The sequence below is a fragment of the Aythya fuligula genome, chromosome 8 (genome assembly GCF_009819795.1).
Source record: "Aythya fuligula isolate bAytFul2 chromosome 8, bAytFul2.pri, whole genome shotgun sequence".
Classification (NCBI taxonomy): domain Eukaryota; kingdom Metazoa; phylum Chordata; class Aves; order Anseriformes; family Anatidae; genus Aythya; species Aythya fuligula.
Window position 1 is genome coordinate 15543619 of NC_045566.1, and position 71934 is coordinate 15615552.

General features: G+C 42.8%; 1 protein-coding gene and 1 long non-coding RNA gene across 4 annotated transcripts in view; both read left to right on the plus strand.

The window, feature by feature from the left end:
• Positions 1–15006: 15006 nt before the first annotated feature.
• On the plus strand, positions 15007–59185 carry LOC116491668. Of its 3 annotated transcripts, XR_004253511.1 has the most exons (8): positions 15007–15309; positions 16729–16870; positions 19166–19374; positions 37219–37290; positions 47754–47834; positions 50444–50578; positions 58126–58328; positions 58758–59185. It is a non-coding gene; the product is annotated as an uncharacterized LOC116491668 (long non-coding RNA). The 3 variants fall into 3 exon arrangements; XR_004253512.1 differs by lacking the exons at positions 15007–15309; positions 16729–16870 and adding an exon at positions 18840–19086; XR_004253513.1 differs by lacking the exons at positions 15007–15309; positions 16729–16870; positions 19166–19374; positions 37219–37290 and adding an exon at positions 45399–45472.
• Positions 59186–63418: 4233 nt separating this feature from the next.
• The window catches only part of LMO4 (LIM domain only 4), a 16385-nt gene continuing 7869 nt past the window's right edge, over positions 63419–71934 (plus strand). Inside the window, exons 1-2 of the mRNA XM_032191840.1 lie at positions 63419–63786; positions 65740–65978. Of these exons, the coding sequence (XP_032047731.1) occupies positions 65743–65978 (236 nt within the window). The 5' untranslated portion in view covers positions 63419–63786; positions 65740–65742. The remainder of the gene's footprint in view (positions 63787–65739; positions 65979–71934) is intronic.

The window sequence follows — 71934 nt, forward strand, 5'->3', positions numbered from 1 at the left end:
TTAGTTAGTTTGTTTGTTTACAAAGCTGATCAAGAGAAACCATGGTTTAATGGTGAAGACACATAGGTGGGAGCTTGAGGACCTAGCTTCTAATCCCAAACTCTGTCACAGGAACTTTTCGCAGAAGGAATGATGTGATCCAGAAATAGAGAGATTCATCAAATTGTTTTATTTGAGGAAAACCATAATTTATCCTCTGGGAATCCACAATCAGTGCTTTTACCCCTGTGACAGGAAAGTCTAGGTGGTCCATAGTGATTCACATTGGTGATGTGGTATCAAAGATGAATCACAGAAAAAAACTGTGCTAGCAGTGCCTAAAACAGATGTTCTCTAGTTGGCCAAGAAGCATGAGCAAGGACATGTGGATGAAATGGAAAGCATTAGGCATTTTCCTGCAGAATGTTTTTCTGTACTTTAACTTCATCAATAGTATTCCTTCTCTGCACAGTTATTAAGCTAAATATCACTGAGGCATGTGCAAATTTGATGAAAGAAATATTTGTTTGTGCTCTCTATATTTCAGAAATTAAAGGTTTTTCAGCAGGCACAATTCTGCCTTGTGAATCAGAGTTTTCACTCTCATTTTTTCTGCAGTCACAGAGCATAACAAATGTTTGAAATAACTTTCACCAGCTTGATCACTGTTGTCAAATAGAGTATATATGCAAATGAAACTAATACATTTTTGTGAAGTTCTCCGGATTCCACCAGAATGTATGGAATTGTCTTTCAATAGTTAACAGTGCTTAACACTTATGTAGCAATTTCCATCCTCAGTGACAAGCTTATTAATCAATGCAACACCTCTGAAAGGAGCATTGCTATGTATTCCTATTAGAGTGTGAAATTTAAAATGTATGGATGTGTTCTAAAGTGCTGGTCAAACAGCCAAAGAAACCCAGGTTTTGAATTCAGGAGTTTGTGGTTTCTGTTCTATGATTAAGCTAGACTCCTGTGGCACACAGACCCCTTTATGTGTTTAATAGATCAGGCTCTGCTGGGTTCAGAGCCACACATCAGCCTGGCCATACTCTGATTTTGAAATGTGGTGATAACACAACTGGTTTTTATAATTGCTGCCTAGAGGACCTGAGATGGGAATACAGCATGCTGCTGCAATTTGCTCTTTCTGACTTTAAGACTTGCAGGAACTGGAAGGTGTGTTTCCAGTGCACAGTAAATAGGGTAGTGCTAAATGACCCCTGCTTTTTTTCATGCTAAGAGGTGTGACAATGTTGGGTTAACAAAGAATTCAATCCCGATGTAGCAATGATAAATTTTGTCTTGAGTGAAATTTATTGAGTTAGCTCATCACTTTTCTGTGCTTGCTCTTGTAGGACACTTACGGTATTGCTGATCTGCTCTCCTTGTAGCCAAGAGTATCAGATGAGAATGTTTTCTGCCTGATACAGCCCATGAAAAAATGTATATTCTGTCAAATAAGCTTGGTTGAAATGAGTTTTGTTAACTCTCACCAAGTCTGCAGAAGCCACCAGACAAGTGCAGTGAGAGAGGCCTCCTATAAAGCAGGTTATAATGAAAGACAAACCATTTCAGTTGATGACTAGAGGCGTATCAGTAAAGATCACCTCTTGCATATAGCAAATGACAGATAGCAAGTTTTTAAGCATTTTCAGTTCCCTGCTAGTGCCATCCAACTGCAATAAGATGCATGGATTTCTCTGATATCCTTCCAGATACTCCCCCCACCCCCCATGCTGCAAGTAAAAAAGAGCAAAGGTACAGGGGGTTATTAGTTTTAAGTAGTTTATCTCATTGCTTTAAAGGGTGACTATCTAAACTATAGCAGGAGAGGAGCTGTTAAACATATTGCTGCTTTGCTCTGTTGGTAGGCAAGCCTCTGAAACCTTGTCAGCAGCTCGATTTAAATCAGGTGCTCGGGATAACAGCCCAGCACATGCCCTGTGAGTCTGGAAATGAGATTTTGGGATGCCTGGAGGGAAGGTGTCAGATGAGAACTGCTCCCTAAATACCCACACCTTTCTGGCAAGCTTGGCAGGCTCAGTACCTTGATGGGACAGACCAGGGCCAAATGGTGATTTCTCTGGAATACCTGCTTGTGAGGCACAGGCTGAAGGCCCTTTCTTACTGCCTTTCTCCTCAATAGCCAAGTTGCTGGTTCTGCCTGTGAGCAGGGCAGAATGTCATGGCTCAGTGGGGAACCCATGTCCATCAGACTCCAAGACTGGGAAAACAGCTTGAAAATACTAAGGCTGATCTGCTTCATGCAGACATAGCCTGTTTGGAAATTGGTCTCAGCTACTAAGTTTGGACTGATCCTGAGTCCAAATATCCCTTAAGTTAAGGGGTATTTTCCCTGTTGATGTCAAGGTAATTTCTACCATTTGCATTAATGGATGAGGGTTCTAACACTGTTTTAATTCATGGAGTTTTAGTTTGAGGAGTATTAACTGGAAAGTCTAAATTTCTGGAAGTCTCTCTCTAGTAGTTCTTATTAAATTCACTACTCTAGCATAATGTAGCTTTCTGTTCTAATCATTGCATTGCTCTACTTGGGCATGGCACATCAAAGGGGCTACCTTGCTCTCATAGCAGAATCCTCCTTAGGTTTGGTCACTCTGGGGACACACACCAGATTTCCCCGGTTCTGTGCACAGGTCAGATTTTCAGCTGCCTTTTAATCTTTGGCAATTTGAATTTATGTGGAGAACTTACAGGTGACAGCCTGGCTACATTGAGACAAGCAGGATAGAAACCATGTCAGAACAGTCCCTGAAAGTCCTACAATGTGCTTAAAGCATTTCAAGAGAACCCTTGATCCAAAGTATCAAAGGGTTACAGTAAGATCAAGAAGAATTAAAACTGATGGTGTGCCAGAAATCACGTGCAGCACAAGGTCATTACTCACCCTCGTTAAAGCGGTCTCAGTACTGTGGCCTGATCTGAAGCTTAATTGAAAAGTTTCAAATGATGCATTATAACGAAGACAAGACAGCCACTGCCCATTCCACGACCTCTGCTAAAAAAGGCAGATCAGTAATAGGGCAGAAATCTAAGCAATTGCTTGAGGATAATCAAGGCCTAATGAGGTATCCACTTCAGTCTTTCAAAGGCAGAGGAACCTCTCCCTGATGCTAGAGAGAAAACAAGGGCTGATGTGTGCAAGTTCCTGCATCCAGGCAACTGGCCACCTGGCCAGGGCAGACACCGTCCTCAGCACTGCAGGGAATACTAAGGGGAACACTGGATCTGTAGTGAGGGCTTCCAGCTGTACAAAAGGCTGGTGGCCTGGCCTAGGACAGTCTCCTCTCAGTCTCCTCATTTTCTGTTAGCCCAGTCATTGACCCAACCTAACAATTCAGACCTAATGGGTTCCTTGTGATCAGGTTGTGTTAGGAACCAAGACAGTGGCAACAGGAGATAGCTGAGTGCTGATGTTATCAATTTTCCCTAAAAATTCACGAAAACCCCAAACCCGTTGATGCTTCACTTGAGCATGATAACAAATTGCAAGTCACAGTTACCCAAAGAAATCAAGTATCTCCTTGGCATCTTCCTCTTTTTTTTTTTTGTTGTTCTATTATCTGTTCCAACAGAGAGGTCAGTGCCCATATCCACACGATTATCTCCACATCCAGCTGCTAAATTGTGCAAGCTCTTCTTCCTGGGCTACTGCTTGGGCAGCCCTATTAGAGGGCTTGTGCTTGCCCCGACTGAGGAGCAGTTACAGTTTGGAATCACCTTTCAGTCTGCAGAAGCCAAATGGTTTTAATCTTTCAGAAAAAGTCAGGTTGCCCATTTTAACCTGTATCTGTAGGCTTTGCTTTTGTGAGGAAGTCTCTCCAGATTCCTATCTGTTTGCTGAGCAAGTTTGCTCTCTGCTCCTAATCTCCCCTGTCTTGATGAGATCTCCCGTGCATTTCACGATACACCAGTCATGGGAAGCTAGACCAGGCAAAAACATTGTATAGAGTTTCAGGCTCAGTGTCAGAGTACAGCTGTTGGTGATGGACTTGCTCAAAGGCGTTGTGCACAAAGACAGCCTACAAAAATTCATTAGCAGTGCAGGCCATTTTCTTTGTCCCTTGATTTCCTCCCTAACTCGAAGTACAGTGAAAATCTAAGTGCCTGCTTCTTTGCTATGAATCCCATTTTAATTCTCTTCTGCTTTCTCATGTTATTTCCTTCAACTTTAAAGACAGAAAAAGAAGGCTGACATAAATAAAAAGTTATAGGAAAATGACCCAAATTCTGCTTATTCAGGTAAAACTATTCAGGTGACTGTCTTTAAGACCATTAGAGGTGTGATTGGCTTCATTGGGACACCCTTGGGCTTAGCATTAAACCCGTGTGTTTTGCTGAAGTAAGATCTTTAATATATGACATATGGCATCAGCTCTACAAAATACTACTGTTTGGCTGACAGCCCTGCTTCTGTCCGTGGCTTGCAGATGAATGCTGTGGGTCTGTGCAGGTATATAAGCTGGCATCACCAGTGCCCACGGTCACTGCAGGCTGCACCCACCAGCTGGAGGCCTCCCCATCAGTACTTTCCTTTGTGTGTTGAGCTGCTGGTGCTGTGCTCGTGGAAGTCCTGTCTGGGGAAAAATCATTGAACTCTCGTGGCTCTGAGGTCTGTCAGGAGCTCAGGGCCACCACAGGAGGATGGGCATGACCAGTGCTACAGGGGAGTCATCCCAGCAGCAGTCCAGGCTCTGTGGGGCTGGAGCTGGCCCTACCCACCAGCCTGCACAGCACCAGTGGGGCAAGCAACGACGATCTGGGCCAGCCCAAAGGTATGGTGTCAAGAGGCAGTTCCTGGCATATTTTTCTCGTTAGGAGTTGCTTGGTTTAGCCATTTACAGGATTTGATTATTCATTTTGCTTGGATATGAATGAGGACAAAATGCAGGTGGAGGAACCTTAGCCTGCCTTGGGAATGGGTACCGGCCTGCTCCTCTCAGGTTTCTGCCACTCTCAGCTGGGTTTTGTTGACTTTAGGGCTGCATTTTCCCCATCTGTTGCAGGGAACATGACAGTCCTCACTTTCAATGGGTCACTGCAGCATTCAGGCAACTCTCTGGGTCTCTCTGCTCCCCTTACAATATCTTTGGCTAGGGAAAGGTAAGGCCAGCCTAAGCTGATCTGTTCTGCAGGTGTTGTACGCGTGTGTGCACGTGGTATGTGTGTAATGGGCCGTGGGCCACAGGCTGGTCATCGCTGGTTGGACCATGAAGGATGAGAAAAACTTCCAAAGAATGCAAATTTGCAATCAAAGGGAAAAAAGGGGGAGTGCGAGAGAGGAGCCAGTGAGATGTTCCACCTATATGCAACCCACTGGCTTTGCTGGGTTTTAAGTAAGGAGGGGGGAAAAAAACTGACATTTTTTAAAAATGTAGATCCTGGAATCCATGTGGCAAAAAATAGGGCAGTTGAGTTATCAGTATCTGATGAGAATTGGAGAAGAGTAATTATTGTATAGTTCTATTAATGAAAATGTACTGTGGTGCAAAAGAAAAAAGAAGAGTCACCAAAGAGAGGCCAGTGAGTCACTTCAGGGAAAAAATATCTTCTATTATGTGAATAGCAATATCAGCTTGTTAGATTAGCAGAGGGCTCTGGACACTTATGGAAATTCAAAACATTTCCATATATCCCAGTCCAGGGTGGAATTAAGCCGTTGTAAAGCTTCCCTGGAAGCCAACATTTATCTAATATGTAAGCATATTTAGATTTCATTTTGAAATGGTTGTTAAAGGCTATCCTTTGGCTGCACTCTATCCTTCACTCTAACTTTTTTTTTTTTTAAATTGTTGAACTCTGAGATTTTTGTGCTAAGAAAAATGTACTTTCAGAACCAGAAATGCCTGAATGACCAGTTACAGCGTGTACTAACCCTGAGAGATATCCATTGAGCCTGCTCTCCTCCTTCAATTTACTTGCTGTTTTTCCAATCATGCCTTGCATTAATGTTCTACACTTAGCTAAACTGTGTGTTATATTTTAGATCTATTTTTGTTTTGTCTAAAATATTTCCAAATTGGCATTAAGTATTCAAGATGTAATCTCTGTAGCAGGAAACTAGTTATCAGATTAATATAAAACAACTGGGCAATAGAAATAACACTGAGTAGAATGTATTTTTTTTCTTAGAATTAATTTAGAGGGAATGTAATGCCTGCAAAAGGTGCTGGATTGCAACATCAGAGAACTGAAGCTACTATTTAACCACAAAACGGTTACAGGATGGGAGATGGCTTTGCAAGATTCCCGGTGAGGTCTGACAAAATATTTGTCTCAGGTTTGGTGCCTTTCATCTAGCTGGAACAGCTGGGCTGTTGCTCTCGGGTTGTTGGCTTTCATGTGTGGCAGAGGAGCCCTTCTGTAAAAAGGGGAGTGTTTTGCTATGAGGCTTGCTGCCTAACATTTGCAATAGGGTTAAACCTAGGGGCAAATGCTGTGACCTGTACCCCAGTGCAGGCTCTGCCACCACCCTTGCGATGCCCCCAGGCACCATGGGCATGGCACTGTTTGCATCTATTGCTTTCTGGTGCCACTTGTGTGTTGGAGGAAGGAGAGGAGCGTGCCAGGTTCAGGGCCCAGTTCTCATATTTAACTATCTCTTTTCTGACAGATTCAGAACAATTATCTCTGAAAGCCATGTATGGCCCAAATAGTTTGAGTCTCAGGTCTCAGTTGTCAGGCTCCTATCAGGCAGTATTTATTAAAAAATGGACAATATCTTGTGGCTAACTGGTAGCCTTACCAGCAGCAGGAGCATTCTTCATGGTACACGTTAAGCTTCGGTTTATATTTGTCACTCGGTTAAGTTGATATGTCTGATGTTACCAGGTTTTACACATTTCAGGAAAAGGGGGAGAGCCCTCAGGGTAATTTGTGCTAATTTCTCTTGAAGGCAGAGACTTTCACGGTCCCACCTGCCTCCCCATGAGCTCACTAGGAAGAGAAAACCTTCCTTTGGGTGCTTGACATGTGCCTGGTCTCAGAAGGGAAGGGAGGCCTACCAGGCTGGACAACTGGCAGGCTGTTTGCCATGGAGAGGCCAGCAGAGGCACAATGGACAGGCCAGTTACCACAATGCGAAGTTGACTCGTAGACTAACCCACTAGGAACCAGTTAAAAGTTTTTCCTCCGAAGCCACATTCTTCTGTTTGTTGCGGTATGTTGGACAGGAGGCTGCATTCCCTTGCACTGGAATTTCCTGTATTAGCACTGCACAGGAGTAGATTTATTCTGTAGTCCTTGAGATTTGAGCTTCATGGATTTCACAGCCTTTATGCACTACGAAACAAAGATTTGGTTTCTACTGAGGCGTCGCAGAAAGGATTAGCATCTGCTGACTTGTTGGTCCACCAAAGACTGATGCTTTCCAAGACCACAGATGACCCTGCCTGGGATCACCTTGCTGAAGGCTGAGGTATTAGTGGCACTGCTCTCATATAGCTCTTGCTGTTTTTGGCATCAGATTATGCTTTATGCACTGAGTTTTTGGAGCTATAAGAACTGTTTCTGTGTTTGTTTTCTCTTTACAACCTAGTGTACTGCTGAGGGAGCTCATCTTGTTTCTGTTGTAGCAGGAATATGGTGATTACAATCTGTAAAACACTAAAGTAGGCCAGGGTAAGGGCAGCCTGCTTCAACATCTCCCAGCCTAAACAATCCTGTGGTCCTCTGGGTTTGAGGGTTCAATACCTTAAAGGCAATGTTATAGGTTCATCCTGTGTTTGCGGCCTTTTACAGACACTTGTGGACCATTTCCCTTTTCTTACGCTCACCTTACTCCAGCCCTGCTATGGTACTCCCACTTCTTAGCTTAATCACAATTGCATATCCAGCCCCCAGATTTACAGCTTCACTGTAATGGAGACAGGTTGTGTATGGCGTTCAGCGTTAAAATGTGTAACACATTATACTGTACTGAGTTTTGTGGAAGAGTGGAAATATATGCTTGATTTTGGAAATACTTTATAGAGTTATTTAGATGCCAAGTTTTTCATTGTTCTGGTAATGTCTTCCTGAAGCAAATCATTAGACTGTTGCAAATTTTATATATCTAAGAGATTTTTCACTCTGGTGTTGATTCAGGTCTTAGGCCTTTGCAAAAACCAAATGGCAGCTGTGGTTCTGTGGACCAGGTTTCCCAAATTGTCCAGGCTCCTCTCTTCCCTACCTCTTTTATTCTCTTTCCTTCTTGGTCTCCTCATATGGAGCCAGTTTTCTAGGGGTTCTGTGTGACTGCTGATGTCACCTGTTCCCTTTGAATGTTCAGTTTTCCTAATATTTGTACTTACTGACTAAGCTAAATTACTGGTTTAGGATTATTATTTTTTAATCTAAGTAAGGATACTTTCCACCTTAATTGCACGCTAGTTAACATTTTGCTTTGTGGAGGATTGATATTATACAGTCTATATCCCTATCCCAGTCAAAACTCTCGTATACCTGCAAGCCAGAAAACCTTTTTCTTTTGGCCAAAAATGACTGCTGTGCTTCCCTGTAGCCAACAGGAGTTTTGACAGACTTGTCTTAGAGCTCTGTGAATAACCAGTCAGCACTCTCCCACCTAAACCTTCCTCACAGTGTCTTTCTTTTATGGCCTTATGAGCTTTTGATTAAATTTGCCTTAGTAACTAACCAACATGTCCCCAAACTGCAGAGTGTCTTAGGTGGGAAATTTCATCAGCCCCCCACTTAAAGAAGCACTGCTGTCGTGTCCCTGCTGTGGCTCCCACTTGCCAGTGCAGGATGAAGTCAGAGCACTGGCTGATCTCGTCTCTTTAAAGCACTAATTTCATTTGCAAAATTCTGTGTTTTTTCTGAAGTGTGTGAACTTTCCTTACTATGCTTTCTTGAAACGTGAATTAATGCTCTGTTTTCATCTGCATGGCCTTGGTATGTATCCTGCCTTTGTACACAAGCCTTCAAAGCTACATGGCAGGGATGGCATGAAAACAAATCCCTGTTAGAGCAACAAACATACAACTGTGAATCCCACTGATGTGAAGATTCCAGTGGTCCTTGCTGGTGGCATCCTTATAGGTGCTCAGCCAAGCCACCACAGCTGTGTGGATGTGTCTCAGAGCACCTGCTCTGCTGCTGAAGGTAAAGTTGAGCGGTAGAAAAAAGCTTAACCATGCACATCCTTCCCTACAGACAGGGATTCAGACCACATGCTGTGTGCTTGGGCCTTGTGCTGGTGACGTCCTGCACTGTAAATACGAACAGAACTGTGGGTGAAGTGTGTAATTGTCATTGAGTTCGTAGCTGTTCCTCTCCAAACTGTATCCACACCATTCACGTTTGAAACCATATGGTTTTCACTTCCAGAGGTAGCATTGCCCCATGCAGCATCCAGGTCGGGCTCTGGTTTGAACTCCTAACTTTAAAATTCCCCTTGTTTTATAATTTCAGTGGAATAAAGATTTAGTCGCTTCTTGCTGGGAGATGATGTGCTGCGTGGGGACTGCACATCACTGAGAAGCTTCAGTCTGGAGGCAGGTGCTCGTCAGTGCCAAGGGAAATAATAACTGGATGGATGGAAAGCGCCTGGGATTGATGTGGTTTAAAGGTGCTGTTCGTGCAAGCTATTATCAAGGAAGGAGTTAGGGAAGAGATTCACTCTTAAAATGCAGGTGCTCTAGCACTTTCCCTGACAGATGTGTTCCAACAGTGTTTTGAATTCTGTTTAAAATTTGAAAGAGCTAAACCTTCAGGCTCTTCTCTTCCTTCCTTAAATTCATTTCCCTGTTTAGATGAAAAAGAAACATTTTGCAACTTACTTTAAACTTTCTTCAAAAGACCTGCTGGAAAAGGGACATTCGTGTGAAGTGCATAAGCTGTAAATGAATGTTAAGCACAGCAGACAGCAGGATTTTAGATGCGCTAATGGACAGACATTAGACGGCAGGAATTTACCTAAGAGAAAACCTCGGATGGGGAGGGACTGCCGGGCAGGGATTAGCCCCACCAAATGCGTCAAATGATAGAAAAGTGTCACTAGAATAAAGAGCTGCATGTGTGAAAATAAGTTCTGAACTAGGGAAATAGAGCCAACAAAGGTAAGGAGAGAGAACATTTCAGCAAAGTCCCCGAACCAGCAGCATGTGTGCACAGCCTCTGCTGCTCCCTACGGAAAATGCAAGATCTCAGGGTGTTTCTCTCCGTCTCTCTCTCCCTCCCCCTCATTTTGGCATTTTTGCTCCTGCTAATGATCAGAGCTTAACAGAGTTAGCAGCATTAATGGGCAAAGCTCCTTCCATCCAAACGCTAACAGACGCTTTTGTAGTGCTCCATCAGATGTTTTCAGGTGCGTACTTGCCTCTAAATTTCTGACAAACTGTTTTCCTCGGATAATTTTTTATTAATGCTGCTAGGACTCCTGGCTGGTGGTTACTTTCCCTGGCTGAGTGGAAGTAGCGAAGCAAATGGGTTCAGGTTTGTATGATTTGTGAATATGAAGGGGGGGAAGAAAAGAGCAGCGTTAAAAAAAAAATACCCCACAGGAAAGAAATAATGGGCAATATGTTTCCTTTTGAACTTTTTCAAATCAACCTCTGGAAAAGGTGTCATAAAGCCCCCAGAAATCAGTAACAGCACAGGGACAAAGAAAACTCTGTTACAGATGTCCCTGAAAATCTATAAGCAAATTGTTTTTTTTCTAAATAACTCCAGAACATTACACGGCCTTAACAAGTTTCCCAGGACAGGAACTCCTAGTTTATTACTTGCTCACATTGTCATCAGAAATTAATTTTGTCCCTGAAAGACAAATTGGCTGGTAGCTTATGAAGTTAAATGGAAAGAACAAGTGAGCATCTGTTTCTTCTGCATTTTGTCTCCTTGGTGTCTTACATATAAATGAATCAGAGTGTTCAAACTTAAATTAAGATCTTTGGCTAGATAAACAGTTAAAACTGGTTCCCATAGCTACCTCTCACACATAGCTGTGATTGCATTATAATCCCCTAGTAATCAGGTCTAAATGAAAGAAAGATGATAAGGGTGCTATTTTCAGTTTTCAGTACTGATTTTTATTAGCTCTCAATCAGATCAGGACTGCTTTGCCTTTCATCACATTGTGGCAGTGTTTGTAGAATCATTAGAGTAATAAAGTGTAAATCTTACCGAGGTGCATTTTTCTTGAGGTGTTTTATATAACGAAAACTCGGAAGATTACATTGGCGGGTACAGGAAAGATTTGTTTCTGCAACTAAAGTGAGGATGTAATGTATGCTATATTCATTTATTCTTTACCCAAGCAAATACCTAATGAATTACCTCGCTGAGGTAAAACAAAAAATAAAAATATCCAAAGAATCAGCCTGCCTGAACATGGTCCTAATATACTGTATGCTGCAAGTACTGAGTTTAGTCATTTTTTTAATTTGCCTTATTATCTTGTATCATATCTCTCTCTGTGCATTACCATGCAGAAATGAATTACAGGCAAAACCACAAGCACTGCTATTACCAGCCTGCTGTTTTTAGTAAACTAGTGCAGCCCAATAAAACATCATGTTGCAGCAATATATAAGTATTTATTGTAGAGTAAATTTCAGCTAAACAAAAGCACACAAGGAGGCCTCATCCTGCTCACAGGAAAGCCAGTGGTAGACTTTGCGTCATGCACCATTTGTGCCTCACCTGCACCCTTGATTTGCAGTGTCCGTTAAGGTAAATTTTACTTAATGGCTTTACTTCTGAAAGATTCCTGACTGCCAAATTTAGATGAGCTTTCACCCAACCCTCAGTGGTGTTCCTGGGTGTTTCTGCAGGCAGACCTATCCTTTAGCACAGAAATCGCCTTGTGTGGTGTTGCAGGATTGTTCACAGAGTTTGCAGGTGTGCCCCACATTTGCAATTAACTCCCAGTTTAATACTGGATTGATTTGACTTTCCCATAGACTTTTTTTTTTTTCTTTTAATATCTGGTGAATATTTCAACATATCATTCTATAGCATAGCTATTAAAATGCCTCCCCACTTTAAATATTCAAATGTTATGCCTGGTATATTTAAATGAGGAGTAAACTGTCCCCATAATTCAGTGTTAGATATTTACAGTTGTTCACACAACTGTGTGAATATTAGGTAGCAGCAGAAATTAGTCAAAAAGATAAAATGTTCTTTAAAAAAGCAGCAAGCAAGTAACTTTTTTGTTTTTCTGTTTTTCAGCCTACCTGATGTAGGAATGATGCCCGATGCCTACACGAACAAGTTATGCTTACATCCTGTTCTATAAAAGATGAATTTGTTGAGCCGTCAAACAGTGCTGTTTGTAAAGTTAGCGAAGTGTAAGATATAGTCTGATGTTAAGATATGGAATATTTCAGGATGGGGATCATTTCATGTATACAAACTGATACCTAAGATAATTAGATATTGGTATTCGCATCAGGCAAGAAAGAATAAATCAGTCCATATGATGTTATAGATAAGGAAACAAAATTTATGTTTCAAATTTTAATCTATTAAGACTTCTAAGATGCAGAGAGGCTCTCAATCTTGCATGATTAATTTACTACTAATATTTTAAACTACAAAAAGCTTTAATTCAAACACTGTTGTGTTAAAATCTAGGCAAACAGTATTTTGGTTACAAAGGTTTTGTGTGTGTTTGTATGTTGACACGCAAATGTACTGTCTGGAAGATGTTGCTATGTCTAATGACACAAAAGAGAGTAAATTGTAGAGCCTGATTATCAACAGATAACAAGACATACTGTATATAAATAAATGCTCAGCATCAAAACCCATTATTGGATTAGCTATATAATCATGTTTCAGGCTGTAAGTCTGTGCTGACAAATGAACACTTTTCATTTGGCTCAAGGTCCTCATCAGCAACGGAACTAATTTTACATTCTCACCCATTAAGTGAATAAGATGTGGAAAAAGCTGTCTGCTTTTTGAAGTGTAAATTTGCTGCTACAGGCTGTGCAGACCAAAGCTCTTTTGAAGCAGTGAAATGAGATCATCTCTAGGGACATGTGAACCTGACAAAGTTTAGGTCATTTCTGTGGAAGGTATGTCGGGGGGAACCATTTGGATATGGTTTCAGTAGTGACTTATATGGGGCAATTTGGAAGATGCTGAACTTTACAAGCTTTTTGTTCAGATTTGTGAGAGAACTTGAACTGGAAGCACAGATGCAAGCTTTCAGCCCTCAGAAAGAAACCTCCATAAACATCTGAACTGGGTACGTGGCCAGCACAGTTTGGGAGTACACAGCAGGCTGCGTGGTGATTCTCTCCTGCTCGGCAGGACTTCACCAAGCAGTTTTCAGGGGCTGCTTTCCCCACTGTACATGCACAGATGGAGATCCAGGAACTAACTTGGACATTTTTCTGGAAATGGCACCGGAGCCGGAGGAACTCAACCATCACATCTCACTTTCTCCCCTGGGAAGTCCCCCAGGAGACAGGAAGATCACAGCTCTGATCCTCATCCAGCCACACCAGCCCCATAGATCACAGCCCGGCACCAGCGTTCGCTCATCCCCTGGAAGCTCATGGCTGCATGGGAGTGTGTCCTGCATGGCCAGAAGGGGACGGGGAGAGGAGGACTCAGAGGGCTCAGCAGGGCCCCCATCCATCAGCTAGTGCATGGGGCAGGATGACAGTAGGCTTTAGGCCTCCTGCGGTAGGGCACAGTATGGACCTGCTCCACAGCTCAAGCAAGGATGATGAAGATGTTGCTGACACTAGCTTAGAAGAAAAGAATCTCATGAATAACACTTAACTTTTAAGATTTCCAGACACGCAAAGCAGTGTTTAACCACTGCTTAGGATCATGAAAAAAATATCCCCAGGCAGTATTGCACATCTAACCACAGTGCTTTTCATTTGCAAACCAACTAAAAATTAAGATAGGCTTTGATTGTTCATTTGTTAATTTGATTTCACCCCTTTCTCTTTCTTTGCCCACTGTAACTTTTGGTCTTGCTTGAAAAATGTTCAGTTGTTTCATCCACCACTTTCCGATGTCCTGTGGCCCACCAATGGTCCATGGACTGCAAGCTGAGAAACACGAGGAGAATACTGTATACTGCTGCGTGTATTATGAAGCTAAAGAAAATTACAGGAAACCCAGGCTGGCATATCTACGTGAGAATATACATCCATATTATATGCTAGCCCCTGTGTAAACAGGGCTAGTTAAATCTTAGTTCAAGCACCTTGAGCATATGGTTTTGAAATTGTTTTTCTAAGAGTAATGGCTATCAAAGAGTAAAGATGTTTGTCAGACACTTCTATAACGAACAACAGGTTTTTAAAAAGATCCTCTGGGCAAACAATTGCACTGCCTTCTCCCATGGCATTTTTGACCAGCTGTATGAATACACAGTGTAGGAACACCTGACCAGCAGAACTGAGCAGAAACCTCAGTGGGAAGCATCACTGGAGTCTTCACCTAAAAAATAAATGGAAATAAAGCGAACTGAAATAAAATGAGACAAAAGAGAGGCTTTGCACTCTCTTCCTGAGCTCACTTTTCTGAAGCTGCTGCTGCTGTCCTGATGGAGCCAGTGCCTCATGCCCACAAGCAGGGGGTGGTCGTCTGCTTGCCCAAGCACTTTGGCTGTTGAAATAGCCTCTCTGCCATTGTAATTGGCTATTCAGGACCTCCCATTCAGTTTCCTCATCAAAATAAAGCTGTCAATATTATTGCCCTACCTCAATGACATGTTATGAAAGTTAATTAGTTAATGTCTGCAAAAGACTTTGAAAGCATAAAACGGTGTGGAAGTTCGAAGCATGATGCTGTCTCCCTTTGCCCAGCTGAAGGCAGAACGTGCTAAAGGTAGCCAAAGGGGGTAAGAGAAACAAGAGAGGCTGTATGAGTGTATCAGGGGAAAAGGAAATACTGGAGAGAAAATAGTCCCATTAGCAAATGAAGAAGGAGATGAAGTTAATTATGATTTTAAAATGGATGAGCAATAGAACCGCTTTTTTTTCTTTCCTTTTTTTTTTTTTATTTAAGAAAAAATCAGTCTTTAACAAAAATAATAAGAACTGACAATTAGGAAGAAGTGAAGGCCTTGTGAAAACAGGTGTTTGATTAAAAAGTGAGGGGGAGAAAACTTGTAAAACATGAATATATGTAAATGAGCAAGTCTAGATGAAACTCATCTTAAGGTCTTAAAAGCAATGCAAAACTAACGCATTTTTCTTTCTTATTTACAAAGTAGTGTGGAAAAAACATGGCAGATGGGGAAGAGTCATACCAGAAAAGTAAAAGCAGCAACAGCCACAAATAAAAGCTAATGTTGTTTGGGAAAATGATGCCAGTGGATACTGACCAGTACGTATTCCTCTGTCCTAAAAGTAGGAAACACAGCTGGATTGAGCAGGGAAGCGTCTGTCAGATTAAAAAGCTATGCAAAACAAATGAGGGTTCATGATAGAGTTACAAAATACAGCAACAAGGAGCCCAGTACACATTGGGTTGGATCCAGAGTTGTTCTGCCTGTTTATACCAGTAGGTCTATTTGTAACATCTGAACCTGAGTAAATCATTTGGCAAAAATACCTTGCAAACTCTTGTCTAAGAAAAGAAATTAGAATTGGCTTTGATAGGAAAGATGTCATTTGGGCTGGAAATGGCAGTATGAGGCCAAATAGAAAGTGATCTGAAGACAAAAAAAAAAAAAAAAAAAAAAAAAAAAAAAAAAAAAAAGAGTCTGTTTGTAAATATATTATGATTATTTCAGCACAAAGAATGATTAAGACATAATTATAAAAAGAAAAACAAGTTACTGCATGAGCAGCAGAACTAGGGCATCCTGGCTGCGGTGTGTTTGGTTGCAGTGCTTAGATTCATTGGTGTCTTACAGGTTTGCTCTGTGAGAGCTCCTCCACGGTGCAGGTGGGCTGGTGTCTTGCTGGGACGCTGCTAGGGGTAGGGACAGCCCAGCTCTGCCTGCTGGGGTCAGCTCTCTGATCCCTCCACAGCAAGAGGTGTTTCAGACCTATGCAACTTCCAAATGCAGTCAAAGCCCAAATGGCCAACTTTGCCAAATGTTATGAGGAGGGGACTTTGAGAGGGTGATCACATTTCCCACATCCATTTATTGTGAACACATTTAAAAATCTTGAGAAGGGTTAATTCTAAGTGAAAGCTGGAATGTCACAAGTGAGCAAAATGCTCTGACTTTTTAGACTCTGCCCCCTCCTTTGTCTTGTGTCTAAAACACCGTGTCTACACGGACGGACTGCATAGAGGTAATACCTGCAATGTTCTTATTTTCATACCTATTTCTTAGCTAATGTATTAGAAGCTTCCCCCACAAAAAGCACAACATGTTTTTCCAAGGAGCTATCTGCTCCCTTTCAGTATAAAGGATTAAGGAAACAAGGGACTTCTGAACTGATTATTTTGGGATATGTTATTTTTTAAAACCACTGTACTGAGTCTCTAACTGTTGAATAGGTACACCCATCTCTGATCAATAAACGTTGCTTCAACTTCCAGAATAATGCAGCTCTACAAGTCCTGAAGTCCTGCAGAATATCAGAGCAATGTCTCGGTTTCTGTAGTGGGAACTGAACTGGACACAAGTGCACTATTTTTTGTCTGTAATCAGATAGTATCACTGAGTTACATGGGATATCCATTAGCTTCTTATGTGAGGATAGAAGGGTGCAACTCTCTTTAAGGGAAAATATAATAGTGTTTCCTTTTCATGTCTATTTACTACTCTTCTCTGCTCATTAATACCAGAATTTTTGGAGAAGCATCTAACACTACTGGATTTCACAGGAAAAAGAGGGGAAAAAAGCGTCCTACATGACTTCACTGCAGTAGAGAGGTGACAGCACACATGGACTTAGGAGCAGAAATCCCTTTAAACAGCAGGAACTGTGTAAGTAATGCCTTGAACATGGTTTTGAGAAAAGTGACTTAGCAGTTTTTGTGGCTATAAAACTGGCTCACAGATGCATGGAAATCCATGTAGAAATATGCTGCCTGGTTTACCATCAGGATTACAAAGCTCAGAAACTAAAATGTGGAAGGAATGGTGTGTAAAGGCCATGTTTTGTAAGAGTGGCAAGGCTCAGGAAGCGCAGCTCCCACCTATAACCGCTCCTCTTCCCATTGCTCCAGCACAAAGCTACATTTGGAGTGGCAGCTCTGTGGTGGGGAGGATCAGTGCACTAGAGAGCCTTCCTCTTCCCTTTGGGCCACCTACATGGGGAGCACCATGCATCTCTGCCTGCTGCCAGCTGGTTCTGAGCGTGAGGATGTGACCTAGCACTTCCGATTCTTTCTGCATTTTTCAGGATCCTGGTTCCCACCGTCCCCTGGTTTTCCATTCTGATTTGCTTATTTCTTAATACTCTGATGTAGTATATTGTGCATTTGCTGGGAGCCTAAAAAAGCAACACAGATTTTATCATTTGGAATGTAGATATCCAATGCCCATTACAGGCTGACTAAATTTAGTAGAGTGGCAATTCACCAGACTACTAAATTTAGTTAGGCCATCCGGTCATATCGTTTTACTTAGCTCAATATTGGGTATCATAAGATAGGGCCTATCAAACAGTATGGCTCCAGCTTCTCTTGCTGTAGATTATATTATAGTTATAGCTTTTCAAAACATTTATGCTGGCATTTTTAAAACCTTGACCTTTTCTAGTTTGTATATTTTGTTATAAGTTTGTAAAGATGGTCAAAATTCATTTGGTTTTCACTAAAAAGATCACTGTTTGAAAGAAAGATGCTGCTGGTTTTGTTTTAAACAAGACCTTTGACTTTCCACATAGCAATTTAATTTCAATTAGAATACAATCAATTTTATCATCGAAGATAGTAGATGGGGTAGAGTCTAATTTGGAATGAAATTTTGCACAGTGTTTCTCTTTGTCTTCATGCATTTCTAGTAGCCATCAAATCTCAGTTCTTTTCCAGACAGAAAAAAGCTTTATGAGAATCCAGACAATCTGGAATATGACATCACATTCCTGTAAATGCAAACTTATCTTGTACAGAGTGAAAGGGAATGAGATCTTGGTAAGAATCCTGTGCTAAGCGGCTGGAGTTATGGCTGTGGGATCTTATATGACTACCAGAATGTTGTGCGCACAGTAATCAGCCCTGCTATAATTCTGCCTCAGTATATGGAAAGGAAATTGCAGTAGCGATATTCTGGGAGTCTACCGACTTAATCTTTTTTGGTAGGTCTTGAAAGGGAGCCAGTGTCTCTCCATCCTGAGTCAATCATTCCCTATCCAAGTAAAGTGAACTGAGATCATCTAGATGCTGTTCTTCATTTCTAATGAGCTTTCACAGTAAAACAGGAAATAATAATCTTGAAAGGGGAAAAAAATGGTCAAAAATCAGCCAGAGAACATTTAAAGGTTTGTTCTGAACAAGCAGGGCTAAGAAAAAGGCCTGAGAAAAGTGTGTCCTGGGATCACTCACAGTTAAAGCACTGATTAATTAAGCAGAGGGTCATTCTTCAGAAAGACTGGAGGGCAGTTTGGGCCCTGGGGCTGTAATTTGGACACTTCTGGAGTTCTAGATACACTGAGCTATTCTGCGCCAGGACTGTGAATATGTGCATTCTTCTGGCTGAACAATGGCATCTTTATTCAAATGTGAGCCACTAAGTAAGTGGCTGTCTCCTAATATGGGTGGTATTTCTTCCTGCTCTGCCTCAATCTCTGCTGCTTTCCCGTTGCCTTATCAGTGCTTTGTAGCACAACTTACAAAATGAAATCTATTCATAATGCTAAAAACCTCCCCTTTCATAGACACAGGAAAAAAAAAAAAAAAAAAGAAAAGAAAAGAAACTCCAAATGCTTACATATCCTCTAATTCTATGGAAGGGTGTTTACTTTTTTAAATGCAATTCTGCTTATCTGACACTGTTTTGGAAATTAATAAAACTGTGTCTAGCTTTTATTGTTTTGACTATGGGAAGGAAATTAATCCACAACTATTACAAGTGTTTGATCCAAACGAACAGAGATAAATCCACGTTTTCAAGAAGCATCATTCCCTCCTTGTCGGGTGTCCTAATGCACCTGACACGTCTGATTTATTCCTCCCGTGTTTAGCAGTGACACTGTCCAGGTAGATGATGCCCATTTGTCTTCCTTTGCGTAAATATTTCTTCAGGGTAGCTTTATACCTGTTTCTTCTTACTCACTAGGCTTAGCTCTGCCAGAAGTTAGAAAAGAGGCTGTTTGTCTGAAGAGACGAGGGTGTGGTAAAAATACGCTGTGCCAGTCAAGTTGACCAAAATACGATCTGAATTACAAAGCAAGCTGGAAAACAAAATTTAACAGAAGATCTGGACCCCACCTGTGCCCTCCCAGGAGGGACAGAAAAGGACTCCTGGGACCTGCACACGCACAGCAGGTAGGTCTGGGGAGGCGGGCAGTGCTAATGACAACGTTTATGAAATGTTCCTCAGTACTGACAGTGAGTTGTGTGACAGCAGTCTGGCTGTGAAACTCCACTGCAGAAATCTGGGACTTAGCTTTTCGTGGGGACTGGGCTGTGACACTGTGTGTACATCAGAGCTGCCCCAAAGCCCACTGCAAGTAACTGACTGCTGCTGGGGTCACAGGGATCGATGTGTTGGGACTGGACACGTTAAGTGTTTCCACCAAAGGTAGGGCCCATGCATCTCCAGCTCTGTGTGCCCGAAGACACCCCTTCCTGAAATACTTCTGACTGCCCTAGCTCTGTATAACCAGCAAACAATGCTGTTTGGAGCCCTGAGCTGCTGTTTTGTATGGCTGCAGTGTAACCTGTAAAATAGATCATTCTCAGGGTGGGGACCAGCTTTGTCACAGCCCCTCCCTCCTCAGGCTCTGCTCCTCTCCCAGCCCTGTGGGCACAGGGGCAGTGCCCAGTGGCCTGGCAGCCCTGGAGCTCACTGCTTTAAATTTTCACAAACCACATCACTCTTGTCCAAACCTCAACTGAAACAAACGGCAGTCTTGGGAGGGGGACAAAACGGGAGGAAAAATGACTGCGGCTGCCCTCAGCTGCTGGCTGTTAGGTCCCCCAGGCCTGCTGGGCGGTGCATGCCGCAGCAGTGCCTGCGCAGGGAGGGAAGCCACGCGCAGAGCCGTGAAGGAGCCCTGAGCACAGAAGTTTTGCGTTAGGCATGAGCCAGAGTAAGTTACCCGTATTTAAACAATACTGGGCTCTGGGGAAATTCAGATTCAGACCTGAACTAGACAGCTTGGCAAAAGCCTGTTGTTACTGTCACATGTCTGACCTCCTGAAAATAACATTAATTCAGAAGTTAAGTGCATTCAGCTGACAGTGATGGAGTATTTGGGCTAAGGAGGGGATTTTTCAAAGGCACAAAATCAACTTAGCCATGCGTTACGGTTACCTCACTGATGTCCCAGAGAAGACCTGAGCACAGCAGGCATGAGGGGCCTTTCAGCTACAGGGAGGCCTGCTCTGCACTAAGGGAGGCGTCGTGAGCCCCTCTGAAAGGTGCTGCCTCTCCGAAGGGAGTTCTAAAGATGCATGGTCTTTCTAGACACCTTAAATACAGTTACAAAGGAAATTACTTCTGGTTTAGTTTCCAAGGAGTCAGTTAGACCTGGCAGCAACAGTCGTGGATCTTGTAACTGGTTTGGATGGGAGAAAGCAGCATTGTCATAATTCTGGAGATATCCCTTTCTTCTCTAAACTACATTGGCAGCTCGCGATACCAGCATGTCAAAATGACATTAGCTCTATATTACAAAGAGTGTATAAAAGCTTGTGTTTACACTGTGTCTCCTTTGCCCTTTTCAATTTTGCTTTATTTTTATTTTTTATAGTTCTGTAATTTAAGCAGTACATATTTGGGGATGTTTTTTTTCCATGCCTTGTCTAGCTTTATGGCTTGTTCTGGCTGAGGCATCCTTACATGATTTGATTTTGCAAGAAATATAGGCTAGCACATATGTATGTAATTGTTCCACTGTGAACCAATCTGTCTGGAGCACTGAGGGAAGATACATATTAATATGTTTTTTCATGCTATTTACAAACAAAATTGCTAGATCTACAAATGATGCAAAATATTAGGAACTGCAACAATAAGGCTTGCACTAGTTAGCAGGAAGCATAAAAGTATGGTGGAGCCAGAGAAAAACTCATCAGGGTAACATTTTCATCAGAAACGGAATCTATTGTAACCAGGGGAGATAAGCATGAGTAGGCAAAACCGAATATGCTTCGAGACGATATACAGCAGCCGCTACAAATCACACTGTTGAGTGAAATCTGAATAATCAAAGTCTGATTCCTCTACCAGGAGGAGACTCTGTGTTGTGTCTAGCTGTGGGGCAGGAGGCAGGCAGTGGTGTCTGCCAAAATGCATCTGCATTGAAAGCACGGAGCAGCCAAGGCTAGGAGGAGAGGCTGAGTTGTGTCCAGCTGCAGGCGACCCACCACTCCGACCTTACACTGGTGGCAAGCAGTCCCCTGAGAGCGAAGTGTGGAAGGAAGTGGCACAAAGCCACACAGATGGAGAGCAGGGACCTTTCCTGGAGGAGCTGGTTAGCCTTTGCCACACAAAGAAATCTGAGAGGGCTTTGGTGTTTCCAAGTAGAGCAGTGGAGAAAACAGCTGAGAATTGGAGCTGACGTGGAGCAGCAAACCTTGCTTAATAGAGGGTGCATTGCAGTAGTATCAGCAATGTGGAGTCAGGGCTGCAAGTACCGCATACTAGGACTTATTTAAGAAGGCTATTGTAAAAGTCTTCGAGCCAGTTAATTACCAGTTTTTGTTATGTCAGGAACTCCTTGAGTTAAAGCAGAAAGAAACTATGCATGAATATGTTCCAGTTCTGTAGTTTAATGGGACAAATTAAAAAAAAAAAAAAAAAAAAAAAAAGAAGAAGAAGAAGAAAGAGAAGGAGAGAAACTGATAAAATGATTTAGTTCATGGCAGAATTGAAAACCCTCACAAAAAAAAAAAAAAAAAAAAAAAAAAGCTGAAATTACATATCGTGTCCCATCTACTCTTGCATAAGCCATTGAAATTGCTGGGGACTTAATTGGACTAATCGTATCATCCATTGCAGTTATGCATGAGCCTTAGGGAGCACATGGCGTGCACGTGGGCCAATGCACCAGCCTATGAAAGAAAGAAATTATCCCACAGCATTAAAAAAAAAAAAAAAAAAAAAGAGTAGGTGCCTAGGTATGAAAAGCCAAGAGGCTTGACTTGCATTTAAAAAGTATTAAGGGTAAGTGAGGAATTTCATTTGATTTATTCACCAAGTGGACTTTAAGAGGTGTGAAAAAAGGATACAGGTGACTTCAGGCAGGAGAAAACTTTCAATGGAAAACAAAAAATCTATAGAGGACATTAACATGAACTCATTCCCCTCATGCTCTCATTGTTTTTGTTCCTCTGCACCTCCCTGTTTGCTGTGAGGTTACTGACGGACTATGTTACTGCAAGCGGGTTCAGGCCTCAAAATTCCACCTGGTCAGAGCAAAAATCGTCTTGCATGCTGCATATTGAATCAAACTGCAGATAGTGGAGTAAATGGGAGTTTAAGGCCTGTCTGATGCTATCAGTATTCTTCAGACATTTACTTTGCTGCCTTCCACTATTCAGAACACCCTGAAATCACCAACACATTTGCTGAATTGAGGTTTAAAAGCAACTCAGAAACAGAAGCAAATCATAGTTCTCAGCGCTGCTGAAGGTTGGAAGAATACTATTAACATGGGGGTGCTTTGTGCATGTGTCTAAGGGCCTCCACAATGGCCCATCATGTGTAAATGTGTCCTAGTTTTTTGTTTTCACAAAGATAGTTTGATAGGAATTAAACCTAACTCTTGGGAGAAAAAAATGAGTACAGCATACCAGAATACCCATCTTCCTAACTCTTACCATGCTACAAACTGCAATCCCAGACCTGCCCATATATTATGAAGCTTTCTCCAAGGAGATGATTTTATGATTTTGTGTCCATAAGCATAGTAATCTCTCTGTATATTGAGACAGTGCAGAGGATACCAAACCCTTCCTGTGAGATCTTTTCCCTTTGTACCGCTGACGTCTCCTCAACCCTGGTGAACATCTCTGTGCTTGGCTTTCCTTTCGTCCCCTATGTCCTGCATCAAACAAACCATAGGTGATCATGCTACTGTGATGTGGAGCTGACCACACTGCATTCCCATTCGTTCCATTCCCATCCCCTCTTCCCAGAACTAGCTCCCCACTTGGTTTGCTCCTCCCGGTGCCCAGCCCTGCTCAAGGTGTGGGAGCCCCTCTGCTGCGTGCCGAACGCCTGGAGTTCAAGATGTGAGGCTTTGGCTGTGTTCTTTAAAGTGCCAGCTTGGCCTTACTAACACATTTCCAGTGTTTGGGATTAGCAGAGCTTGTAAGAACATAACAGACCCGTCAGGTCTACAAGTCCACTTGCCACTTCCACCTGCTTACATGTATTTTTAAATAGCTAATTAGGAGATAATGCCAGTGGAACCAAATACTGACACAAGATAATGATCTCACACTACTACAGAAATGTTAAGTGGGAATGTTTATTTTCAAAGGGAAGAAACGCTGATCATGTGCCTAATCCTATAATTCTTAAACAAGTGAAATTCCTGTAGATTTCAGCAGAGCCTGAGGTGACAACATCCTATTACTGTGGTAGTATTTCTGGATACCAAACAGCCGTAAGTGATGCAGTCATTTTCTCTAAATGATACTAGTGCAGTATTGGAACAGATGTTTCCCTTACCTTTATTAGCCTGTTGTATCTTCTAACTTGGAGGACAAATTCTGCGTGTGCTTTATTGCACCAGTGTAGATGATTTTTTTTAAATGTGCTTTAGGAAGCAGTGAGCTGTGGTTTGGATGAAGTTATGCCTGTTTTTAACTTACTGACAGTTCGTAATGGTGATGCGCAAGTCGGTGTTGCCTCTGCAGTCTCCCTTTGGTACCCTAAGGATCAGCTCAGTTTAAATCAAAGATAGCCTTTCCTCTGTCCTGCAAGAGGCTCAGAAACAAATAGCTGTCTTAAATTTGCCTTTCAGGAATAAAGAGGGGGAAGGAGTACACATGGGCAATGGGTACAAGTTCATCAGCTGCTCCAGTGTAAATACCCCTGTGCTACTTTTCCTCATTTACAGATGGGAGGCAACTGGGGGCAACCTTACCCCTCGCTCAGGCTCATCCAGGTGTCTGTATTCCTGCCAGCAGTGTTGGTGGGGGCTGCGCAGTGCAAATCCTGCCCTGGGTCACTTCTCACTCCGCCAGGAGACAGTGCTAATGGGATGGGTACATCCGCCGTCACTGACTCCCCTAGGAAGCCTTTTTCTCTGGACTCACTTTAGATGCAGCGTTGTCTTACAGACAGGTGAACACTGCAGTGGAAATTGGAGGCAGATGCTGAGTTGCTTTCAGAGAAAAGCCTGTCAATGGAGGCAGGAAGGCTTTTCCTAGACAGAATCAACTTGCACAAATTGTTAGTGCTGTACCACAGACGGTGTCCGGTGGTTTTTAGAAATTACTGCTGCTTTCACAATTAATGAAGATTCATCATTCCATTAGATCATCTCTAACCTGCTGTAATTGTTCTGATTTTTATTTTTTACCTTGTTCTCCAGTTCATGTCTAAATACAAGAAGATGTTTATATTGCATACATTCAGCTTTAATTGGCCCTTAAAAGAAGGTGTTGATTAGAATCTTCTCAACATCAACAGCTCGCTCGCACAACATTCTCTAATTACTGTTTATTAATTTAGTTCAAGTGGCATAGTTGAAAGCCCTGCTCAGATGGGAGAAGTAAATTGTCACTGGTATTGAATATGTAAATTATGTGCTGGGTAAGTTTCCATGAAGAATGTTTAAAGTTAAATGCTACGCACATAAAGCCTTCTAGTTTCATCTAACCCAACCATATGACAGTTTTGCAAGAAGTGTCATGAAAATTTACCAGCCCTGGCAAAAAACTACTTGCCTATCCATTACTTTTTTCTATTAACATAATCATGATGATAATAATAATTTATTTGCTAGTCAAAGAAATAAATAAAAATCATCCACACCGGCTGGGTGGAGGTTTGCAAGGCTGCCAATTGAATCTGAACTGCGCGTTGCTGTAGTACAGACATTCAGCAGCCTGGATTTGTTGCCCTGGTGCAGTAACCCTTCCTTCTCTTTAATTAGCTTATAAAGTCAGAATTTCTTAAACAAAGTACTCATTAAACATTGCCTTGTTACATTACTTTAAAATGCAATTAAAAGTTTTAAGAGTGCCGCAGAGTTTGTGTACCATTGTCAGTGCCCATGTCACTCGCTATCAATTGCCACCCACTCGCATAGATTGGAGGCCTCCCGTTAGATATAGATGGCACTCTGTAGCCTTTGTCTATAGGCTAGGCATAAAACTGTACTGATGAGGATGACCTGACTGCATCTTATACCTGAAGGAATAAGAGGAACGGAGGGGAGGCTGTTCTCAAGGAAAGGGGACCCAGGAGTCTTCATTGTTCTTCCACCTCTGCATTTGTCTCTCCGTGACCTTTTGTGGGGGAGTAGCTGCATGTTCCTGGGAGGTGTGCTGCTTCCGAGTCTCCCAAAGAAAGTTGCATGGAAACACCATGCAGTTATTGTATTGCACATCCAAAACAATGAGACCAGGCATCATGCTAAAAGGGAAAGAAAACTGCCCGGTGCCTGCATTCTGCCTGGGCCTTCACCCAGTCCTCACACTCTTGCTGGCTGCTGTTATCATGAATGGCACTAATCAATTCCAGGAAATCTCTACACCAAGCATTATGTCACATGCAGTTACATCATTCCCTCTAACCTCTAGGGCTTCCTGTTGACATCTCTGGAGCTCTTGTACTACCAACTGGTATTAGAAGAAATGCCAAACGGTATTTTTAGCCATTTGTGTCTGCCGAAAGGAATCCAAGTGTTTCCATTTTGCAGCTTCCACCTGCTGGATCTCATCTTTGCTCTCTGAAACAAAGCAAACCTTTGTGGGGCTGCTCGTGGTCTCCCCAGGTGTTTATATGAAGGACAGAGGGAGCGTGTGAGAGGTTTAGGAAGACAGAAGGGGCTAATGCCTCTGCAGAATTTATTTATTTTAATGTCTAACAGATTGTTAATCCAGCTTGTCAGTTGTGTGACTTCTGTTATAACTTCACTGCAGCAGGCTGTTCCTCTTTTTTTCTGAATTCCTTCCTAGGAGATGCTTCTTCGCAGGGTGAGCTATGTTTCACCTTGGGGCTGCTTTCCAAGTGCTGTTCTGTGGGGCATTTCCCCCCTTCTCCTTGCAGGGCCATCCCCATAGCTATGTAGGAGCCACCCCTCTCAGTGTGAACAGTGACACCCCATCAACTTCTCCTGGCAACTCCCACTTTTCCAGCCATTCAACTGAAAGAGGCAGGGCTCGAAGTCTTTCTTGCAAGATTATTCCTTCTTGAAACCACTGCTATGTCTCTTGGTTTGAGTCTTTTTTATCATTATTATTTGTCTGGTTTGCATCTTCCTTTCATTTTAACGGTTTGATTTTTGTGGCTGTTTCTGTGTTTGTTCACTGTTGCAGTAGATATCAACAACATGATTAAATTCCAGCTCTGACTGTTGCAACATAAGCGCTCTGCCTTCATTATCCATGGTGCCTAAAACTATTTGATCTCTAATAAGTTCGCCTGCAAGTGTGCCTCATTTGCATGATGAGGCTAACTGGTGCAGCCTGGTTGCATATTGGTCCCTGATTTCAGCTTCTCTTCAATCAGATGCATCAAACAGAAGGAACTATTAGAATTGCCAGCAAGTGTATTTTTTTCTGTTAATCATGCCAGAATGCTAGGAGTCCCAGGCAGCCTTACTAGGCTGGAGAAATCCACTGATGAAAGGCATGGGAGAGCTTCTCATGTCAAACTGTGTACAAACCAGGGCTGTGCTTAGGATCCTTGGTCTGTTTTGATGGCAAAAGCTGTTAGGATCACATCCAGCTATTGGACTGGTGGTTGGGCACCCTCCTCTGGTGAGCAGCACTTTCCATCTCTGCTGGCCCTGAGCCCAGGAGGGAGCTGGGCCACCCAGCAAGTGCCTCTCCCCCAGCCCACCAGAGCTGGAGGTCTCCCTTCAGCCTCTCTAGGGGTCTCTGCTTGTGTCTGCCCCCAGCTCATGGCCATCCTCTCTGGGCCTACTCTTTGACTCAGCTGACACTCATTTGGCTGTAGTCCTCCTTGGGCTTTACTGCCCAAAGTTTGCAGTTTGGGAAAGAAAATGTGTTTTCTTACATCAGGCACTTGTGAACGTGAACCTTTGTTTGTGTCTAAAATGGAAGCAGCAAACTTGGAAGCTAAATGTAAGTAGAGAGCAGAAGCTCAATAATTGTGAGATTCATGGCTATAGTGCTGAAAATGTTTCAAGTTGCCAATCTCCTTTCTGAATCATGGTTGGGATATGCCTGTGGGTCCTGCATATTTTTCAGTACTATCTTAAGAAATGTGATTTGACCCTTTGCAGCATCCCTTACTTCTCTGATTTCAGAATTCAGCTTCTTACGCTGCAATATATACCAAATACCTCCATTTGCATTTGAGACAATTTTTAATTGAGCTGAATGATCTTTGTGAATATGGAAATGTCTCTCATTGATCCAAAGGGGTCCTAGACTGAGCCCTCATTTCATACCCCAAAATTACTGTTTTCTTTTGTTTTTGGGCTAGGGCAGAAGCCAAGAAACTAAACCAAGCAGAGGCAAACAAAAGAACTCGGGATCCCATCAGCAGTGTTTGCTTTGTAGACGAACAGTAATTTTTCCCTAGCACATACTTCCAAGAATTTTTTAAAATGCCATTCATATATCATCTGCCCAAGCAGACAATAGTTGTTCCAGAGAAGCTGTTGCTCTCTATTAGGTCAATGATCAGTGAACTAAACATTTTCTACTTAGGCCTTCATATGATAAAAGCCTAAGAGCTTTGAAGGAGCCATTACAGACTATTGCCTAGAAGAAATATCCATTTGAAAATTCTGCAATTATGTACTTCTATAATAGCGTGTAAAAGGAGCTCTGGACCCATTATGGGTTATTGAGTAAATAATGTATTTTTAAAAGTGTCTAAGTAATTTATATGATAGCCTGTATTGGCAGCAAAGAGTGATTGTAGACTAAACATTGTGTCTTCCTTTCTTTTTGAAAATCTCATTTAAATCCCTAAATAGCAATTAAAAAAGAAATCCCTGATGCAGTTTCAGTATTTCTATAGCAGTCAATAGCTAGTGTCTCTGACTTAACTCTGCTGAGGCTGCCATTTTGTGCTGAGCCAGTTTCCTCTGGTCTGACTTTGTTTTATGTTGATTGGATAAGACACAAGGCTTCATTATCAAATATAATGCAGAAGTGTCCAGAGGCCTCCTGGAGGTCAGACCCACAGTCATCAGCCCTACCTCTAATCAGGAAGAGGCACTAGCCAAAAGTCCAGAGAGAAAAGACAGGAAGATGTCAGTCCCTATTTCAGGGAAGAATTGAGGCTTGGAGAGAGGAAGTACAAGGTCGCACAGGAGATGAAGAATTTCTGCCTCCCCACAGCAAGTTTAGTTTCTTTGCTTTCTATTCAGACCTTCTGTGGAAAGGCACCATTGGAGATCCCCATTGCTGTGGATCCTCGGTGCTAATGCAAACTTCTCCTTTATCAGATGCCCTCAGTAGTCTTGCTTCAGACCACTGCACTCAGCCCTCTCAAGCACGGACCCTGGTCAAAGCAGATATGAAAATAGTGCAATTCAAACTATATTGCAGCAACAATGCACCACGAAACAGCTGTGCTAGAAAACAAACCTTTCTTCTGCTCCTAAGTGTGGAGTAAGCTTCCCTTAGTCCTTCCCTTCATTTATCACACCGCTTCTTGCTGTGGCAGGGGTAATCCTCCTCTTTGATAATTTTCTGTCAAAATTTTAAAGAATAAGTTGAAATAGGTTTTTGCTTGTTTGTTTGTTTGTTTTAAGAAATACCAATATTTGAGCTGCACTGAATTCTGGAGTGCAGAATCACGTCTCCAATTAGCTCATAGGCCACGAAGCCCAGAGCTGTCACAAGGAGACCACCACACATGCATATTATATGTGCTTTAAAACCATACAATGGGCCTGACCTGGTGGGACAAAAATAAAACAATTCTCTGCTTATGGTGATGCTCCAGACTTCACTGTTTTTGATGGTACTTCTCCTGGCGTAAATTAGACATGAAGCCACTTAATCTGTTATTCTTTAACCAGTAGGTCCAGGCCTGTGCTGTAACTCGTATTACTCGTGAAATACACTGCCAGTCAGCAAGCAGCAGCTATCTGCTAACACGACTGCCGGGGGTTCTGAATTGTCTTTTTAGAGGTTATGTAATACCCACCCCTGCTGTATCCAGCCATGTGTGTATTCAAAACAGATCGTCTGCTTCCCATAGCTATGCTGTTCAGTCACACCTCGAGAGCATAGCCTTTAGACCTGAATTTGAATACATCTGTATAATTTCTCATTGTATACAAAAATTGTTTTCAATGGAATGAATGAAAATATGGCATTTTGGCTACCCTCTAAGGAGATTACAAGAGATGGGCATCTGTAGCAGGGCCACCAGTGGATGAGGTTCTCTTTTTCATGTGTTTGGAAAGAAAAAGAAAAAAGAATAAACACAGGGATGCCAAAAAGCACAAGGCTCAAAAGACAGAAAAGGAGTGACTTAATGAAGAGATGGTAAGGTAGTTGTAGGAAGAAAGATAAAGTAAAATAATGATGGAGGGGAAGTAATAGAACCAGAAATAAATGGAGAAGAAACAAGGAGAAAGGTATAAATACATTTAAGTTGTATTTGAGCAAAAATATATAATGTCTAAGAAAGCAATCGGTCTCTCTCACTGTTCAGCTGTATTTGTCACTTAGGAAATGACAGTTATCTGTTGGGATAATTGACTGGAAAGGTGATGAAGTCTCCATCACTGGAGGATTTCAGTGACAGAGTAGTCAAAAATCTGGGGCATACTGTCAGTTATTGGTCTTTTTACGATCCCTTCCAGCTCCATTTTCTGCAGCCTCGCCATCCCAGAGTATGAGTGTATTAAACTGGGAATGAGAGCAACACCTCAGTTCTGTGTTTATGAACAAAACTGGCTCCGTTAACTCCTGGCTGTAAGGTCTCACAGAGTAAACGAGGCATGTGCTTGGAGGTAACGTCTATGAGGAAGATGAACATACAGGGGAAAACCATGAAAAGGAACTGGTAGATCTGAGGACAACATTTTCTTCTGAGGTCTGAGTTAAGAGGCCATATGCCTTACGTCTTTCTCCTCATACTGAAGATCCCTATTCTGCAACAAATAAATAGTTTGGCTTTGGTGTAAAACCAAAACCCTCATAACTTGAGATAAAAGATTGTTATCTTCTTGCAAGGACAGAGTTATTAATTGCTCTAGTGTGCTTCAAACCCAAATAATTCTACTCTTTCTTTCAAAGAATATTCCTCCCAATTTTAGCCAAAATTGTTCCTCCCCTGGCTTTTCTCAAATGGTCGGTGAAGAGAGGACACAGGTATGAAGTGGCCTGGGATTCCTTCAGGCTGGTGGTTATTGCTATGCAAACCCTCGGTCACCACTGCAGTGCAAAACAGAGTGTAAAATGGGCTTCTAAAAGAAAAGTCTGGACAGGTATCACATTGGGATGAAAGAAAGGTTCATTTTCCCATTTTGTTCATTTCTCTCAGGGCTTGTCAGTGGGATCTAACAAACCTCAGTGTGATAATGTCAGTGGTCCTCCTCCGAAAGTAGGAAGCTTAGATTGCTCTTCTACTGCCATAGGAAGACAGACTGAAAACTGTTACTCCTTCCCCATGAAATTTGCAGTGTATTCTCCTTTTCACTATTCTTTACCATCAGGTACGATGCTGGTAACTGGAGGAAATTGTTTGCTTGTTTGTTTTCTGTTTAGTTTAGTTTTGTTTTCTCCCTGACATTATTTTAGAGACATTAGATTCATTATTTGAGGGTGTGTATGAGATTCTGGAAGCATAATTTACGTCTGCTATGCCGTGAGATCTTTGGTATGATACTGACTCATTCATTGGCACCTGAGAGAGGTTTGGGGAATTCAGCAAGCTTTCAACAATCCAGTTTGAGAGATTAAGCAGAATTATGGCTCACTCAGGTTTGTCCTAATTTTATTAGATTTTCACCATTTCTAATTGCATAAACATATGCAGCCAAGTATACAGATGGGGACTGGGAAGATGTACAAGGACACTCAGGCTCCATAGTCAGCTAATTGGTGGACTAAGTAATAGGGCACTTGGAAAGATTGATAATTTTTTTCAGAGCATTTCAGGGGAAAATTCTGTCCCCATTAAAACTGTAGCAATCAAGAGAAGAAAGATTTTAGCGGTAGATTTTGTTGGAATTGCAGAAAGAGACGAGTGGAAATATGTGATGAAGAAAAAATCCAGGATGAAAGAAGTTCTTTTGGGCAGTATTCACTATTTATTTGTTTTAGACATAGGAAAAAGATAGAATGTCTCAAAAACATAGAACAACTGGCTTGATCCATATGGTGACATCAGAAAGCTTTTGATCAGGGCTAACCACAAGATAAACATTAGTTAATGGTTTCAAATATTGCCTGGACAAATGAGAAGTCATTTTGGGTGCTACCATTGTTACTGGTAGCAAATGCCAAGCTGTAATGTTTTCAGAAACATTTTATATTTTCTTTTGGAAAATAAATCTGTTTTTGCTACGGCTAGGAGAGCTTTTGGGACATAAGTCAACGTATGTTATGGCTATTTCTGGTCAAATGGTCCCAGCTGAGGCACTGGCATGGCTGTTTATATGAGTACTTTCACATGAAATAACATTGCTGTCCATACTTGTTAAGGGAATTCTGCTGTTGGCTTACTTTCTGCAGTCAAGGCAGAAGGGAATAGGAGAGAAAAGTCTATGCTCAAGTTTTTGCTACTGGACCATCTTAATCCCTGATATGGCACCTGCACTATGAAATTGACTCTGAGTGAATGGGAATTCGGGTGTCCTCACCTCCTGGAGACAGGACAGAACTCTCAGACCAAATTAGCCTCAGTTGGATAGTTTCTGAAACCTCCCCAAGTAACAGACCTAGAAGATTTTTCCCTCATGGTGGCCTGGGCTGGACATTTGGTGGGTGAATAAATTGTAATTTGTTTTGTGTTTCCTTATGAAAAGCAGAATAAATGAAGCAAGCCGGTCTTTGCTGAGAACTTGGGCTTCTCAGCAAAGTTCTGCAATGCCCTCTCAGAAATCAAAATATTTAATAAATAGATCATGAAATATTTTCCAACAACAAAAATACAAGAAATTTAATAATGTCGGGATTTAGTTTTGTGTTAATTACTTTATTTTCTTCTTCCTCCTGTCCAGGCAGTAGCATGCAAACTCTGACCACATCACCGGTGTGAAATTGCTGATTAACCTTTTGACTCTGACAATTGGGACTTCTCTCAACACCAACTGGTAATGCAAAAGACCAAAAAAAAGTAGTTAATTTTGGGACACCCCAGCTCCAGATGTCAAAAGGTTAATGAAAAATCAAGTCTCTTGCTTTTACTTGGCAACTTGGAAACCTTCCCCCAAAACATTTCATTTTTGTGATAAATAAGCCAGACCTCTTCAGCTGAGAAAGACGGGTGTTTTGCTAATGTATACAGCTGTTAATTGAAAAAGATTCTGTTATGCCTGTTCTTCTGGATGTAGATAAAAGAGAGATTTGTTGGCGAACTTTAGCTGGTCTTGAACACCGCTTTATCCAAATACACTACTTAATAATAACGCTTTGTTCTTTCTGTAACAGCCATGGAGGGATTTTGAGTGGAATACTCATTTTCTTTAAGTCATATCTGCCAGTAATCATTCTTGGCTTAAGACCAGCTGTCATTTATGTGTTTTATGAAAATATAACACCAGTTTCATGCTCAAAACTATTCTCTTTTAGGTAAAAGCTTCAGCACAAGCTGGTTCCCCATATCTACCATAAATGCTATTTATCACAGATTTTGGTCTTTAAAACAGAAAGATAATGTTAAAACATTTTGATTACCCTTTCCTTACTGCTATCATTCACAAACCATCTTTTCTAATTATGGTATTAGGACATTTACATAACCGGGAAAAGGGTCCTTTAACTACATTTCTATTATGTTTGGCACTTGTGTGAAAGGATATTATATTCATGTGCATTAGAGATTGCTTATAAAAGATCAAGACAATAATAGCAGATCAGACGATAAAGGTTCCCTTTTCTCCTCCCAGACAGGCTGTCTCTGACAGAAGAATACAGTTCATCAAAAGTGTCTGCAGGTTGTCAAACTCGGTGAGATTTGGGGACACTCGGAGGCTGTCATGGCCAACAAGAAGATTTTCTGTAGGGTTCTGCCATCATTCACCCTCAGGAAATAATCACTCACTACATTCTGCATGCTCTCATGATAGAGCTCTATTTGAGAGAAAAGAGCCATTTTATCAAAGGACAATATATCCCTTCTCTTGGTCCATGCAGCTTCCATTATCAGACCATAATAAATCATATTTATGTTCTCAGTTAATAAGACTGATTACAATGCAGGTTACAGGCATGGGAAAAGCAAAGCAGGTGAAAAGATGTTTTAATGAAAATATGATAAGCAAACAGCTTCTTGTGAACATTTCAGGCTGTTATTTGTAATGATCACAGGCAATTTTTGATACATCTTCTTTAGCAATGGTTTAAGCTGCATAAATTGGCTTGCCACTTTATACGTTGAAATAGGAAGAATCCCAGTGTCCTTCTTATGTTGTCTAGAATCATTATATACATTATAAGCATAAAATGAGTTTAATGTATGTGCTTTGAAAAGAAGGGGAAAACAGAAAATCAGGGAAGACTGATTTTAATGCTGCTCAAAATGATTTTGAAATTTTCTACTCATCTTTGTTACTAACGGTGCATTTTCCATGAAATTTAGGAGTGACATGTATTGCTTTCATCTCCTTAAAATTAATATACTGCTCTTTCTGTTTTTCTCAATTTCTTCAAAGTTCTTTTTAGAACACTGTGCAAAGAGACAGAGAGAAATTTGCCACTCTGTGTGTGAGCATCTCTGCTATTAATGCTGGGGGGAGTTAAGTGTGCTTCTGGAGAAGAATATACCCCTGTGTTAAATACTGAAAGGAACCCTGTTAAAAAGGTGCAAAGATGTTTAGCTGCAGCACATGCAATGTGTTCAGGGGCCAAATTCCCTAGGATCTTTTTAAGTGATTAAGATCTTTATATGTTAAGGCAAGAGTTCTCCTATGGTTTCAGCATTTAACTGTACCTAAGTAGCAGATGAAACATCCTGCTCTCATTTTGTAAAAAGTCTCTCTTTTTTTTTTTTTTAATGTTCAGCCTCATACTTTCAAGACAAAGTTAGAAGTTTAAATAATAATTTCCTTGCAGCGCTTGCATAACGCTGGTGACAAAGTTTCTGTGAAGTTGTGTGTCTGCAGGAATTGCTCTGGTCACAGGTATTTCCAAAGTCACTCTTAAACATATTTTAAAGCTTTGTAATTGGCCTAGCACTGAAGAATGATCACAAAATTCCTTTAACCCTTTTAGGGCACTTCAACAGGAGAAGTGATCACACAAGAAACAGTAAACTGCTCTTCAAAGGCAATATTCTGATATGACAACAGACATAGATAATGCTCGTCATGATGGAACTGCTTGATACAGAGAAAAACATGTTGTAACTGCCTTCACCGTGAAAGGGGTTTAAAAATGTTGCCTGACAACTCCACAAAAAGCAGAGCTGCTATTTCAGTTAAAGGCCAGTGGATTGTATTTTTCACGTCAGTTTTCACTAACCTCAAACATCACTGTTATGACAGACTGTCATCCAACCAAACCAGCAGTGTGGTGCCATTCAAGCAAGCAGGAAGAAAGCAAACATGAAGGAAACTTAAAAGTCCAATTAGTAAGCTGGGGGTGTATGGGAATGAACTACTCTTGTGCCTTGATACTGATTACTGAAAATGAAACACTTCAACAAAAAAGTGCTTTCTGAGCCATTGGTGTTTTCTTGGCTGGCAATTTCTCTTTGTTCTGTTTCATGACACCAACCCAATGGTTGAAGGGGTGTTCTGGGCCAGATGTCAATCACAATGTCTGACATAAACAAAAATAGCTAAAAAGACATGCCGGCATCTTCCTTTTGTTTTCCCATTAGCTCCATTTTTCTTTTCATAGGCTGACAAAAAATTACTGCCTCCAAGTGAATTCAGTAATGTCACTATATATCTAATATCTAGGAGACCTTTTGTTTTAGCTTTACTGGGCTTAACCACAAAAGGCACTTGACATTGACAAAGAGTCTGTCAAATATACAATGATCAGTGCAATGAAATCTCTCATGACAGAAGGGCACTATTCTGCACACATACACACCAGCCCCCAGCAGCCTGTCTGAGCAAAATATGCTGGAGCACATGCAGCAGCTGAACCATTACAGAGCAGGCCATAAGCTGAGGCTTGTCTTGTTTAAAGTGTCATAGTATATCAGTATAATTAAAACCGCCGAAAGAGTAGAAAAGATAGATGGAAATGTTACATTACTTGTTTCTAGAGATTAACCTCAAGCCAGAACTGAAACTCAGAGGCACATTTTGCATTTCTTAGAGCTCTGATATGGAAGAAAAGAAGCCCAAGAGTACGTCTCTTGAAGTGTGAGACATGAAGTCATAGTTCCTGTATTTACACAATAAAGCAGAAATAGTGGTTCAGACAGACATGCTGTTTTCTCTGTGATTACAGCTCCTGTTGTGGCTGTACTCTACAAAGCAGCAGTATCATCTCTCAGCTACTTCTCTTTCATTCTCCTCTGCTTTCATTCCTGCAAGGTCTTGAGCACCTTTGGGTCTGCAGATGCATGGATGTCATGCCCCTCTGCTCCCATGGCATCCCCCAGCTCGGCCAGCACTGTGTGGCCACAGCCCAGAGGCAGAGGCGGTACACCCCATCCCAGCTGGCGGCTGCAGAGGCTATGGATCCAGGCTCTGCAGCACCCAGCTAGGAAGATGTTTGAATAATGTCTTCAATTTAAAATTTTACCTTTTAAATGCCAGGCTCCATGCTTGCTTCTCTGTTGAGTCTAGAGATAAAATTCTATGGCTTTCTAAAATTGACCCTGAAAACTATGTTCCCTGCACCAGATGAGATGTTTTCCATGCCATGCATCATTGCTTGTCATAGCTATTCAGGCCTAGCTAGTTATGATCCCATTTTCTAATCATGACCTAGGTTATATCTGGTGGTGAAAAGCTCATAGAGTTGTGGATCTGTTCAGTTGTGGAGGCCCTGGTCCATCTAGAAGCTGGGGAGGACCTGAACTGGCACTGGCAGTTCTGAAACACTGCAAAAGCAGCATGTCTTTTTCCTAATGTCAGCCTTACATTCAAGGAGAAGATTAGTGGATCGGGCAGGTCTCATTCACTTCTAGTATAAATGAACTTCAAGGCCTTGCCTCATTAGTTGATTTGCTTGAAGTAGAGAGATGTTAAAAGGGGGGCTTTAATTTTAGGTTTCCTCATACAGCCTGTATTTCTCCAACTTAATTCTCAGTTAATGACTTCTCCATGTAGTGCTTCTCTTAAATTTCTGGACTGGGGCTGTAAATGTGCATAACTAGTCAAAAATATGTTATCTGCATTTAATGTTGGCTTCTGGAACCCTCACCGCCAAGTTACCTCGCAGACACATTTCACCTCACATGCGTTTCTGTGTAGTGCCAGGAGAAGAATGGGAAAAAAAATGAAATGAAAGCAGATTCTGCTCCTTTTAAAGGCAATGAAAACTCTGCTTTTACTTCTACCTACTCATAATACTGGGAAAAAAATGAAGTGGAAACAAGCACAACAAAACACCTCTGCCAGCTATCTACAAGCTAACCAAGGCTTCCACTAATGAGGTGGTCTGGCATTTTGAGAAAGACAGGTTCTTCCAGGAATGGAAAAAATATGCTGTTTTTTTTCCTTCAACCCTGAGAGTATAGTGAGAGAGTAAAAAAATCTATTTCAAAAAAGGGATAGCAGTCAAACCTTTAATGCTGTCTATATTATTAAATACCTACAGACACCAGCGTAGTTTCTTGTCGGTCAGATGTTGTTACATGTTTGTTTGGCAGATTACTAAGTACTTATTCATAAACATTTCACCTATTTGCTGTATTTACAGGTTCATCCAAATGATTGTGAAATTCCTGAGAAAGTTATTACTTTCGAGTCACAGTAACAGAGTAATTTCCAGGTAAGATACTCTAGAAGATGATTCCATACCATGGACAACTGTGTGTCTATTAAACAGAAAAGTACTATTTGTGGAAAAGATAATAGTCTAGATCATGAGATAGCAACAGATTTTGTTATGATCTCCAGATGTCTTTGGGAACTTAATGCATCCAGCATTGGTTCAAGTTTAATCTGCGTGGCAGAAATGCAAATTGTTCCAATTTCCTTCTCTCTGAGGCTGTGAGGGGGAACTTTGTCTTCCAGAGGCTGCAGAGGACAGGATGGTGTAGTGTGGCTGTGCTTTGGTAAGAACTTTCACTGCTTCAACAACTGCTCCTGGAGTGCTCAGGGGTATCAAGTACAGAAAATAAAAGCTTTCACCTTTGCTTAGTGGGACAGTGTAGTACCAAGGCCTTTCTGTTACACATCCCTCAGAACTGGCTCTGCGCTTTCCTGAATACCAGAGATGTCTAGGAGTTTCTGGTGGCTCACCAGTACCTATGAGCATTGTAGGGTGTTTGCTCCATTGCATTCCTGATAAGGAGCAGTTTGTAGCTGAACTGTACAGGTAGGTGGTGGTGGCTATTGATGCAAGGATCTGTCAGTGCATTTGCTTTTGGATTTCAGCTCCATTGGGCTGGGAAGTAAAAAAGAGTTCCCAAAGCAGAACAAGTGACTGAAATGACAATGCAGAAAAAAAAAGAAAAAAAAAAAAAAAAAAAGCTTACGGCTAGTATTTCTTTGTGGGAATCTGTACAAAAACAATCAATTTTGGACCTTGTGTGTTTCTCTCCGGAACCAAAATCCAGAGTGAGTGCACAATAGAGTGTGAGAGGAGAGCATTTCAGCTCCTTCAACTCTGTGCAGAAAACCTCTCAGCGCTTCAGATAGGATTTTAGCATTTCTCGCAGTCTTCAAATGTTGTGCTGTGCAAGGATGTGCTTATACATAATTTTGTAATTGAAATGGCATGTTTACTGTTCTATTTCATGCTTGATTGTGTTTTTTAAACACCTTTACTTACGCTGCTAGAAGTGGGATTATAATTAAAATGTCCTGTTGAACACCTTGTTCAGTTCAGTGAAGGCATAATAGAAGTATAAATACTTGTTCTCGTTGACTCTATGATGTCAGCACAACAAATGCAGTTAATGTCAGAAAACTAATCTCTCTTTCACCAAGGTATGCACCAGAAAGGAAGGGGAAACAGCATCTGTGGCTGGGCAAAGAGGAGGCCCGTTGTGCGGGGGATAGGAAATATTTTGAGATACTGTTAACTTCTTAGGTACAGTGAACCTGAAGGTCCGTGAGGCCTACTAAGTGTTGGCAGACATACTAAACGAGTTTGAAGTGACAATATTATTCTTACATAAAGTCTTTTCTCTACAGATTTCTAAGTATTTTCCAAGCATTAGTAAGTTAAGCTTTAATAAGTAGGTTCATGTTATTATAATACCTGTGATATATATGTGTTAACTAGGGCTGGGAACATTTGACTGATTTAGCCGGTTACTAGCAAAAATTAGACATTAATTTGTTTCTCTACTAACAGCCCTTTGGCCTAAAGACTGACAGTACTTTCTGTTTCTCCAGTAGCCATTAGGAAAAGCTGCATCTGGTTATAAAATGTGAGTTACATACTTCATAGTATTCCTGTTTCTTTAAGATGTATACAGATATGCAGACCATGTCTTTATGGTGGGATTGAATTACAACACAAAGTTCAAATGTTTCTAGGTCGAAGTCCTGGTTACAGCACTTTTGCATGGCAATAATGGCTTAATTTTCTTCATGTTTTGTCTTGTACTCTAAGTTACCCCCAGTGAAGAGATTCCTACCCTTCCTGGCAGGCAGTTGTTGAGTTTTAAGGAGCTTCAAATAACTTTACAGATTGAAATTTCTGGTAAGTAGGGGAGTTCCAAAATTTAGTTTTATGTTTGATGCTTGGTTGGTCAGTTTACTTGGATACTTTGGCTCAGTTTCTTTCTCTGAAAAATGGGGAATACAATGTCTGTGTTCCTTGTGCTCTTGGGTTGATGTAACAGTGCTTTTAATATAGTAGGTACTAGACTCAAGACTGCACATAAACCATTAAATTTTATGTTCATGTCCTTTCACTGGCTGAAAGAGGGCTCTCAAACCCAATCCCAAAATGCATAATATTTCTGTGCCAGAGGAGGACTCACTAGTCAGTGGCTGCCTTATGGGAAAAGCACACATGATCTTTATAAAGCAGGTAAATAAGTGGTCCCAAAGCATGTGCAAATGACCTTCTCTAACCAGTTTCAGTTCCAGCAACTATAAGCTCAGCACAAGTTGTGGAGGGAGATTGTTCACATAATTTCCTCTTCAGAAAGAAAAGCAGTGAGAAAGTGGCAAATTAGGAGGTTTTTCTTCAGGGACAAGGGACGGAGATGGTACACAGGGCAGTCCAACCCAGTCCAGAGAAAGATTGACTGGGACAAGGCTACTGAACGTGCAGGACAAAATTTACAAGAATGTTTTTGTCAGGTGTTGCAACAAAACTTAGTGGATTTGTTTGAACGTCTCATTATATATACAGGTGCAGCTCTACACACCCACACATGCTGCATTTATTTCAGTGTGTGATCATATAAATACCTGCAGGTGCAACACTGAAGAGATACCCGTGCTGAGGCATGAATATGGAGTTCCACATCTGTATTTACTGCCTTGTTCACACAATGAACTAGTGCAGTCAGTGGGTTCTCTTCCCACCTCCCACATGCACTTTAAAACTTCATTTTGAAGGTAATTTAATCCTGCTAAATGCATTTAATAGATGGATGTCAAGGTATAGAATCAAAATCCATGAAGGTGAAGGAGTATGGAACAGCCATCACTTTGCTGTACTGCACATATATGTACAAAATTAGAAAGAAACTAATTTCAGATAAAGAAGGCCACATCAGGTTAATGTATGGTCATAAACCCATAAAACTGGAATTTAATGTGCCTTCTGAGGCACCTAAAACTTCTGTTGGCCTTCAGTACAGTGGCTGGTTTCTCTTTCCTGGCACACAGAGAGATGTTTCCTTGTCTGTAATACTGTCAGATAGTCCGTAATACATAGGGTGCAAATCATGTCTGCTGCAGAAACCATGGTTTTGAAATCATTGACTTGTGTGCATGTAAAAATCTCAGTTGTGGTATTGCACTTATGCAGCTGGTTGCATTCAATATCCATCTGATGCTAACTACCTGGTTACAAAGGCCTTCCTCACAGTGTCAGAAATGTAGAACAGCTAAAGGCTATAAACTGGGGACATTATTTTGCATGTAATGGTTGCCTGCAGAGGCTCAAGGTTCTGAAAGTTTCTTACTTTTTATAAGGCCTTCAGTGAGAACTTTTGTTTTGTGGAGAGAAAAATAAAACTAACAAAGTTCCTTTGAACATTTCAGCAGCCTTTCATAGCATTAGCTGTGAAAGTAATGGTGTCACATTCCTAACAAGGATGTATGGGAACTGTGTTTTAGGAGTCCCTGCTGCTTTCCTTGTGGAAACTCTTTCAGGATGCTTTGGGATTATTTGGTTGCACCACGATTTCATAGGGATCTTCTCTGTTATCTTCTGTCCAGTACCTTCCTTTGACGACCTAGGGAGAAAACATGGAACTGGAGAGCATTCAGGGAAACCCTGTTCACATCTCTGTATAGCTAAAAACTACATGACAGAAAATGTGGAGGAACCATAGTGCTCAAAAGTCAGTTAAGCAAAAACTTTAATAAATGGTGCTGTCCAGGCAAAGGAATGACGAGAATGTCATCAGTGGAGACTACATAGGAAGCAAAAGAGTAAAAAAAGTAATTTTTTTGTTTCTGATATGAATGCCACAGTCCAGAGGGACCAGAACTGCCATCTATGACTCATGATAGTGAATGTGCTCTGTGCAGTGCCATGCAGAAAGGGACCAGAAACAGCGGAGAGTGGAAGAAAACACCGTGCTAATGAAGAGTTTCGTCCGGGCAAATTTAGCTCCCTGAGAATTAGCCTGGGTATCTCTCCATGACACACTTATTTTAGAATCACAGCATGTTGCAGTTATTAGACTCTGGCAGGCTCCTAGGTAGGAACTGTGTCCAAGAGCCTTTATTTCATCTGCTCCAATTGAGAAGAGTGTGGCAGTTTCTTTTGGTTGAGACTTTGCTATAACGATCTGAGCTTTAGTCACTGTGAGGCTAGCCCACTGCAAAGCATTCAGCTGGTGTTACAACCAGCGACAACTGAGCTCCGAAAGTGAGTGCAGACTGTGTCTATCTACTTATTAAGTAATGGGGCATGTGGAGAGCCCATTACCCAGTAATTGGTGCTAGCTGCCAGTTAGCATTCAGCAGGACTTGTAGCATTTGTATAGCCCTTACAGTCCAGAGCGGCCTGGGATTGTTCTTGCCTTATTTGCTGCAACTGTAATCAGATGGTGGCTCTCTGCTTTGCAGATCTACCAAAATCAGACTGAAAGACACGTGGAAGTACAGAATCTCCCCAAAGAGCTCAGCCAGAGGGACGCATGAGTCCACGGCTTTGTGGTAAGGCTGTACTCCAGTGACCCTTTTGCTTTTGTTGGCTTGCAGGTTTCTTCCCCCTCCCCGAGAGAGGAAAATGATGGACTTAGTGGTAGGTGACACAAACGTCTGCCTGATTGTGTAAAACCTTAAGCAGGTCTTTAATGATGAGATCCTCGGGTATTTTCTGACCTCATGGATCACACAAGCAGCGCTTAGTTGAGGGCAGCCCAGAGACACGGAGATGGGGAAAGGACTGCGTAGGCAGGTACACATAAATATAGCTGTGTAAGGTATGTGTCGCTTGCAGCTTTGACTTGGGGAAACCTTTTGTGCTCTGGCTACTAACTACTGCCATCAGCCCCCAAATTGCTGTCAGACGGCAGGAGTGCTTCCAGGCAGGTGCAGGCAGGGAGCACTCGGCCCCGGCACAGGCCGGGAGAAGAAGGGGCTCCCCTCACCGCCATAGCACCGTTCCTTAAACAATACAGCACCGGGCCCAGAGGCCGGACACGGTGCTAAATGTACGCGAAGGGCTCTGAAGTTAACGCCGGGCTCCGGCGGAGCCCCTGGCTCGGGCAGGCCTGGGGCCGGGCAGCGGCCCCGTCAGCCGGCGGCCCTGCGCCAGGCGGCGGCAGCGGGCGCGGTTCGCCGCGGAGCCCGGCAGGTGGCGGCCTTGATCGCCGAGTGAGGGAGGGCGGGCGGGCGGGCCCGAGAAACACATCGCCCCCTGCCCCCCTTAATTTGGGAAGTATTATAGCCGAAGTGTTTTCGGCTTATTATTATGCATGAGTAAGAATTCCATGAATGTGTAACATTTTCGGCTGTATTTCCCTCTTTTATAACATCATTTAAATTCCTCATTAATAATTTAGAAATGTGCTGGATTTTAATCACTTTTCTCATCACTACGACATCCGAGGCAGAGCGCTCCCCGTTACCTGAAGGTGACATGGAGGCATCGCCCGCCGGGAGAGGGGCTGCCGGAGAGGCCAAGTCCTCCCTGCCCGGCTGGAGGGACTTGCCCCCGTTAATTAAATAGCCCTGGTGTGCAAAACCTGAGGTTTGAGCAGGTCACTGTTAATAAAAAAATTTTAAATAGGGATTTTTATTTTTTATTTTTTTGGCATCTGACTTTAATTATGGTGGTATTTGTTTGATAGCTTGTTACTGTAAATAAAAGAGATAAAAGCAGCCCTTCACTCGAGTAGCTCTAGAGCTGTGAAATATGTACCTAATTAAAACTATTGGTGTAAGAGGCTAATAAAGTACATGTGCCTACTAGATGTCTTATTCTAATGAATCTCGGCTAATTTGCTTTGAGTGATGAATTTCGGTGTTAGTAGTAAGGGCTGAATAATTATAAAATTTATCACGAGGTGCGGGGACTTGTGGAGGACCAATGGGGCTTGGGGAGGGAGTAAGGGAGGGGAGGGAAGGGCTGTGGGCCATGGGCCTGGCCCCAGTGGGTGTGGAGGAGCAGGGCCAAACTCCAACATGAGTCACGGGCCCCAGCACCCAGCCTGGGCCTGGGGTGGCCAGGAGAGCCCGTGTGAGGTGTTTGTGTGAGGGCATGAGAGCTGTGGCGAGGGTGGTCCTCCCAACAAGCTCCCTCATTTTCCTTGTTTTTCTCCTGGCACTGATGAGAAATGGGCTGTAGCATACACTCCTCAAGACTCCAAAACCAAGAGCAGACGGGTTATCTAAAGCACTTCAGATAGAGCTTTGGTCTTGCGCCAGCAGCTAATCAAAGTCTTAATTCTGGAAAATACAAAGGCTGGGCTTTCCAAGCATCATCCCTCTGGTTTCTGCCAGAGATGGACAGACGGCACTTCTCAAAACGTTTTTTGCCCCACGTACTCCTAGCACCATGTGGACTGTGGGGCTGCCTGTGGGCAACAGCGTGAGTTGTGCTGGCCTTTGCTGGGTGACATCCAGCTGAACGTGCGGGCTGGCGGTTGGCCTGCTTCGTTCAGGCCTGCGGGCAGACACCCTCAGACCCTTGTACTGGACAACCTGCAATGAAGTCAGACAAGAGAACGTCGTGCGTTGACAGCCCGGCCCTGAGAATAGATCTGCCCGTTGGAGCAGTACGGGCTTGTTGGCAGAAAGGATATATTCTGAGAGAACCTGGATAATAATAAAGGGGCTGGTTAAGCAGAGAAAGAGCCTGCAGAGTAGCACATATTTTTATTGCTTTTTTGCAATAGAGTAGAGAAAACATCCCAAGGCTAAATGTCTATTGTAGGCTTTCCTGTAGTCCCCAACGACGAGTATTTAAACACTCACACGTGCGCCCGTTCCCACAGCTTCTTCCACTTAACAGCAGGGCGGGAGGGTGGTGGGGCTGCCATGCTGGCATGCCCAGCCTTAACCTGGGGCCGGTGCAAATCTGCAGGGCCCTAACCTCATGTTTCCTCACCCCATGTGTCATACCAGGGCTTTATTTACAACCAAGCCATCTGGGCTTTGCTGTCTATCCAAGTCTGACCTGATGAGTTAAAATTACTTGCTGAAAGTGTGTGGTAGTTGCAGCTGTTGAAAGCGCTCTGGCAATTTCTGATATGCACATGAATTTGGAGGTTTTTTTACAAGTGCTATATCTGCATTTTTTTCTGCAGAATGAAATTTTCACTATTGCTAATACCAGCTGCATAGACAGGTGGAGCTTGTTATTTTCCTCACAGAATCTACCTTTTCATAGGGAAAAGATCATTTTTCATGGTTGTACAATGTATTGGTGTGGTTGATTGAGAGTAAGGTTGAGGAGAACTAGACTGCTTTTCTCTTTGCCACTGACTCACTCTTTGACTTTAGGAAAGTCTCTGTCATCCTGGGAAGCTTATTTCTCTATTTGTAAAAAGGCAATGATGGCTAAATCAAAGGACTCAGTCATAAATATCATAGAATGGCTTGGGTTGGAAGGGACCTTGAAGATTATCTAGTTCCAAAAGTATCCAGAAGTAGCTTCAAAATTCCAGATGGAAGCATTGTCACAAAAGTGGGGTCCATTGTGCTTTCGTAGAGACCTACAACAGCCTGTTTTCTTCTACTGAGAGAATTCTTTCCGCGTTGCTCAATCAATGATCATTTTAATATATTTTTCTGCCTCTCAGTTACATCTCAAATATTTGTGTCTGTGCAATTTTCATGGTCTCATATCTTGTCTCTTTCTGTATAAAATGTATGTTGTCAGCTTGAGGAAACACTTTTCCTTTCACCTTCTTTGTAATTACCAAAAATAGTTTTAACCTATTAAAGCATTTTTGAGCTGTCGATGTGGTACGGTATTAAAACCTTGTTATTCCACAGCAGACCCTCCTGTGCATTGTTTACCTTCTGATAACATTTCTAATAAGAAGCCAAATGCAAGCGGAATGAGAGGGTTACTTGCACTGTTTGGTCCAATGTGACCTTGCACAATAAAATATATGCAAAAATAAATGACACCCCTGAATATCTAAGAGAGAGAGAAAAAGAAATATAATCGGTTTGTTTCTGCTGGCTTTTCTTCTAGGAAGAAAACCCATCTGTTTGTGTATTCTGGATGGACATTATTAATGCTATGATCTGGGACCTGACAGCAGGGGTTCCTGTGTCTGTGTGAACATCTTTTGATTCTAACGTGACTCCACCAAGAGATCCCTGCATAGAGGACTACCCCATTTTAGAGGACGGTATGCTATGTCCCTTGGCAAGGCCTAGATGTGAGGTGCTCTGAACTAGAGTTACAGATAGAACAAGAGCTTAATTAAGAGCTAAGCTGAGTTACTATAACAAAGCCTGAGGCTGCAAGGAAACTTTCCACCCAAAGTACATTTCCTAAATGTTGATAGCAGATGACTCTCCCATCCCATAGGCTGGGGATGTGCTGAATTTCCACTCTCAGTGTTACTTGTTCTCAAATCGCAGGACTTCTGATTTTTGGTTTTTGAATGAGCTTGATCTGATAAGCTAAGATAAACACACTTTTAAAATAAAGTGTAAAGATCATTAATAACTCTGTTGCTCAGATTCACGGTCATGGTTAATATAAATTCCTTTTTCCTTTGGCACCTAAGCAAAATATAGCCTAGATTAATTCTTCTGGTGGTAGATAAGGAGGAGTGTAATCAGAGGGGACCAGTAGTGCTATTTGAATGACATGTCTTGCAATCTGCTTTTTTACTGGATGATGAGTTAATGTTCCAAAAGCATTTTCTCTTTTTCTGTACCCCACCTCTATTCACTAGCTTTATTCTGCTTTTTTCCCACCTTTACCTCAACCTTCTCTATGATGCCAAAGATACCTTGGTATAGGTAGTCCCATTTCAGAGATTCCCTGCTCACAGAACATCTGTCTGTTTTCAGTACTTTGCACAAACAGAAAAACAGCTTGGGATCTGTTGTGCTGTTGCCTGGATGAGTGTAGAGTTGGTTTGGATTAGTCCAGCGGAAGGGAGCTGTTTATGAATGGACTCAGCCCACAGATGCATGAGGTCTGAGAATGATAAGTGCAAGACTTCATCTCTCTGGGTCAATAGTCTTTGGGACAAGGCAAAGAGGAGACAGAAGTTGAGGAGTCGCTGCTGTTTTGGCGTCTCTATTTCAGGTCACAGTCCTGTCAGGTCAACAAAAGTCATGCAATGTGAATGGTGCCAGAAATCACTTGATGTTTGTGCATGAATATTTATCCTCAGTCTTTTTACTATCAACTTCATTTTGCATTCTGATGAACTCATCATTACACACCTTCTTTGAAGCCCCCAAAGGCCCTTTGTTTTGTAGTACACCAGGCAGTGAGCCAAACGTAGGTCTGTAGATGCATTTCTGTCACCTTCTTCTTGGAGCTTTCTTCCAGGAGGTCATCTGTGTTTGGACTGGAGTCCCTCCTTACTGTGGGGAGGGGTGGATAAAGCCCTTACAGCTGTGCAGTGGTGACCCCAGACATTGTCCTGGGGCATGTCCCAGGGCAGCTGCCTGGGCTGTTGTGTTGCTTACAGCAGCATATGCATTGACTGCTCGTCAGTGGGATGGTATGGATCATGCTCGACTCCTGACCTTTGTCTCACACCCTTGTTCTAGACCCTGGTGCAAGCTGGTGTGCTGGACTGCCTTTCCCTCCTCCCTTTAGCTCATACATAGTTGTTTGGCACACATCCAAACTGAATGCAGTATGGAGGAAAAGGTCTGCAGTTCCCAGAGTGTATATACACATGTGGTCAAATCCCCAGCTCATTAAATTAGTATGTGGAGTGGAGACCAGCTACTGATTTATGTTTTCATCTATGCAAGGTAAATTGGATTGAAACTTCACACTGTTTAAAAAGCAGAGCTGAGATTCTTGCTTACATTTGAGTTCTAAATTAGAAAGCACATGACTACGCTTCATGGACCTGAAAGAGCTGGGTCTGAGTTAATATGATGCTTATACCATTGATTTCACTGGAGCCTTTTGTATCAGAAACCACATGTACACAGCCCCACATTGTGAAGCGAGATTAATTTAGCTGTTGGAAAATTATGTGCTGTATAAGAATGTTCTGTGAATGAGCTGGATTGCAAATTCTGCTTCTTACTATTTGCAGTGCAAGGCACCAGTAACATGAACAGGGTACTTACTGGTTTCAGCTGAACTTTGCAGAAATGTGAATGACAGGCACCCAAAGTAAGGAGATAGATGGTGGAGAACTAAACAGTGTGAGGCCTACTGTGTCAGATATTAAAATCCTGAATCTAAATGGTAACATAGATATAAAAGTAATTGCAAAGATTTTAGAACTGCAGTCCCTCTAAGAGCACAGAAGGGGTGGCATCTCTTACAAAAAGTTGATCTGTGATTATTCTCAGCTATAATTACAGGGAGCACCACAGAGAGGGTTACTAAGAATATTTCTGTGCTCCAGTTTAAGAGGTTATTTTAACGTTTCTCAAATGTATCCGCTTTTAGAGCCAAAATTCTTGTTCCCTCTCTTTCAGTTGTTACAGCAATAGTTGAAGGAGAGCAACCTTCCTGTGATGTACCTACCCTGGAGAACAGAAGCACTCTGGCTCATAGAGGTAAATTACCTGTATGCAAGCTCAGTTTTTGACGCACTTCCTAACAGTACAAATTCACTCAGTGCAAGTCCCTAAAGGAACATGGGAAGTAGGCTGTTACCCTGAAGTGAAAGCCACTGTATATTGTCCTAGTGATCCCTTATGAGCAATTGCACTTCAACTTTACTCACTTTTATGTTGGTAAAATTTTTGATTACTTGGCATTTGCAAATGCTGGATATATGAAGCTTAAGTAGCATAGATTACAGTTTTCTACTGGACCAGAGACAGTAAAACCATGAGCCTCTTCTGTTGTGGTTCCTGCTACTTATTAACCAACCAGTAACTGTTATTTCTCCCAAGTACATAGCCGTACTTCTGCAGAAATTATCCTTGCACCAGTACCAAAGATATTAAAAGTTCTCCTTACTCATAGCAATGAGATGCAGAAAGATCAACTTTTCTTGAACTCAGTGTTGCTGATAACTTTTACTTTTTGACATTTGCATTCTTCCATGTGTCTGGATCAGTTCCAGTCTTACATGTTCATGTGTTCTCCTAGACCAAACAACTTTCCGCCTCAGTGCCTAGCCACCAATTACTAGCTGAAAATTGTACATTTTGCTGCTTGCCTGGTCCCTCCCCATATCTCTGCCATCAGAGGAGGCCAAGCAAGCATTCCCTAATGCACTACAAGTAAAGCCAGCCTGGTTAGCTCATATCCATGTTCATCACCAGGTGAAACGAATCTGGCTGACTTAGCTTGAAAGAGATTAGGAGGCACTTTGTGATCCCTCTCACCAATGGAACAGTATGTTGGGTACATGGAAGGCAACAACAAACACTATAGACAGAGCTGTCACTTCCCAAAAGAGCTTCTCCGTGGCCTCAGATTTTCTCACCACTCCCATCCTTGAACCCAGTCTTGTACTCCTGAACTTTCATGTTTTTTTCTACATATATTGCCTTTATTTTTACCTTAGTGGCCACAACTAAAGATGTATTTTGACATCTTAAATGAGTCTTCTCTGTTCAGCTTGGCCTGCCTGTCTTTATTAATTAAACTAGTGTCTTCATATCAGGTTCCTTCAGCTCAGCTCTTTCTGTTTCAGCTCTTGCTTTCCATTTGCCTTCATTATACCCTGCCATCCTTGAACTGCACTGAACTCTTCCTCATTTCACATCTTCCTGTACAATATTTGGATCTGCTATGTCTCTGCCTAAATTTATCACGACTGATGCAAAATCTTCTTTGACACAGATCCAGGAGTAAGGGGACAGACAGGCGTCTCCTCTCTTTGTCACATTCATTTGTCCTCTAACATAAAATCAACTGAAAATGAAGGACATTCTCTTTTGTGACCATAACTTTACATTCTTCTTTTTCCTGCTAGTTTTGCTTCTGGGATACATTTTAATGTCATCATCCATGGAAACTGCACTGTTTATATTTGCAGCTTTTCAATATGCTTGGAGTTGGTGTTTTCCAGGTGAACAGTGTATTAAGATTTAATCTGAACCTAGTCAGATAATATTGACCCACAATGAAAAAGCTGTATGAATGAGATAGTAGCAGACAGCTTAAAGTGCTGAGTGCCATGTGCTGACTGAAAAATGATACCCCAGAAGTTTGGTAGTGGAGAGCAGATGGGACATTTATGAATGGAAAAGCTTCTTGATTATTTAAATATTATGATTCTATTTTAAAAACTTTCTCCGTTTGTTCAAGTTTTGCCAGGCTTTGCCTGCTGCAGTAGTGTGTACAGCAGGGAGCTTCCAGAAGCTGCTCGCCCCTCTGTAAGCTGCCATGACTTGTTACTAACTTCAAGGCTGTTTTGCTGGAGTAGACTTCCCCAAAATGAGAACAAATAAGAACTGAGCCCTAGACTTCAGCTTCCTGATGCTCCTCTCTATGCCCATTTCAGCCATACTTCCCACCGTTCAGTGTCAGCAGTCATCAGGAAACATGTTTTTTGTTTCCCAAATCAGGGTCTCCTGAAACAAATCCCTAGGTATTACAGTACTGCTGCAGCTTGCAAGCCGCATTGTGTTAGGGCCACAAACAATGAGTTGGACATTGCCCAAAGTAGCTTTTAGTCCAGGTCATGGATGTGAAGGATAGACAAGGGAAGCTGTTTCCGCATATATCTGAGTTGCTTGGGTTAAGTGTAATGAATTATTCTAGCAAACATATTCCAAATCTTCCCCATCATTTTTTTTACAAGTTCCAAATTTAGATGTTGCTCTAAATGAAAAGGAACAATTCAAATGCCTTTCTGAATGCATTTGAAATGAAATAAGTTACTGTAATTTCGCTGGCAAGCCAGCTCTTTGGAGGGGGCAAAAGTTGCAAATGGAAAAACAAACAAACAAATGAGTGAGTAACTGTGGGAGGTGATGCCAGAATCAGAAACAAGGCTGGATAGGAGGAAAGGAAAGGGGTGGGAAAGGCTCTTGTTTGCCCTGGGACAATCTGTAGAAAACAAAACAAAATGTGGGAGAGAGTTGAACAGAAAAAAAAAAGAAACAAAACAAAACAAAACAACAAAAAAAAAACACTCTCTTGGTCTTGTTCTTGCTCTTCTTCTGCTGCTGCTTTTATTTATGTATTTATTTATTTTTTAATCCAGACAACCATGCTACCAGGACCCATGATGTTGCTTTTAAAGAGGACCTCAAAGACTTTGAGAAGTAAAACAGAAGTTTCCATCTTCATTGTTCAGATTCTTCCTTTAGAGGAGTTTCTGCAGCTACAGGACTAGGAGGTAAGTCTCCTGGTCTCGACTGTAAGGAGGAAAAATGAATGAGATTGCCAGATGCATGGAGTCCGCAGTCAGTGAGCTGAGAAAAGCATGACTTCAAGCTACCTTTCTGCTTTCCAAATCGTGTACTGGTGAGAAATTAAAACCTAGTTTAGGTCAGCCTGCAGGTATAGAGTGTGCTTCACCTCCCTTGAACTGAGGATGGGAAGTAAAGGAAGGAGTGCTGCAGAGCTGCTGGTTCTCAGCTCTCCAAAGACTTCCTGCTAAGGGGAATCTTCAGTTGTCCATTTAGGGTAGTATTAGAGCTGCACCGAACTGCTGAGGCATGCAAAGAAGCTGCAGATGGAGCTGGGAGTACAGCTCCGTGCTTCTCTGTTGAGCCACCCAGTTACAGCAAATGCCTGCTAGAGGTGGGTACTAAGGCTGCTGGTAATGGCTAGAGGCAGAGCAGGGGGTCTGGTTTTAATAAAAAGGTAGTTTACGAACAGCATTTTTCTTATTTTAATGATAAAATGGATATGAAACAGTTACACTCCAGGCCCTTATTTTTCAGTGCTATTATTTTTTTAGAACACTGAAAACAAAATAAGCAGAAGGAGGGGAAAAAAAAAGGAAAAAGAAAACCCTTCAGACAACAATCACCTTTTGAGTTAAATTCTCATGCTTGGTCTTAGCCCAGAGGGATTTGTCTTGAGTGAAGTTTGAAGAAAATCCTTTCAGCAGTTTCTGAGTTATTTAAATGTAACCATGGAGGTTTGGATTCAGATGCTTTTTTGCACTTGTATAACTCAAAAATAGCTTTGCTTTAAAACTTCTAAATTAACCCTCCTTAACTTTTCAACTTGTCTCCTATCCTACTGTACGGCTTATAAAATTTTGAAGCTAATAGTATAACAAACTCAAATAATGATACTGCAGATGTTCAAATGAATCTTGGGAGGAATAAATTATAGGAGTCACAGTAGGTTGTTTCTGAAGAAAGAGCGGCTGCATGCTTTAAACTATGTGCTCTTGCTGGTCTGAAATAGGCACAATCTTTTCTACTATTAAAAAGCATAAGTAGTTTGGGTGTGGATTTTAATACTTGGTTAGACACAAGAAATTAAACACCTAAGTCCTGTTCCTTTGTTACCTCCTGACAGCAGTGCTTCAGACTTGTCAGAACAGTCTCTGAAGTTCTATTGTTTTCTTTCTAACACAGTCCTGATCAACGGGACACTTAAATGCCTCCTAAATATTTACGGACTTCAAAGTCACTGAAATGCTCCGTGATTGTCCTACTGTTATCATTTTATTGCCAGAAGATTGAGGCAATGTGAGGAGAAGTGATTTGGTCTGCCATGGCTTTTTCCCTTTTCCCTTTTGTTCTTCCAATCCTCCTGTTGCTTTCTTATGTTTCTTCCTCTTTGTCTTCTTTCCAGTGTTTCTGCCTTACTTACTAGTCCTGTCCTCTCTGTCTCCTATCTCTCTTTCAAACATCTTTCTCCATTTATTCTTCTCTAACAATTGCACTGAAGAGGGCCCATGAAAGAGGGAAATGATTTTTTACTTTGGCAGCAGCTTTTTACTTTTATCTTTTCCCTAACTGTCTGGGATGGGTCCAGGCAGCTCTCCCCAGGCTCGTCATCTCTCTTCACGTAGCTCGTGACCCTGAGCCCCAGCCAGCAATCTGATGTCTGCCATGAGAACACCTCCCATGATCTGCAGCCATGATCAGACAAAGGTGTTGCAATGCTGTGCGTTACTTTACCTGCTTACCACACTTGCTCTGCCTCTTTCTAGGAACGGGACACCCATGCCAGGTCTTTCCCACAGAACAATGACAGATAGTGCTGCTGCCTTCTGCACGTCTCACCTCTGTGCTCCTGTGCCCTTCTTCCTCTAACATGCTTTTGTGGTCCAGCCTACTGGCTGGCGCTATTATCTGAGATCCAGGAGGCTTGTATTCAGCTCTGCCCAGGGCGATTTGGGCTTCAATCTCTCGACCCCCTGATTTAGCACTCTACCCAAGGGATTATCAGCTGTTCTGAAAGGACTGTGTCCTGACTCCTTCCTTCAGTGGGAAGCTTGTGCTGGACTTGTCAGCCACATAGTGGGAGTGTCAGGCCCTGCCCCAAGAAACACTTCATACAAAACATGGAAATGTTCACTGGAAAGGGGGAACAGGACCCAGGTTTCTTGCCCTCAGTAATGCTTTGAGAGCAAGCACACATGGCAATCCAGTTTATGTTTAATTATTCCATACAAACTGGAACAGCTCCGAGGAGATGGATTGGAGAGAGCCACACTTCCAGCAGGTCTTTTTAGCTTGCGCTGGTCTCACTTGGCTTCTGTAGGTCCAACTGTGGGAATGTGTTGTGAGGAAATATCTGGAGGCTGGAAGGGAGGGAAGAAAAAGTTGGTTCTGGACATCCCCCGTTATCCATGGTGACAGGTCTGTATCCTTAGCTGACACAAGCACCTGCTGCTGCTGCCTCAGTTGGCGTTCTGGACAGGAGTGACAATGAAAATGAGGTGGAAGGAAAAGAAGTCTGCTAAAAGACAGGGCAGCAGACCGGGGCACTATAAGGGAAATTGCTTTTAAAGGTGGAAATACAGCAAAAATAGACTAAAGAGTATTAAAAGACAAAATCAATGCCAAAGCAGAGGAAGCCAGAATGATTTCCAGAGTTCAGCTATAGGCAGTTGTCCCCCAACACAAGCCAGGCACTGTCAGTGTGTGGGAGACATCCAGGAATTTTCTCTCCTACAAAAATATTAGGGATGTTATATGTTTTAACTGTAATGGGAAAACTGGAGCGCTAGTGCTCAATTCCAAAGGAAAACACTAGCCATTGGAAGTGATGTGGTACTGGGGCTGTGTGTGTGTGTTTGGCTGCTGCCTTTTCTCCTAGCGATTCTATAGCTTCCTTCATTCTTCGCTTCTCTCATATTACAGAAAGAAGGTAATTTTTCCTGGCCATTTACTAAAGCTCATTAAAGACCGAAGAGAACAAACAATGCTACTCCTTAGAGACTACCATTCAAAGTCATTCTACAATTCTCTGTTCTAATACTCGAGACAAATTAATTATTCCTTAGTGAAAAGTATATAATTCCTATTCTTCATTTTTGGGGTGGGGAGTGGAGAATAATAATAGGAAGTTTATATCTGAGTCGAAAGCTGTCTTTGCTGAAGGGAAATGAGAAAAAATGTGTGTTCCAAGAAGAGTAAAAGCAATTATTCTAATAATAATTCTAGGGATATTAATGTCTTTTTAAAGTAGATTGCTTTCAAATAAACACCAAAGTTGAAGGGATAGGAAAGGCTGGTTTATTTATTAATCATTCCAAAAGTGCATTTTTCTAAATGAACAAGTGCATGAGCAACTTCGCTGGCACATATTAAATTTAGTTAAATGGCAACTTGTAAACGTCTAAAAACTTCTGTAACCAGAGACTAATTTGTTTAACGTGTTGAAAATGTTATGTGGATGTGAGGAACTACATATTAAACTTCAAAGCAAAATGCTCCAGAGATTACACCATCTTAAAGACTGCATATTGGAAAAGCCTTTATACATTAAACATAAAGGATTTTTAATTCTCTTCTGTTTTGAATACTTGTCAATCCGCGTGACTCACGCTCAGGATTGTAAACTGTCATTTAAGGTGTGATGTCCAAGCTGAGGCCTGGACCATGATTTGCAAGGGGCTGGCTTTTCTCTTTCATCTCTATTAATTAATCCTGTCTCAGTTTGCCCAGCGTACACTTCTGTTGACATCACCTTTTCCATATACTTTAAAGAGTCCCCCGAGAGATCTACTGCAGAACAAAAACTGGACAGAGAATACATTTGGAAACCATTTTATTTCTCAATTACCAACCAAAACGTATGGAAAAGATTTACACTCTATCTGATTTACACAATAATTATACTTTGAAAGCTTAGAAATAAATGGCTTGATCCTTGGAATCATTAGTTACTATACCAAATGTAATTGGTGTAAACTAATGAGTTTACTGGATGGCTGACCCTTAATTACTGATTATACTTAAATGCTAGCCAATCAAAAATGAGTTTACTTATAAAAGTACAGTATAGTATTAACAAGCATTACATTTCCAAGTAAGCAGCTTTATGATTAGTTGTAGCACACAACTCGAGCCTGTTCAGGGCTATCAAAAGCAGCTTTTTAATAATAGTGCTCTAAGCAACCATCACTCTCTTACCTCAGCGTCTATCAGACAAACAGAAAGAAACCACATAATTAATCATCTCATGCAGTAGAAATAAAGCATCTGGGCCAGATCCAGCCAGGATATGCATAGCCTTAGTCAAAAGAGCTGCAAGAGGCTGGGGATTTGGTTTAAAATAGGATACCTGACATGGGGAATTCTCTCCCTCTGTGGGGGCAATATGTGGTATGGAAGTTAAATAGTGATTGATTGTGTGCAGTCCTGTATGATATGGAGAAGCCTATCAGCTTGGTGTACACTATTGGTGTAGTAATTCCTTGAATCGAGGAGGATTCTTTGAGCACATTCTGTATGTGGTAAGAAGACATCTGCTTACTCTGCTGCAATCCCAAAAAATGCAGAAATCACAACTCCTCGCCATTTATTATGTCAATTGAAGAATGAACTTTTAAATAAAATAGCAAATGGGAAGAAAATATTTTTATTTGTTTCTGGTTGATCTGTAAGAGTTAATGTTTTTACCTAACCAGGAAAACTAAAAATTCCCACTAAAAAAAAATTGAAAGCAGACTTGTATAAAGAGCGTGATTCCAGAGTTGTGACTTTAAATAGATATACCAAATATTTGGATAAAATAATAGGACTTTACAGTACTTTCAGTCACATCCTTGGAGGCACTTAAGTAACTCCAATGTTTTAAAGATGTGGAAATTCTCCATCCCCTATAACTTTCCTGTGAATCCTAGACTTCAGATAGGAGGCCGATACTGGAAGGTAGATGCATTAGAAGACCAAGTCTAATGCACTGCAGCCACAGGGATCTAGTTGGAAGAGTATGTATTTGCTGGAGCTCTGCAGCCCATGTGCTCTTCAGATGATCTCATGGACCTCAAGAGTTGCCAGGATTCATCCTGTCTGGTTTACAGGTCTCTCTCTCCCATTTCTGCTTTTCTCTATGATGCCTTCAGTGCTTGCATTTCATGAAGAGCTAGGCTCAGCAGAGGACCATCATCATCTGGTGGTTCTTTGGCTCTGGTGCTGTAACACATGCCCATTTATTGGAAGAAAAATTTTCTTAAAACTCAGAAGATGAAGAGTGAATAAGTTCTTAGAGTGCCTGCACATGGGTTAAAGTGAAATTCATGCATTTACTGAACTCCTATTTGTTAGATGTCTGGGGTCAAGTGAAGGTTAAAGTTGTTTACTGCTTTCAAGCTCTGGCCTTAGAAGTTAATGCAGAGCTCTGCTGCGAGCAGCTAGAGAGTAAGTCCCTGGAACCATGAATTGCTGGTTTGATATCAAGGTCTTTGGGTCTTACTAATAAAATTAGTTTGTTTCTTAAGGAAATCCTAGCAGGGACATTATGGTCATATAAAGTCATTATGCTGTTTTACAGCAGAACTTTAAAGATGTTTTGGAATGATCAGAGCTTGTGGGAAGGAATCATATTTTTTTATTATTTTTGGGATATCTTTAAACTATCACAGCTACAATACTGCCACTTGGAATAGGTGCTGTACAGATCAAAAGAACAGGCAAAAAATATGTTGAGGCCTGAGCCAGGCAATTGGGGCGTACCTGTCCGGAGAAAGCTTGTTGAATTGAATGGACTCTATGCACCTCTGGCAGTCTGCTCCCTTTCTGTAGGAACTAGATATTTGGGGTAATCAACGTGTTTTATTGCAATTCCACAAGAGCAGATAGAGAGCCTAGGACACTTTACAAGCTTTGCTTTTCACAGTTCTCTGTTGGAGTGTGCAGGGGTGAGCAGTTTTAAGAGTCATGGAAAAGGAAGAGGGCTTATTTTTCTTAACTTGAGATCCTGTGAACTCAAAGACAGAGGAAACAATAAACTAGTCAAGAACTCCCCTCTACATGCCCTGCTCAGCAATGCTGGTGAGAACAATGCTGCCATTTCTGCTCTGCTAATGCTGAGGCAACACCCTGTACTGCAGAAGGGAGACAAGGAACCATTGGTTTGGGAGGAAGGGGAACATGCTATGGACAGGTTTGACCTCCTCAGCCTGTGGCGTGGAGGACAGAGGAGCTTCTGGGTGGACCAGGGCAACAGGCACTGCAGGGTATTTTCCCTCCTCCTCTGGGATATGCCTAACTGCTTCTGCAAAAGAAAGCATCAAAACCCATCTTGTTCATAGAAATACAACATATTTTAAAGCTGTAGTTAATGGATAAGCTGCTTTCTGATTGGGTGAGTCGCACAATAAATCTCTTCCTGAGCCAAGTGCAACGCAGCTTATTCAGTAACAGTGAAATGAGCCACTGTCACTTTGCTGCACTTGCATACATCAGGCAAAACGCTTCCGTCTTCATCAGTCTTTTAGTAAAATAGAAATAAAACAATTGTTACAGAATGGTGTCACTGGATCTCTGACACCTGCTTTAAAAATAAATCTCTTAGCTTTGTCTTCACTATTACTTTCAATAAATGTCCTAGCATTGTCACAGCATTTATCTAGCAGCAGGAAACCATTATCCTATGACAACAATCTATTCCATTAACATTAGCTCTTAATTGTAAGATTGTTTATAAGACAGCAAAAGCTACTGAATTATAGTAGAATGATAAAAAGAGTTATGGTCATGGAGTTCAGTAGTCACTCCAGTTCTGAAAAACAACTTAAGAAAAGTAGAGGGCTATATTTTTGTATGAAAAATAATGTAATAGTCTTATGCAAGAAAATGTTTTTAAATAATGGATTACATCAGCAAAATAACTATTAAAGAGTTAAAAACTTACTGAGAAACCCTTGCTTTGATAAATGGTATGACAAAAAAAGCTGAATAGAAAGCTTAGAAACTTGTACAACTCTTCCTGAAAGCAAGGCTGCACTGAGTCAAACAGAGAAATCATAATAACAGAAGCGCGTTTGTCTGGCGGAGCGAACAGAAGGAATGTTGCAAAATTGAGATATGAAGAACCTAACTGCAGAATAGAAGAACTGTCATTCTGATTGTTTGTCATTATTGTTTCATGTCCAGTTAAGTGAACTTAGAGTGACAGTTGTGTCATAACTACTGGCATCTATGTAAATTTCAAATCAAATGTGATAGAGGCATTTCTGCCAGACACAAGTCACCAGGCTGCTCTTCCTCTTTATTTTTGTAACCCTCCATTTTCTCATACTGTGCTGCTAGTCCTTAAATTAAAAAGACAACTTCAAGAGGAGATCCCTTTAATGTGTGCCTTTCAGTTCTCACTCCATATCTTACTTTCTCTCAGCTCTTTGAAACAATGGCTAATGTCAAAATTTCTATTAGAAACAATCATCACAAACATCCAGACATATTAGCTGAAATTACTCCTTCCCATCGATCATATATCATTCACCAAAATCCTTTGAAACTCTAGGTTGTAGACTTCCCCTGAAGACACACGGAGAAAATGGTTCAAGTAAATGCTCCTCCATTATTTCAGTGAAGCCCAAGCATCTGCTCTGTGGGTAGGTGCAAAATACATGGAAGATAAATCAGTCGTGGATCCCTTCTCTAAATTACAGCCTCATTCAGAGGTTACGGGAACTTCACAAGGATATCAGACATACTTCTCTCATAGTAAGTAACTCATTTCCTGGTGGCAGATACTCTAATGACATAGGATTTGCTACTGGACACGTCTTTAAAAAGTATTTCAATGCAATTATTAAGGTATTATGTGTGGATAATGCCATCAAAAACATTAAACATGCTGTTTATTCACTTGGGCATAAAACTACTTTCTTCTGCAAATTTAAACTTACTTTAATTAAATAATTAATAAAGGCTAGAATAAAGTTTCCATTTTTCATTGTAATGAATTATTCCAGAGCATTGTTTTTACTAAATTCTGCATAGGACTGCTTTCAGAAACCATACCCAAGCCCAGCTACATTGTTAAAAAAAATGTTCCTTTGACAAATGAAATTTTAAAAATGGCTACAAGAAAATAAATAGTCAGCTATGAGTAGAAAACATTTAATATGTTTTGATGATTTCTTATCTCAGACAGGAAAGAAGACAAGCTGACTTTCTCTGCAGAATTTTTTGAAGTGAATTCTGATTGAAAAGATGTGGTGGTGATTTAACAAAAACATATTATTATAAGACATGACGTATGTTCAGAAGCATAAATGATGGCATTATAAATGTGTACCTCTGCATTAGGTAAGAGCATTTTGGTCAATTGAGTTAGCTTGGGTTTTTGTTTGGTTGTTTTGTTTTGTTTTTTAATTCCTATCCAATGGGTCTTTTTTGTTCCCTAAGTTTAAAGCAGTGCAGTTGCTACTTCTATCTGCTGTTTTCAAACAGCACCAAACTGTGCTGTCCCATCCTCTAATCTGAACATTTATTATGGTGACTAGCGAACAGTGGCAACATGTTAATACAAGCTCTGTAAAAGCATCTGTGAAGAAAATATTCTTTTACTCTGGAGGGTAAGTTCCATATGATTTTATATTTTTAAGTATTTGCAAAATTAAGGAATTTTTTCTTGTTAAAGATGGCAGTATCTGAACCTAAAAATATTCGTGTTTATATTGGTGACAAAATAACACTTTACAGATATGCAATCACAAAATTCAATTGCCAGTATACCCTTAAGAATATCAGAATAATGTAACTGATTTGCTTAAAGAGTGCCTTGTTTTATTAGACTGTGGAGTTTAAAGCCCTCTTTCAAAATTCACACAGCATTTCCAACTGTAAGATTGTTTTATATGGTGAACTTATTATATGCATGGTCTAGCGGCATCTGAAGACTTTTAACTTAAAACATAAAGTACATGTAAGTTCAAACTCTGATGTCTCTGACTTAAACTCAGTTTCAGGCTTTCCTGCTACTGATGGCTCATGGCAATATATCAATTCGTCCAATGGGGATGTACACAGGACAGATTAGTGAACGTAATTTTTGCTGTATGAGGTCATTACAAATATAGACTTAGCTCTTCCTAAAGTGGACTTCATTGTTAATATAAATATATATCTATAGTTACTGACATTTATATTATTTGGCTCCTGTCCTAAGTTACGGATACAGCGATGATAAAAGGGTCTTGCAAGCCCTTACCTAAGTGAATCATGCTTACTAATTATCTTCCATGGTACTGGGTTCCTGTAAATAAAGTTACTCACTGTACTAAATAAAGTATTTATAAGCAAGTCAAAATTGATACATATATTTCTAAGAGTGAATTATCTTTCTCTTTGGGGCAAACAGTCCAGTCTACTGTTTGGAAGAGAATGCTGAGAGTAAAGCCGTCCAGGATTCCTTCCAGCTTCTACTAAGGTGCATACTCTCCCGCATCGTTGGGTATCTGACTTAATCCAGTCACATTTTTAAATGTTTAAGACCCTAAAATGGAAGATCTTCTGCTAATATAAGGATGTATTACTTTCAAGTAAGAAATGGCTGTTGATTTTTCCTCACTGTTTCCAAAGAGGCTGGGGTAAGAGGCTTTAAGTCTAATTGTTTGTTCAAAAGGTGTAGCTTGTGAGACACAAAGGCTAGCAAAGTGCGACGTGGAAGATCTCAAGACAAAGCAGCAGCCTCAGTGTTTCTCTCTAATGAGAACAGGAAAAGACAGTTGAGGTCCCATAGGAATGCCGTAGTTAGGGGGAGAAGCAAGTCTCCTTTCATGAATGGAGAGATAACCCTGGTAAATTCTGGACTACCTGCTATCTCCCGGGCGTGTCTAGGTTTAAGAATGATTTGGATCACAGGCTGTAACATTTTCCAGACATTCAGATTGCAACTACTATGCCAGCAATTTTATGCTTTCCTTTCCCTGACTCCAACAGTACCACAATATAAGCAGCCAGATTTTCTTCTGCATTGTGTTTTTTATCCATTCAGCCAAAATTAACAGTCTTTGAGGATAATGTATGCCAAGTGAATTTAAATCTTGCGGACTCAAATCGACCTAAAGTTGATGGATACATTCATGCCTACTGCTGAAATCTACCAATTACACAGAACTATGTTAACTTACCATAGAAACATCTCATCTAATAGCACAGATGATGTTGAACTAACTAATTACATTATGGCACATAGACAATGAAAAACATAACGAAGATGACAGCACAGCAACAGCAGATGCTACACAAAAGAAAAATTAGAAAAATATTGCTCTGCAAAATGCTCTCTGTTAAGGTTTCCTCTGTTAAAATTAATCACAAAAATTAGTGAAGATTAGATTTCAGGAAAAGATATGTGCCTTGTAATGGCATTTGGAAAATGTCATTAAACCATTTAAAACTCTACTCCTTGAGAAGGTAATTCCCATTTTTCGTATCACTATCGGTTCTAAGACGAGTAAACATTTTAGTGCCTATGGCAGAGTTTCTTGGGAGAATATCTTTCCCAGTAAGGAGAGGTCCTGATGGTTCTTCCAGAGCCTGAATGTGGTAGCTTCCAGCCATTACAGGCTCAGATAATTAGACAACTTAGATTTTATTTTAGCTTGGCATTTGCTCTGTTCTCGTGCTCTTGGCTGTCAGTGACTGTTGATTATCTGTAGCACGCCTTGTTACTTTATATATTTTAAACTGTAACAGATCCTAAATAACAAATCTAAAACTGCTGAGTATGTTTAAATGTAATGTATACATGGAGATTACATCCAGATGATATACTTCATAGACCTATGATAAAAAAACACATTGCTTTTAACCACAACACTGGTCCTCTCCCCCTTCCTCCCCGGAAGCTTTCCCTGAGCTCCCAGTCTGCTTTAGGCACTGATCTTGAACATATTCCAGCTGATAGACAGATAGCTTTTCCCCTACTTCTGAATCGTGCCTCTCATGCTACTCAAATTTTAATACTTTATTGGCTCTCTCTATATATACATAAAAATCTAAGATATCCTATCTTCCCAAGTCCATTTTCCTAGCTAGACTTTTTTTTTTTTTTTTTTTTTTTTTTCCCCCCTTTAATTTTAGCTGATTCCTGGGCACCCTTCTGCTTGGTCCAGCTCCGGCCGGGGATGCAGAAACGAAGAAGGCCCACAGGTGGCGATGTGGTTAAAGTACACCTGGGCTGTGATTGCCGAGACTGGATTTACCAGTCGGCCTGTCAGAGGGAAGTCGGTCTGCTTTTTAGCACCAGCGCTTTCATTTGCAAGCAGATACTCCCGGCTGAAGTTTCGTATACCTGTGTCAGGATGTTGCTTCTACGCTAGACTTGAACAGGAACAGGTTGAAAATATTATGTTGCCTTGGATGACTAAGAGACAGTGGCAGTGCACAAACGCATTGCTCAGTCGCTCTGCAGCCGCTGGGTACGTACTTGACATCAGCAGTGGCAGTGTCCCCGCAGTGTGCAGCGACCCACCCGCACGCAGGGCTGCCCTCTCCCGTGGCACGCAGCAATTTTGGCCTGTGTGTACCTGCCACCGCTGCCTGCCTGCTGCTGCGGTTGCGGCGGTGTCGGACCAGCCAGCCTGATTGTCCTCACGGTGTGGCTGCTGCTTACGCCAGTGGCCTAGAATCGAGAAACTAGCCTTGTGAAGTTTGCATCTTGTTTAACAGATCCTGGAAATGGGTGATTTGTCTGCCCCTGTGGCTGGAACTGTGGAGCCCATTTGGGTGTACTTGTTAGGCAGCGCCAGATGAGAGCCTGGTCCCACAGCCAGGCCAGCACCCGTGCTTGGGGGAGAGCCGTTCGCCAGGACAACACCCGTGAGTTACGGTGTTTGTAAAGGTACTGGGAGTGTTCTGAGGGCTGTTTTTAGCTGTAAGAGGTGCGTTATTGCCTGTCTTGCACACTACACCTAGGCCTCAGAGGCGTATTTTTCCACTTTTAAGCGTCCCTACTGAAGGGTTCTTCTGCTCGTCCTCGGGCGCTCTCAGCAGCCCGGCCGTGCCCACCACAGGCGAGCAGTGCCGCTGGCTGCCGGCCGCCCGCACCAGCCCGAGCGACCCCTTCCGGGCCCCCGGGGGGCACGGGCAGCAGCGGGCCGGGCCGGGCCGCGCCGGTCGCTCCCGAGCTGGTGGCCGCGGGGGGACGGCTGCGAGCCCCCGGCCCGGGGCGGCGGGGCCCGGCGGCGGCCTGCTCCCCGCCACCGGGACCCCAGAGGGGCAGAGGGGGCGGCGGGAGGCCGGTGCCGAGCCGGGAAGGGCGCGGAAGGACGGGGCCGGGCCGCCCCCGGCCAAGTTTCTCAACTGGTGGCCGGGCGCGGAGCGGGCGGCGCCCTAACGGCCGCTCCCCACCTGCCCGCCGCCTTCCTCCGCATTCCCCTCCTCCGCCTCCTCCTCCTCCTCCTCCTCCTCTCCCCTCTCTCTCTCTTTTTTTTTTTTTTTCTCCTCTTTCACTCATTCCTTTGTCTTCCCCGGGATTGGCAGGTTTTATTATTCCGCCTGAACAAGCCGGGGGCGGATTGGCTGCGGCGGGGCGGGCGGCGGGGCCGGCCCGGAGTGTAGTTGGGATTGCGCCCTGTCAGTAACACATGTGCGAGGGGCAGCGGCCGCACACGCACGCGGGCTCACGCGCGCTCACACCCGCTCGCACACCCGCGCGCGGCGAGGACACGCGCGCCCACGCGAGGCCGCCCCCCGGCCCGCCCTGCCCGGCTCTCCTCAGCTCCGCTCCGCTTCTCTCCGCGGCCGCCCGGCCCGGCCCGGCCCGGCTCGGCTCGGCTCGGCTCGGCTCCGCGGGGAGCTCGGCAGCCGGCGGAGGGGGCGGGGGGGAGGCGATACAAAGTGCAGCCACATTGCCAAACTTACCGGCGATTGCGGCAGCCGGCGGCGGCGGCGCCCTGCGTGTGCGGCTCCGGCGGCGGGGGGCTGAGCTCTGCGGCTCTGCCCTCCGGGGAAGCGGGAGCCGCAGGGAGGACCGCGGGCAGCCGCCCCTCGTAGCGGCCGCGGGGCTCGTCCAGCCCGGGCTGCCGCTCCCCGGGCTGGGGGCTCCCTCCGGAGCAGAGCCGCAGCGCGGGCGGGTGAGCGCGGCGCCGGTCTCCTCGCACGGCGGCAGCCTCCGCGGTGACCCCGAGCGACGCCGCTCCCGGCCTCTGGCAATATAGAGGGGAAGCAGGTAAGGAGCGCGGCCGCTGCCCTCCGCCGCGGGGCCGCCTCGGGCCGGGGGGCGGCGGCGGCGGGCCCCGGGCATTGTCGCCGGCCCCGCGTACAAAGCCCGGCCGCCGCCCGGCCCCGCCGCCGCCGCGGGGAAGGGAAGGGACGGGGAGCAGGGGAAGGGCAGGGGAAGGGGCTCCGGCGGCCGCCGAGCCCGGGCGGAGGGGCCGGGAGGGCGGGGGCGGCTCGGGGAAGCCGCGTCCCCCGGAGTAAACAGCGCTCCGAAACAGTGGCAGGAGAGATCAAAGTGAGCTCTCTGGCTTCGCTCCTCGCCGATCCCCTTCCTGCCCCCCGCACGGTCTTTTGTTTCGATGCGGGAGAAATCCGGTGAATCACCTAATTAAAACCAAGACATGAATTAAGCATCCATTTTTGTACTACAAATTGCCAGCTCTCTGCTCGTCCCTCCCTTGGTCTCCATTAAAAAAACACCAGAGACGCTGTTAAAAGGGGGGGGGGGGGTATTTCGCCTCTAGCTTCCAGCTCTGCTTTCTATTTCACTGACTCCTATCCCAGGACCTAAATTGCTTGGCTGTGTAATTACTAGAGTAAGCCTATTTAAGTTAAAAGCTTTTTTTTTTTTTTTTTTTTTTTTCCCCCTCCCCCCAACTCTAAATGAAACTTGATGAGGGCCCGTCCTTAGTTATCAAGGGAGTCACTTTCTGGTCAGTCCTCTTGATTCATCTTTTTAGATTTAATCAGCATTAAGGTATTGCTTGTCCTTAAGAGCTTTAGCTTAATGGGGTTACTGGATGCTTTTCTCAGTGTAACGTTTACCATTTTATATATGTTTGCCTTCGACAAAGACGGGCTAAGGTGGTAGCATGGAGTCTTTTTCTTTCTTTTAAGAAATCCGAAGTGATTTAAAGCGCAGGGAAACGGTTTAAAGGCTCAGAGCAGGAAATGCAGATTCATTTAGGCTGTAGCTGGAAACTGTAACAAAAGGCAATTCCTTGAACAAATGCATCAGAAATCAATTTACATAAAGGTATATGATGCGTTTGGATAAATGCAATGCTAATGGCTTTTAGAGTGGTTTTCTTTCCAAAGTCTCAGGGTTTTTGTTACAGCTTAATTGGTGCAGTTCTTCTGGTTTATTGTGTGGTCACTGGACATACCTCCAGGAACTCTTTCTGAGGAAATGTGTGTTTAAAATCGGCCTAAGTTCGCCGTCTCCTGAAGCCAAGTTGGGCCAGTGGCAGGAAAAGTTCGTCCTCGCTTCCCTGGAGGTATCGGGCTGAGCGTCCTGAGCAGATAGCCAGATGCCTCGGCATGAGCACACACGGCTTACAGAGGACAAAGACAAAACATGCTGCTTAATTGGCAGTAAATAACTTGATCTTTTTATAGTATAAGTGACTGGAGGAACACCGGGAGTTTATTGGACTCTGGATTGAAGGCAACAAATTAATCGGTTTAGAGTAAGCTTTATGAATTGATTCCTATATTATCTCTCAGTTGTCCTGCTTGCGTAAAGCGTTTATTAGAAAGTGAAAAATGCCCTTTGGTAGCAGTTTGGGGGGCGGCCGGGGCAGCCCCAGCCTGAGCACTGCGCTTCGTTATCCTGCTGCTTTCCTGTGGCCGGCAAACTTTTTTTTTCCTTTTATTTTATTTTTTTTTCTTTTTTGAGTAACAAAGCTCTAGCATTTAAACTGCTGATCAAGGGCAGATTAGCGAGACAAAAGTTGAGCGTGTTTGTGCGGGAAGTTAACGGGCGTCCCGAAGCTCACCGGCCTCGGCCCGCAGCCCGTGTGTGCGCCTCAGCACCGGCACCGCCGCGCCTCGGGGCCGGCCGCCCCGGGGAGCCCCTTCCACGGCTCCCTTTCCCCCTCCCGAGCCGCGGGGCCGTGCCGGTGCCGGTGCCGGCTGGGGGCTGCCGGCCCTGACCCGGCCCCGCGGCGCCCCTGTCCCGCAGGCCATGGTGAACCCCGGCGGCAGCTCGCAGCCGCCCCCGGTGACGGCGGGCTCCCTCTCGTGGAAGAGGTGCGCCGGCTGCGGGGGGAAGATCGCCGACCGCTTCCTGCTCTACGCCATGGACAGCTACTGGCACAGCCGCTGCCTCAAGTGCTCCTGCTGCCAGGCCCAGCTGGGGGACATCGGCACGTCCTGCTACACCAAGAGCGGCATGATCCTCTGCAGGAACGACTACATCAGGTGGGCAGGGGGCGGCGGCGGGGGGGGGGGCGGCACGGCGGCTGCGACTTTAAAGTGGTTTGTCAGCGCAAAACAGGTCCCGACTAAAAATAAACAGCAATCAGGGAGGCTAAATTAATCTGCTTTGTTGTAGTGTTGGAGGAGAAGCGTGCATATCTGAACGGTAAATGTTAAAATCGCAGGGCTTAAATAAGGCTGTGGCAGAGGCGCTAAATAATGAAACGGCTGCCTTTAGTATCTGATTAATTATGATATTTACATAAGCACCTTTAAACTCCTTTGAGTGGAAACAGAATGACTCATTCTCTGCTCTCCTTGTGAAAGAGCTGATTACCCGGCAGTCGGAGGGCCAGCGCTCCTGCTTGCAGCCCCAACGGGAGCGTTTGGCCCCACGTTACGGGGGCCCGAAGCGGCGTTTCTCTGGGCTTCAGCACGGAAAATGCGGGCAGTGGTGGCGGAGGGGACACGCTCCTGCTGTGTATCCCTTATCTCTTCCTCTTCCAAAGCCATACGGTGTAAGTGCCGCAGATTTGGGTAGGGGGAACTAAGCCTGCCTAATCTGGCATCTGGTGGGGCGCAGTGCGACTATGCACAGTACCCCTTCCAGCGTGCTTCCCATATAATTAATAGAAGGAATTCATGAGGTCAGGTGCCCGTGCGATCTTTTCAGGTGAACTCAAGCTACTTAAACTCATTAATTTAAAAGGAGGCATTTTGAAGGATTACACATTTAATTTGAGTAAATGGTTTGATAGACTGATGCACATGAATGCTTCAAGGAGGTCTTCTATTTCAACATCCAGTAATTAAAAAAAAAAAAAGCCCCATACCTTTCCAGCATAGCAGAAATGCAAAGTTAAAACAAGTTGTTTTGTTTGAATGCTTCTGGCTCCTCACTTACGGTAAATGTCAAGAGTTAACCCAGGTTTTTCTTTTCCCTAACGGCTGAAAAGTTCCACTTTTTTATTCCTTTCTGCAAATCTGGCCAGAAAACCTTACAAGCTTGTTTATGTCGTAAAACTTGACTTCTGTTTGAGAAGATCAGCACTGTACTGAATATGTGCAAATGCATGGAGGCATCCTTAGCCTAAAAGGTCGGTGCTGAGGCTTGGTTGCTCTTATAACGCAGCCTCTGTCCCGATACATGGCCTCGTCTTCAGTCAGTTAAGTAGACAAAATGCAGCTCTCAACATCTTTGAGGAATCAAAGCCTTAGCTTTTGGGGGTATTTTTAGAGAGAAATGCCAGAAAATAAGCACATGTAGCTGTTTAATAGTGCTTTTTGGTCATCGTCCTAAGCAACAAGCCTAAGCCTGGCAGAATTGTAATTAAATAGAGCAGAACGGTGTTAGGGAAAGAGTCTTGTTTGAAGTGGAAACATTGACACTACTGTTGAGATGCAGTGAATAGTACAGATTCATCACTCGACCAACACCATCAAACAAACCCTCATGTCTGATTACTACTAATTAAAAGGAGAAGATGCGTCCACCATATCCCAGAGGCGAGTTCAGGCAAGCTTATCACAATCCTTTGGTTTTGTGTTGCCAAAAACTAATACTAGTGTATTTTGAAGTAGGTGATTATGAATAGGATGCTTTATCAGATGAGGGTTTTGAATTGATCTCCTTGTTCTATCGCCTGACTTCTCTTTAGATCTGGGTGATTTGACTTGCAAAAATAACTCAGACAGATGCTTGCTGAAACTTGAACTGGACACCGTACGCTCAAGGTGGGGTTGGATGGCCTGGCTGTGCAAGGGCTGAGTTAACTCAGAGCTTTCCCTCTGGATACAGACTTCGTGGCTGTGCTGGCATGTGCGAGACCCTGGCCCTTCTGCTTTTGAGGCAGCCGCTCTTGGTGGCGGAGGCAATTTGGCAGCCATACCTACCAGTGCCTCTCTGCCATCTCCCTGTGACTTGTGTCGGGCTCTCGCAGCACCACGCTCCCTTCCCCGGGCAGCAGCCACGGGTACAGCTTCTAATGGGGGCGCGGAGGCACATGAGGCACAAGTCCCAAAGCAAGGAGGAGCGAGCAGCCGGGCAGGCGCCAGGTGAGGGGGCCTCGACTCTCCAGGCCATTCATTACCGAGCAGTGTTAGCCCTCCGACGTCGCGTGTGGGTTTGTTGTTGTTGAACCAACACAGCGCTCCCCTCTCCCTCCCTGCCTCCCCCCAGGAACCGACCAAGCACCAAATTAGCCGTGGCGCTGGGAGAGCCGCCACAGCAGCTTTCATTGAAAGCCAAGGTTCCTGGGAAAAGAGAGGGAGGCGAAAATCCCGGCCCGCTCCCTCTCCCTCCCCACCGCCACAGAGGCGTTCGCAGGGCGGAGAGCCGAGCACAGCCCTCCCAACCTTCAGATGCCAGATAAAGCAGCAGCGTGGCAGCGAATCCGCACAATTAAAAGCTTTAATTAGTGTCTCCTCCATTTTCTCTTAGTTCTGATAGGTTTTATCTAATGAGATCTGGTCCCTGGCTTAGATCTGCTCGGAATGACGTGTCCGAAATGAATGAGAGCCGCGTCGCAAACAAAACATTTAATTAACAAAATTGGCCTCTAAGAGAGAGCTGGGAGTGGTGGGGAAGGGAAGGGAAGGACGGGGAGGGGGAGGCCGCCCAGCCTTGCTTAAAGGGGCAGTGCCTGCAGCCCCTACCCATCCGGCCCCTCCCTGGGGCGCAGCGGGACCCAGACCTGTCCCTGTCCTGCCATGGGGTAAGGGGGTCCCTGTGGCCCCTCTGGGAGTAGGGCCGGGATGGGATGCGATGGGAAGGGGGCTGCTGGACAGCGAGTTCATTTCCCTGGTAATCAGCGGCAAGCTGCTGCATTCGGGGAGTGCTGTCCCTTTAATTGAACAGGCTAGGTAATTAAATGGCACTTTTCCAATAGGATGTGCTAGGTAAATCTAATAGTTGGTTATTTAATATCACTTTGAAGTCTGCCCACTCAAGCACAATGACAGCACAGGAGCATGTGAACTATTAGCTAGGAAAAAAAAAAAAAAACAGGATCTCAAAAATTAATTAAATCGCATGCAATTTAGGGGGAACGTTTATCTTGATTTGTCATAACAGAATTAATTCAAGGCCTCCAATTCACTTGGGGGCAGATCTGTTACTCTGAATTAACCAAGCGTAATTTGGCTGTTTTTTTTTTTTTTTTCCTTCCCCTTCTCTAATGCAGCACTTGCCATTATACACAGCCCCCCTTTTAAGTATCAATAGCTTCTGGTGCTTTTAAGGTGCTTGGTCTCTAGTTATTCTGAAGTACCTTTAATGGACTTGGCTCCAGGCGTAGTTTCTGTGTTGCCTTTCTTTGTTACATTTAATATAGCTGGTGCAGAATTTAGATTAAATATAGGGAATGTACAGAAACACCAATCGCTTCTGGATCAGTAGGTCTGGATGTGCATTTCTCTCCGAGAGGGCTTGGATGTGTGTTGTGGGCACAAATACGTGCTGCGCTGTGCAAGATTTGGAGCAGTTAAATCTGTCTGCCTTCACAGCGTCCAAAACAACTGCAGCCACATTTTGTTAGTGTAAGTTGCTTGAGATGCGCATCTGCTGATTCTGAATTTTGAGCAGCAGGACGTGAAACTGGACTGAAGATTTCTTGCTGCTTTCCTTGCTACTCTCTGAAGTTCTGGGGAAAAAAAAAAAAAAAAAAAAAAAAAAAGAAAAAAAAAACAGGAGTGCTTGTGTGTACGGGGTGTGGGGAATGCAATGTTGGAACTACCCAGTAGTTAATTTAAGGTGGCTCAGTAAAATGCTGTTAAGTGCAGAAGAGCTGCCTTGTCCGTGTAGGGAACCTCTTGATGTTTGTGATTGATTGCATTGCCCAAATGTTGAAATATTAATGACCTTCTTGGACTGAGGACCCAAAGAGGAAACTGAAACCAATTCTGTCATCACAATTAAAGAGTCCCCTGGCTTTAATTAGCCTGACCTGGGGTATCTCTACCCATTGCTGCAGTTAAAGAGAAAAGAGCCCATTAAAGTCCAGTCTGAGACCGATAGCTACTTAATTGAGCACCTAAAGCCTCAAGCCTTTTAAATCAAATACTGTCCTGGACAGTCCCCCTGGTTAGATAATTAGCTCTCCAGCCTCTCAGAAACCATGTGAAACAACTTTTTCAGTAAAGAATAGTTACTGTGGTGAACTTCCTTTACTGGTAAGAAGGAATAACATTTTTTTTATAGATAAAACCTTTTTCCTGCTAATGGTATTAGAAAACAAAAACATTCATTATAGCAGAGAAGGAAAAATAAACCTAATTGTCCTTGTAAATAACACAAAACGCTGGAAAGGTGTTGTAACTTTGGGAGTAATTTTCAGGAATTTTAGCAGAGATTCAGCTGATGTGACTTTGGAAAACAGAATTGTTCTGGAAACATGCTGAGGGAAAACCTAAGGTGCGTGGAAAGCCTCTGGATTAGTTTGACTCCGTTTATTAAAATTCACAGACATTCAAGGTGTACAACCACTTCTAGTCAGAGAGAATTGTATAACAAATGAATGCTTAATGAAGACAAGTAGCGCAAGGAGATCAGTATTCCAAAAGCTGTGTTTTCAGGCGGGTGCTGCAGTCACACAGAGGGCTGGGAGAGACCGCTGATCGTGCTTGTGTTCTCCCGGACAGGCAGTGTTGTCTGCTTGTCTGCAGGACCTTGCCTTTCTGCCCCCACCCTGCCAGTAATGCCCTTGTCATCACCCATTGCCCTAGATTTGTGGATCTTTGCTCTAGATATGTAGTGATGTCTCGCTGCATCCTCTCGGAGTGCTTCCCGTGCACCTTTTCTATGTGCCAACTTCATTACTAGTAACAATGGGGGAAGAAAAACGCGTATCGTAAAGCTTTGCAAGTAACCTCAATACATCATGTGGTGGCTCGGAAGTGGTCCTGATTTAGAAGATGCCCTAATAATGGACCCTCAGTTTCTAGACAGTTTAGTCCTTTTGGCTGGAGGTCCTGACAATGTATTAGTTCAGCTTTCCCTTTGTAACCGCTGTGATTCTGCAAGAACGTGTCAATGTGTCGTGGATCTCAGACTAATTAGTTTTGAAATGGAGTTTTGATTGAACTCTTCAAATCGATGCTGCTGCAAAATTTGTTTCTCAGCTTCCTATTAAAAGCCATCTTAAGGGGCAGTTTTACTACTCTCTCTGTCGTTCAGTCGATACATTTAATAACAACTTACAGGCTATTTTCAATAAAGTGGCGACAGCAAATTAGTAGTTTGAACATGACAAGCCTCCTCTGCAAGCTCAGATTCTGAAAATTCAAAGCAATTATTTTTATACAGAGGCACACTGCAATCATTCAGATTACGGGTATTCTGTTGTAATGCGTCTCCGAGGTTGACACAAACAGAATTTTATGACTTTATTTGGACAGGAAAGAGATGCAAATATTAATATTTATTATGACACCAATACGCTAATTTGTAAATCCTATTACTGTGTTTTACATTGTGCAGAAAAGTGGGTCTGTGACCCTGCCAGCTAGTTCAGTTTCCTTTTTTGCTGTGAAATGATTGTGGTACTCTTTATAAATATTTGTGTGTATTAGAGAGACACGCGCAAAAGCAAATAAAGGTTTTCTAATTCTAGCTAATGCAATCTGTAAAAGTAGAACTCAATAATTATTATTGTGTTATATTTTGAATCGATGTGTTGTGCCTTTAAATGGATTTGAAGAATTATGTATATATTTTTCTTCACCACTCTTCTGCCTATTTCCCCCTTCCCCCTGCTGCCCGTGCCCCCCCCCAACCCAATGGCAGATGTTGTGGTCTCATTTGATTGCATAGGAAAACTGCAGTGATACAGCAAACACCCAGAGAGATATGATGACAAATGGGTCCAGATCCCGGTAAATTACTTTCTGCTCAAATCGAAATTTCATTCAGTTTGTTGCTAGCAGAGATGAAGTAATCTAAATTGTGGACTCAGGAGCAGAT